This window comes from Rattus norvegicus, chromosome 7, assembly GCF_036323735.1.
Source record: "Rattus norvegicus strain BN/NHsdMcwi chromosome 7, GRCr8, whole genome shotgun sequence".
NCBI classification, from domain to species: Eukaryota; Metazoa; Chordata; class Mammalia; order Rodentia; family Muridae; genus Rattus; species Rattus norvegicus.
In genome coordinates, this window is record NC_086025.1 from 49,204,170 (window position 1) to 49,276,258 (window position 72,089).

Consider the following 72,089-nt stretch of genomic DNA (forward strand, 5'->3'; position numbering starts at 1 on the left):
GCTGAAAGAAGTGTGTGTGTGTGTGTGTGTGTGTGTGTGTGTGTGTGTACACGTGTGCATGTAGAGGGGCATCTACACATGGGTGTATCAAAGCTGAAGATTGAGGTTGGATGTCCACCTCAATGTTCATTCTCATTGAACCTGGTCATCAGGTCCCCATGATCCTTCTGTCTTTCCCTGTCAGTTTGGGGATTGTGGGTGCATTACAGCATGGGTGGCTTTTTCACCCATGGGCGCTGAAGGATTGTAACTCATGTCCTCCCTCACGTCTGTATAACAAGCAAGTCCCTCTACAGAACTCTGTAAATGGTTTATAACTAACTACATTGGCAGTGGAAGTGTGCTCATCTGCTTGAATTCATAGGGTCATTCCAAAATATGGGAACTCCTTACCTGTTTCATCAGAGGGATTCCCTGAAAATTTGGCAGCACTCTAGCTATTAGGCAGATTTTTCTTAGGAGGTTTCGTGGCTGAAAGGAGTCGACTAGGCCCTACCTGATCTAGAGCTTTCTCCTTTGGGTAACATAAAGACTCTAATGTGTATCTTGCAGCCTGTGGTATACTAAAATCTGCCGGTTGGCGGATAGGACAAGATCAGACTGTAACATAATATTTAAGGAGTCCAAAGCTGTAGCTACAAGCCACTTATGATGATTTAAACATGATGGCAAATTAAATTACAGTTTGAGCCCCTCATTTGTAGAAGGCACATTTAAGTATTGAATGTCACAGTTCAGAGCTTTTCTGTCACCTTTGAAAATTGTTCTTTAATTGTGTAGATAAAAGTGCTGATGTGAGACTTTTGAAAACCTTAAAAAGGAAATAACACGATAAATGGACATAGGATATATGTAGACGCAGAAAGCATTGTGTATTTTATTACCCTGTATGATGCCTAGTCCAGGGTTCCATAGAGGAAGTCTATTGGTTAAGAGTTTAGGTTTTGGAGACTGACCAAGTTCAGGTTTTATTTGTATTTTTTCTTAGCTGCAGGGTTGGCCAAGTGGGTTAACTGTAAAACAGGCATAGTGAATTTCTCATGAGCGTTGAGCTCATGTGAGAACACTTGTACAGACATTTTTGTGCAATGTTTATTTGTACAAATATCTGTGCAGCATCTGCCATTTCACAAGCCATCAGCAAGAACATAAGGGATTGTTGCTATTACTATGGACAGAGATGATAGTTTCATAGAACGCAGGGACAGACAGACAGGACCACCTCACCAGACGGAATGCCTTTGACCAAAGGAAGTAGGCAGCAGCTTCAGGCTTCCCCATCCTAACCCTTTAAGTTTGTCCTTTTGAACATTTTCTCTCCTTTCCCAAGTTAAACTTCAGCAGACCACGTGGTTTTGTAATGTGATGTTTATTACCACTTCTAAGTATGGAAACAGTCCAAACTTGTTTGATAGACAAGTTTTTAATCCCTCGCCTCATCCATCCCACCTCCCTTTTTAGAACATTTACACTTTTGCCTCCATGGTGACACCCTTTTCTCCCTCCACCCTTAGGAACACTGAGTAAGCTTTCATATTGATGCCCCCCCCCTTTCAGAATTAAGTCAGCTAGAACCCATCCTGACGCATAATATTCAACACACCCAGGTACAACGTTCTGGATGGTTCTCTGACACATTCTTCATTGGTGTCTGATGGTTTCTAGAGGAGTAGACCTGCCTCCTACCCCTAATACCACTGTGTCTAGAGATCCAGAACCCACCGATGAGTCCCTCCAAGAAAATAGTCCCTATTCCAAGTCTTAAAGTAGGGGCATGGAGATATGGCACAGCCATCAAGAGCACTTGGTTCCTTTCCGAGGATCCAGGTTTGATTCCCAGCATCCATGTGGTGGTTTACAACTGTCTGTAACTCTAGGACAGGACCTCTAACACACTCTTCTGGCCTCTGAGAGCAGGCATGCACATGGTATTCAGACAAACATGTAACCAAAACATCCAACTCCCAAAATTGAAATAATAAAATTAAAAATTATTCTGTTTAAAAAAAGTAGATGTCATGAACCCAAGTATGTTTAGGTGTAACAAGGCTTACAAAACAGAGAAAGCTGGGTCCCAGCTCCCAAATAGCACTGTCTACAGAACGGGCTCACAACTAACTGTGCTCAGCGATTGGGCTTCTACTGATAATCTAGGATAGCAGGGAAATGGGTTTGATATTCTCTAACCACAGTTCTCGTTGAACTTGGAAGATTGATGTATGGAAAACCATTGTTTCTTAGGTACCCAAGAATCAGCCCTTTGAGCTTAGGGAGCTTGGTGGTCTAGAGTTTCTAGGGTGCTGCCAAGGACTGGGAGCAGGAAGGGCGCGGTCTGCCAAGGTCACAGACAATGAGGCCATGAGAACAGCAGTGTTGAGAAGTCTTCCTGAGGGCGCTGAACGACATTTCATGTTGTAAGTTTTCCGCTTTTGAAAGACACCATCCCTGATCTCTGGCTTCTAATTTGCAGCATTGGTGGGGACATTCATCTCTGTTTCATACTGGTCATTAAGAACCTTGATCAGGCAACAAAGACAAATGACCTGTCCCTCGGCCATAACAGAGCTTCCAAATTTAATAGTCCTACTGAAACCATTGCGAAGCAGCATTGCACAGTTCCCCTGTGTGAGCACAGTGCAATGTCTTCCTACAGCTAGCTACTCATCACCACATGTCTCCGAGACGTAGCCTGGGACATGGTCATTTACATAAAGGCTTTCATGTGGAAGTATGTATTTCGTTTTAAATTCCTCCCAATATATCATGCTGAAATCGGCTAAACACATTCAATTTAGAATACATTTGTCACTGAGCGAATCTAGCTACAGTTTAGTACAAATGAAGTATTAGAGCTTTTCCTAACATGGGCTTCATTATAAAGAAGGTAAACACTGTCACTATGCTGGGATTAGAGGAGACTTACAGCAAGAAAAACAAGCTTTACTCATCTTTTGAGAATTCCTTCCCTGGGAGACATAAACAATGTCTACCCACTCCTTATAAGGTTGATAACAAGCAAAACATGTCATTCACTTGAAGTTCACCCTGGGAAACCAGGGTTTTCTTACAAAGCATGGGCAAGGGGTTGCTTACAACCCCAAAGTTGCTGCACCAGAAGGTCTTTGCCCAGCATGGATGATGGCTTTCCTATGATTTCATTGATGGAGCTCCCGCTTCAGTTGAATTTCTTATGGTGGCTCGTTTTACGTCAACTTGACACAAGCTAAACTCATCTAAAAGGAGGGAACCCTAATTGAGAAAAACACCTCCATAAAATCTGACTGTAGGACATTTTCTTAATGATTGATGGGGAAGGGCCCAAGCCCATTGTGGGTGGTGCCATCCCTAGGCTGGGGCTCCTGGGTTCTATGAGAAAGCGAGCTGAGCAAGCCATGGGGAGCAAGACAGTGAACAGCAATGCCCCCATGACCTCTGCATCAGCTCCAGCCTCCAAGTTCCTGACCTGTTTGCATTCCTGTCCTAAATTCCTTTGATGGTGAACAGTGATATGGAAGTATAAGCCAACTAAACCCCTCCCTCCCCAACTTGTTTTTTGGTCTTGGCGCTTTATCATAGCAAGAGAAACCCTAACTGAGACACTTCACCAATCTATGTACTCTATTACATCCTGTGACCCACTAGGTCACATTCTGCCCCTAGGGCAGAATTGCATACAGATGGCTGAAAGACGCTGAAGGCAGCAGCTGGGGTATCTGGAGGGGGTGTGGCAGTTATATTGATATTCCCATCCTCATTTTCTATGGATAAATGTCAAGATGAAGATGATCTTACGAGCGGGCACAGCTGATCTGCCGAAGGTGGCAGCTGCTTTGCTCAGAGGACACATTCTACGGTAATCCGCTTTTCCTGTAGCTATTACTATTCCTGATCTTGGGAGAGGTTTTACTAATCAGGTACTTGAAGGACAAGAATCCACAAGTTTCTGCTATCTGATTCACATAAACAGGGGAGAAAGTCATTTCAAGAATTTGCAGGTGCTATTTATAGTCCCAAGAACAGCTTACATTTGGAATGAGAGAGCACCATTGGGCTTCTGGGTAAACTAAACTTGATTTTAGAAGGCCCTATCGGGGGAAAAAAAATCTCCTAGAGATGATGTAGAAAATGACCCTGGTAAGAACAGCTCAGCTCAATCTGAGGCCCATAATTCAAATATCTGAAGATCTGTGCTTTGGTTTCTCCACAGAACCAACACTTAGGAAAGATGTGATAATCATGAATATATTACATGTCTCTTAGTTAGGCTTTTATTGCTGTGAAGAGACACCACAACCATAGGAACTTTTATAAAGGAAATCATTTAGTTGGGGCTGGCTTACAGTTTCAGAGGTTTAATTCATTATCATCATGGTGGGAAACATGGCAGTCTGCAGGCAGACTTGGTGATTGAGAGGTAGCTGAGAGTTCTACATCTTGGTCTGCAGGCAGGAAGAGACTGGCCAGACTTGAGCTTCTTAGACCTTAAAGCCCACCCACACAGTGACACACTTCCTACAAAAGGGCCACGCCTATCCCAACAAAGCCACACCTCCTAATAGTGCCACTCCCTATTGGCCAAATCTGTCCAAACCACCATAGCATGTAATGTATACTATTTACTCTGTAGAGTTTTATGAATGGACAGGGCACTGTTAGAGGACCCTGAGAATACCTAATACCATTCCAACCATTTATTATGGTATCTTGACAAGTTATTTGAATACATTTGTTCATTAATTTCTAGGTTGCCTTGAAGAAGTATTGAGGTGCCATCTGCCTCCTTAGGCCTTCTGCAGAAAATTCTTTGCAGAGCTGAGGTTCCCAAGTCATTCTCTCCAAAACCTTCCAGAGTGTGCTCAACTGTGCTTTCTCCTGGCTTACACTTGCTCCAGTGGTTTACATGGTGTGAATTCCAGCATGCTTTCTGGCTTGTGCAGAGACCACTTGATTCTGGAGAGGAATATTCCTGCTGTCCTCAAAAAAGCAGTTCCAACTTTCCAAACTCAAGATGTAGTGGTACTTGTAGCTCTTGGTAAAAAACAAAAAACAAAAAACAAAAAAAAACAAAAACCAACAACAACAACCAAACCAAACCAAACCAAACCAAAACAAAACAAAATAAAATAAAACAAAAAACCCTACCAGTTGTCACATTAACCACCCTTTCCTGGATCAGACGTATTTTTCTAAGATTGGGTCTTTTTCAGATTTGGGGAAAGTCTACAAGTAAAGAGCCTCACAACAGGTACGGTTGTGAATAACTGTGAAGCCACTGCCAGGCTTCAATGACATACTCTTACTCTTTAATGGATAAGTTATAAGGATGGATATTTATGCCATGAAACTCCTATGCCAGGGCAATCTGAAGCCATTGTTCCTAGAGACTTTCAGATGAACTAAATCTACCTAAAACCAGACATTGTCTACTAGGGCAGTAACTGATCGTTATGTCTCCTATACATGAATCCTGCTGGCTTCTTCTGTGTGTCATTACCTTCCTAGATATGTTTGACATGACCAAGCTAACACATCACATCTGCAGAGCAGGTTCAGGGCTTAGTAGCTATTGACATTTAGAAGCAACTACCTAGCACTGGATTCTTCACTCTCAGCCCACAGTGGGACATTACTCAATCTACAAAGCTCATGATGCTGGACAAGTTTGAACTTTTGCAATAAAAATTTGCCACAAGCTTGTTCTAGAAAGAAAAGTACTTAAACCCTGGTGTATTGGAGACAAAGCTAAGTGTTTGCTGAGTATTCTGACTTCCATTATGGCCCCTTGGCATTTGCCTCCTCTGATGTGCAAAGCCAGCAGTAAGAGCATAATATTGACCTCAATCTGCTTAGGCCCTTAGAATTGAGCCTTCTATTTATTTGCTGTTTCTGCAAGCCTGCAATTACAATGCTTTAACATTTGAGTAAAAGCAAATGCTATAGCAGAAGTGACATGTTGATGTACATGGTTCCCCCAGGTCTGTAGTTGAGTGTTATAACTCACCTTTTCATGCTTGATATTATGCAATATCACATTAGGATATATAACTAGTACTATATATATCCCTTTTCCTTGTAGTTAGTGTCTCATATTCAATACCCAGGAGGCAATGAAACTTTCTGGTGCCTTTCCTTACTCTCTAAGAGAAGCATTGCATTTTAATTATGAATGTCAGCTCCATGCTTGGGTTCAGATCTTGGCTTTAAAACGCAATAATGAAATGACTTCATCAATAGAAGGGTGGGGGGATGAGTCCATTTGATCTGCATATACTGACTAAATACCTTACATGTCCCATAAAGTTTGCTTTTCACACAGATTATAGAAGCAATAATGTGTAGTCATACACATATTTGCACAAGGAGGGTACTTCCTGATCACTTCATTCAGATTTATTCTAGCTCTGGTAATAAATCAGGTTTGACTCTTTGGAGGAAACAAATCCAACTGTGTGTGTGTGTATGTGTGTGCATGAGAATGTGTGTGAATGTACATATATGCATGCTACCGTACAACACAGGGATCAGAAAACAACCTTGGGTGTCCTGTTCTCACCTTGCCCCTTGTTTGAAATAAGGATCTCTTGTTTGCTCCTCCTAACACCAGGCTACATGCCGGGCCAGTGATTAGGGATATTCCTATCTGTTGCTCACCTTGTGTAGGAATGCTGGCCTCAAGGACCTGTCACAAATGTACTACAGTCTCAGGCATTACATGGGTCCTGCGGGCTCAACTCAGGTCCTTATGTTTGCTGACAAGTGCTGTCTCTTAACTGCTTCATCTCTTAATAGCCTGAGCTGAGTTTATTTGTTCATTTCTTGTTTTTTGACGTACTCTTTGATGTCATCCTTGGCCATAGTCCTTAACCACTACAGAACTGCAAACAACCACTTTATTGGATTTTCCCCTCCTGATCAGTTTGCAGAGGCCTGCCTTTTCCCTTAGGTTCCTCCTGTCATCATCCTTAATTAGGTGATTTTATGCTCAGCACAATGGGCCTTTACCAACTTGATGCACACAGGCTCATTACCATTGACCGTAAATGTACAAAGCTGGGCTTGGCACTTGTTGGAGACCTTGGCAGTTTTGCTGTGTTTATGTACTGGACCAGTATGAGGACCAAACAATCCTTTCACAGGGGTCTGATACCAGATATTCTGCATGCCTGATATTTATGATTTCTAACAGTATCAAAATTACAGTTGTGAAGCAGCAACAAAAATAATTTTATGGTTGGGGGTCACCCCAACATGAGGAACTATATTAAAGGGTCACAGTGTTAGGGAAATTGAGAACCACCCCTCTCTACCATCTTGGTTGAGAGCAGATTTCATTCAGCATATTAGTGTCTATTTCATTTTCCCCAAGCAATGCCTTCTTTGACCATGGTGGTAGGTTATGGATAAGGCCTAGTCTTGAACACAATGACGATGTCATTTTCATGCCACGGTGCCAGAGAAAGAGCCATATTTGATGAATTACTTTAACGTTTAGTAATCAGTAACAGATTGCAGTGCTTGGAAAAAGGAGATCTGATATATGTATGTATTTTCTAGTAATAGGTTGGGTAAAGTAATATATACAATTTTGAATGAGAGTATAGCACATGAAGTTATACTTGAGCACACAGATAAAAGAATTGGAAAGATATTCTTGTGAGGAGCAGTTGATTTTTTTTTTAACATATAAGCAGTTCTTATGAACAAAGCAGTCAAGAGGTTTGAAGCAGGAAGGAATGGCAGGCATTCTTTCAATCTTGAGAGGGTAAAATAAAAAGTGATTCTTAATAATGAAGACCATGGACTCAGAATTAGGGGTAGGGAGGTGACCCATGGGTTAGAGCTGTTCTTGCTGTTCTTGCAGAGGACCCGAGTTCGGTTCCCAGCACTAATTGCAGTGGCTCACAGCTGCCTGGACCTCCAGCTCCTAGGGGACCAAACACCTCTTCTGACATCTACGAGCGGACGTCCTACACATACATACAAACTACAGAAGAACAGAGACTCCGAGTAAATATTTTTGTTTAAGCAATGCATTTGAAAACAAAGGAATCAAAATATACATGAAGGGATTATAAAGGGCAACTTGTTAATAAAAATCAGCTTTTTCACAGACTGGAAAAGTTAAAATGAATTGATAATTGACCAATTTGTGAATCTCTTTCAATTTTACTGTCTCCAACAGTTTGTCTCCTCTGGGATCCTTTCCAAAGCCTGGTCTCCATGAAATAAACTTAACGAACCCCTCAGATATTATAATATTACATTGAGTATATACAAAATTTTAAATGTAAGGATATAAATAATTTTTAAAGTCAAAGTATTGAACCTGGGCGAGGGGAAAAAGGAGGGGTTAGAAGAGGGAAAATGATGTAGTTATATTTTAATTAAATTTTTTAATAAAAACTCAAACAAAAAAGGGAAGGGTAAAATCAAATTATGGCCCTTCAGAGGAGTTAACAAATAATTCTAATATCAGTTATATTGTGGCATCACTTTAAGTCAGTCTGTTCCTTGTTACGATTACTTTGGAATGAATTCTGTTGGCAAGAGAAAATAATTTAAGAAAATAAATGTATGTTTGGTGACTAAACGTGTGTTAGAATAATCACTTAACTCTTTGAGTGATCCCTGATGACTATAAATTGCAAGTGGTGCAATTTCCTTCCTACAAGGACTCAGCCTCTTGTTTCTAGGGAACTCTTAAGACAGAAAAAGAGACAGCTGAGTTGTTTCAGACCCTCAGGGGAACTCAGGGATGACCCCTGCCTCCTCCTCTCACTCTCCTTTTCTTCTGGTATTGATACAAAGGCTAATTAGATACCTCTCAACATGGCAGAGGCTATAGCCCACAGATTGCAATTACAAACCATGGTTAAGACTGTGGCCTCTGCTGAGGCATTAATTCCCCCAGCTGCTTAAATAGCATTAGTCAAAATAAAAACTGAATTGTGACATTAAATTGTAAGCAAGCAATATTTAGCTGGGAACGTGGGGAGGTGGTCAGTGTGATTGTTGAATGGGTTAGCGTCATATGTTCTTCTCATTCTAATTGTATTCAGGTAGACACCATACAACATTGAGAATGACAAGGTCAAAAACATCCTTTGTTGGTACCATAAAAGCCTTGGGAGACTTGGTGGTGTGTTGATGTGGGCACTGAAGTGGCTATTAAGACACAGTTACAAAGTCTCTCTGGGCTTCATTTTAATCCGCGTTGCAAATGCCCACCTGTTCCCAGAGGAATTTCAGCATTCACTGGGAAAGGGGTAGAAAGGTAGCCTTCTCTGTGCTATGATGTAACATATGAAAGACTGAAAAATGAATTTTATCTATCCTGCTGGGCAGGCATAGAGTTTTTGAAGCATCCTGAGAACCTCCACAGAGTTTTGTATTAGCAAAAATTATGTGGAGAGCTGCAGTGTCGATTAACATCAAGATGTTCTTGGATGGATTTTCTCAAGGGATTGCATGCTGGTAGGTGTACTAGCAGAAGTTGTCTGTCCGAGTATTGTGGTAGCATAGTATCAAGCAAAGATTTGTCTGTACACATTAGACACATGCATGTATTTCACTGCCTCAAACTCTGGCGAGTAAGTAAGAGGACTCCAAGCAACTGATGTCTGAAAAAGAAGAGAGAAGGGAAGAGGTTTTTCTCTACAGAGGAAACAAATGGAGACATCCAACAAAGCCGTTCATTTATGGCGAAAGCGCAAGCAGTATTTGATGGATATTAATCTCCTGATTTCAGCGATACTTGAGTTTTCAGATTGCACCATAAAACGCAGGGAGCATTTCAAGAGAGTTGGTACAAAATATTCTTGAATGAACTGGGACGTGATCAAAGTGTAGGAAGTTTTCCCTTTTGGCTCAAAAAGCATCGGCTCTGGCATGAGGAAGGATTCACAAAGGAAATTATGACGATATTATTTTTGGCAATGGAGTTCGAACACTATTTTAAGTGCCAACTCTTAGCCCTTTGCCTGGAGTTCTAGGAGCTTCACAATATGAGCCAAACTAACTTCTCCCATTTTCTCTACCTATGTGGACCAATACTCTGAGTGTCTTCTATTCCGTAGTCAAAGGAATCATTGTCTATTGTATGGACAACCTTCACATCCATGTGCTGGTTTATACCGTTGCTTACATATCCAACCTGATATTCTGCATCTAGCCCCCATGCCCATCCACCACAATACACCTCCAAACTCTCTAGTACGTTTTACTTTTTTAAAAGTTATTAATCTTCACACCCCACTTTCCCATAAAGGGTGGGTCTTTCTCTGATTGGTATGTCTAGGCTGCATATAAATTCCTTCAATAATAATTACACAAGGAAACATCATAATATTTATTAAAGAGATATTCAGATTTCACACTAGAAAGTTTAGTATAAAAAGAGGTAGAGAAAAATACTCTTTCATTACTCTCCAGCTGAATTAGTAATTTCTTGCCTTGTGACAAATGACTCCACAATGTAGCAATTTATAACATACATATTTATTATTGTACTGTGTCTTTGCAGTCCTGAGACAGATCTACTACGTCCTTGGAGTTACAGCCCCTCACAAGGCTGGGATCAGAGTATCTTTGAGGACTGAAGCCTCATCTAAAGACCTGACTTGGGGAAGGCTGATAGATTGGAGGTTCTTTATTGACTAGGTACTCGCCACTTTCTTAGCACGTGAATTTCTGGATTTCTCCAACATGACAGCCTATTCCATCAAAGCATCCGAACTGACAAGTCAGCAGAGAGTCTGATAGCAAGACAGAAGTCACAATCTTAGGTGGCCTAAAGAGGAAAGTGACAGCTACATACCTGTATGAGTCAGGGCTCTCGGAGGAACAGAGCTGCTAAGTTTTCTACATTTCTCCCCTCCGATCATCCTATTGTGCTAGTTAGGATTTCTACTGTTGGAACAAAACATCGTGACCAAAATATAAGTTGAGGAGAAAGGGGCTTATTTGGCTGACACTTCCACATTGCTGTTCATCATTGAAGGAAGTCAGCGCAGGAACTCGAGCAGGGCAGGTATCTGAAGGCAGGAGCTGATACAGAGGCCATGGAGGGGTGCTGCTTACTGACTTGCTCCTCATGGCTTGCTCAGCCTGCTCTCTTATAGAACCCAGGACCACCAGCCTAGGAATGGCACCACCCATATGGGCTGGCCCTTCACCACCATCACCAACTGAGAAAATGCCGCCATAGCCGTATCTTATGGAGGCATTTCTTCAACTGAGGCTCCTTCCTCTCTGATGACTCTAGCTTGAGTCAGGTTGATACAAACCATCCAGTACACCATATACACACTCTATTAAAAAATGCTACTCTAGGTAAAATATAGTGAAAATCTGAGATGGAATCAACAGGATTTGTTGATGGACTGGCTGTGGCTTATAGGAAGGAAGAAGTTGTGGAAGATAACCGCTGGGTTTTCGCCTATATGACCAGAAGGAGGAGATGAACACTTAGAGATGAGAAGGACTTGGGGGGTGAGCCCCTCAACAGGTTGCTGGGTAAGGGAGGGAATCTCTGGTTTAGTTTTGCACAGGTTTAGTAGAGATGTCAAGTGAGGGCTGGCTTTCTAGGATTCAGCAGGGTGGCTGAGCTCTGATAGCACAGATTTGGACACGGTCAGCTCAACTGCCATTGAAGGTGACCCAATGCACCTGAGATATTGGCCAGTTCTCAGGTAGAGCGACTGTTCTCTAGAATAGCAGGGCTCACTGGCCACTCCATTAGCTAGGGGACTGAGATGGCTACAGTATCCAGGGAGGGTGAGATCAAAGTCTGGCTTCTGCTCCTCCTGGTTTGTAAAGAAGGAACCTGATGTAAAAACCTAGTAGAGAAGACCCATTAAAGGGAATCTGGTGCTTTCTTATGAATTACTCTCAGGAGGGACACCCCTACTCACCTGCAGGTAGGTCCTGCCGTTTGGCATTATGGGACGACGTCATCAACAAAGTTCATGTTCAAGAACGGTGCACTGAAGTTACAAAACAAACAAATCATAATGTTTTAAATAAGGTTACAATTTTGTGTTGGGCCACATTCATAGCCTTGGCTACATGGGGGCAGAGGAACACAGGCTGGACGGAACCTGCTGGAGCATGGTTAATTGCAGATGAATTCCCTAGAGCATTTTTCTCAAGGAGAGAGCCCATCCTCCCAACTGGGCTCTACATTCAGTTTTCACTGATACAGCTTCAGAGAAGCAAACATCAGAGACATAAGAGAGCTTAAGAAATGGCCATATAATGATGATGATGATGATGATGATGATGATGATGATAATAATAATAATAATAATAATAAGGAGGAGGAGGTAAAGAGAAAACAAAGTAAGAAGCTAGGTTGAATGGTGACTATGCCTGCAAAAGAAAGAGGAAAGAATGAAAGGGATTGGGGGAAAGAAAGGAAAACACATCAAGTCAACCACAAACTGAGACCATTGCGATAACGTATAATTTAAAACTAAAGGTCAGAGAGAATGAAAGAACAGCCCCAACAGGCTAATGTGATTAAGGGGAAAAAAGTAAACAGTGATTTCAAAGCACAGGAGGTTAGCTAATCGACACCAGCTGAACAGAATTAGCCACACTTGGTCCAAAGATCAGTGGGAAGTGTCCTTGAGCTGCCGCCAAGAGCCGGCACTCCTGCCCTGGCCCGCCAGAGTTCCACTGGCATGGTTCCCTATGCTGAGCAGAGACCCTGACTTCTCACCCGGTACCTTGTCTTTCTCAGGCCTGACTTCTTTTCTCTAGGGTTCTGTTGCAGAGAGCCTCTGCTCTCCCAAGTGTAGGGATGTCAGCCTGGGTTCTAACTTCTGGCTGAAAGGGGTAGATACCTGAGTCAAATCAGTTAATAGACATAGTTTTGTTCTCTTTAGGCATGTTAGATGTTTCTAAAATATCCTCTTAAAAGCTTGTTAGGTCAATTAATAATATAGCACAACAATATAATAAACATAATATGTTAGGCCTGAACCCCTGCTTGTTCCTGCACAAGCTGGGAAACCCTCCTTACCCCCATTCTGCCCACACAGAGAAAACTCTGGGCTAACATCACACTCCTCATCAGGCAACCCACCCAAGAGTGCCGGCCCAAAGGCTCAGTTTTTGATCCTGTAAGGACACAAGCCCAGCTCCCAGCTGACAAGTCATCACTCTTTGTCTAAGCCCTATAAACCTCATTTGCTTTAGCCAGTGTGCCCAACTTCATTGACCTCACCTGTGAGATCAGGGAAACCTACCGAGGTTTATGCCTCCTCATAAACCACCTATATACTCTCAATCTGACTTGAATTGGCTTACGGTGCTGGTGGAGAAGCCTTTTAATAATATTATATGATTTTTATTAAAATATGGCTGCCTGTGTAAAGTAAATAATGAGGAAGGAGTAATAGAACATCGTCCCAGAGGCAAAAGGCCACATATTATATATGATTCTGTTTATATTAAATATCCAGAGGGTAACTGTTTAACTGTTCAGTAGAGTCAAAGTTTTATTTTGGAAGCATGAAATGTTTTGAATTGTTTGAGGTAATAGTTGTAATATTATGAGCATACCAAACTATCTGAGTTGTTGCTCCTATAATGGCTTATTTGAAATTTTACTTTAAGTATTATTGGCAACAAAAGAGTTCTGAGCTAAAGGGATCCACACACTTCTTTCTATGTAGGTGGTAAGCATTGAGGTCATTGTGCTGAGGATACCAAGTCAGTTCTGGGCACCGGAGCAGGGACCTCTGGGCCATTGTCTTCTTACAATGGTTCCTTCACCATCCACACTGTAGACAACAGCCAACTCCTAGGAGAGAGGCAAGGCACAGCAAGGCTTACATAGCTCCATTGTCACAAGATAATCTGTGAAGAATAATGAAGAATTTGAAGAGACAGAGACCATCCTCCAGTATTCTGGGTAAATGTATTTCCCATGACCTCATGTGTAACCAAGTGGGCTTTGCTGCTTTGTAGAGCTCTCTAGCTGAAGAAGCATAACTTGTGGGTCCACGTGGGAAAGGAAAAGTTCATGTTTTGACACCACTATAAATCACCTGAGTTACAGCGCACGAAACAGGTTTATCTCAGAAGACCATCAAACCCTGTTCTTAAATGGTTGAAGACAGCAAAATTCTCAGGAGCCCTTCTAGACAATTCTATGTGGATGAAGGATCAAATCTTTCCCATCAAAGGCTAAGAAAGTAATACAGGTAACTGCTGAACGACATCTTGTAGACAAAACATATACCTTCCCCCCAGGACAGCTCCACCCTGGACGCATGCTGGCTCAGGGGCCTGAGCTTTTCACTCAGTGACCATCCTGGTTTTGGAACCTGATGTTATTTCCTTCTTAGTGTCCTCAGAAAATTTTTATTTACAAAGCTCTGGTGGTTTCTAATTCCCCATTAAGCCCATATTTATCAGATAAAAAAATCTAGATGACTCATAAGCTTTCAGAATTAGAGAGCATCTAACTTCCTCTTTATAAGGAAGAATCCAGAAGGTAAAGTTCAGAGAGGTTGACAGGTTCTCGCTCGGGCAGAAGAAAAGCAGTGACCAAAATACTCACTACCTTATCCCACAATGCCCTGCTGGACCACAAGGCCCAGCCTTTTGGATCTCTTGGGATTAAATAGTTTCACTGTTACAGTTGGGAAGAAAGGAAGATTTTGGGGAGCCTTGGTATTTTCTTTATAGTTTAATAGAGCAGTATTTTGTGTCAGCACAATTAAACAATATATTCAACAGGAGCATAGACCATGGGGCATTGAGATCCTTTCAGGGCTTCACCCACCTTTGCTCCACCCATGTATTCCTTCTCGTGCTGTCCCACCTAAGAGCTTGTCTGCCTCTGCTTGCAAACATGAATGTTAAATCAAGTTTTTCCTCTTTACCACTTAATTCCCAGAAAACTCCGAGATGAGTCATTTACTAATAAATTCATATACCATTAGCTTTGGTGGGTTTTCTAACTAGCTCATAATTTATCACATTTTTTCCCTAGCCTGAGTTCTTCTACATGGTCGGCTTCCTTTCCTCGTCTTCTTATGTCTGTCTCCTCAGTGCTCTGGACGAATCTCCCCCTTTATTCTAACCTGATCGGGAACATGGCCAGTTTCCTCTCCTTGTCTTCTCAGTGTCCAGGAGAATCTCCTGTGTTCTGATTATCTCCCAGAATTCTCTCTCCCCCTGCCAGATGTCCCACCTCCTATTTCTTGCCTTAGCTCATTGGCCATAAGCTTTTTTTTTTTTTTTTTTTTTTTTGTTGACAGGTGATAATCTTAAGACATTTTCTCTCCACTTGGAGGGAAAGGAAACTTTCTGTGTCATCTAGCATAGCACCATGCTTAGTGTTGGTTTTCTCTCTCTCTCTCTCTCTCTCTCTCTCTCTCTCTCTCTCTCTCTGTGTGTGTGTGTCTGTCTGTCTGTCTGTCTGCCTCTGTCTCTCGTGTCCCTTTTTCTCTTTCCTTTCAAATGTCTTTCCCTCTCTCTCTCTCTTTTCTCCTGTTATCACTCTCTTTCTACCCCCACCTCTCTTCTTCTTTCCTTCTGTTTCACTCTTTCTCTCACCTGCATTCTTCCTCTTTCTCTTCCTCCTTCTCTCCTTCCCTTTCCTCCTCCTACTCAGTGCAGAGAATACATATTCATATACTTCATTGTTTACTTCCTTTGCGATTGACATTGCACCATTGACTTTTAAACATTTAAAAACTTAATCCATATCATGTAAGTCAGAAGACAACTTTGAGGGGTTGGCTCTCTTCTTCCACTTTTGCATGGGTTCTAGGTGTCAAGCTCAGACTTCATCTGTCAGACCTTCACAGTCCAAACCATCTTGCTGGCTCTGCACATATATTTTAATATTGATATAAACCCTATTGTGGCCATTTCAAATGACTCCATATAGTTTCCTTAATCAAACATCAGAAAAGCCATCTCTTAAGTTTTTTTTTTAATTTTTTTAAATTTTAATAAGTAGACTTCAATTTAAGTTTGAGCTTGGACAGTTTGGTTTTAGTTTATAAAGAGTTGGCTTTAGTTGCATGTCCTAGAACAATATCAGGTATGTCTAATCCCCCCTTTTATAAAGAAGCACTTGGTAATTTTCTAAAAGCTATCATATTCCTCTTAAAATTTGTCTTTTCCAAGGCAAACATCCTCAGTTCTGTCGATTGTTTCTCACGTTGTGATCTCCACACTCTTCACCAGACTGTGCTCTTCTGGATGGGCCCCAATTTGCGAAGTATGGAGCCAGAATTAATTACTGTAATAACAATAACTATAATAATAGCCACTGTTTATTCACTGTGCACAGTGTTCCAGGAACCGGCAGGAGGCTAAGCTCACTTAATCCTCACAAAACTCTCTACTGTATTGGTTATTATTCTTATATTTTTAGATGAGGAAACTAGTTTAATATGTTAACCCGGCTTGTATAAGGTCACACAGATAGGAAATGACAGTGTTAAGATTAAAATATACTCCATGTTGCGAAGAATGAAACAACAAATTCAACTTAGCTAACTTCAACTTCTCTTCCTTCTAATTCTGCTTCTGCTTTGCAATTTTGTTTGCTTTTGTGTTGTGCGTGTGTGTGAGCTCTTGGCTTGCACACATATCTGCGTACCATGTGTGTGCCTGAGATGGTAGAGGCCAGAAGAGGAGATCAGAGCCCTTAGAACTAGACTTACAGATGGTCGTGAGCTGTCTTATGGCTTCTGGAAAGTGAACCTGGGTCATCTGAAAGAGTAGCAAATGCTCTTAACCACTAAGCTATCTCTCTAGCTCCTCCCCCTCTTCTGTCTTATCGTGTGTGTTTGCTTGTGCTATGTGATACATACATATGTGCATGTGTGTGGAGGGGGGGTGCAAGCTAGTGAGTGTGTATGGAGTGGAGCTAGTGTGGAGGCCAAAGGAGAACATTCGATGTCTTTATGAATTTCTGCTTTATTGACTAGAAATGAACCAGATGGGAGCTTTCTGCAAGGCTGGCTGCACGGTGAGCTTCTGGGATCTACTTGTCTGTGCCCCCCAGATCTGTATGCACAGCCAAGGCCAGCTTGCAGAGTGAGTATTCCTACCACAGATCTATCTCCCTAGTCCATGGTAGAAACATATTAATGTTGCTCCAAATTTATGCCATGTCATGCAAAATTTATGACCAACATACCAAATTTTTAGGCTTACACCTTAAGATTTCTTGATCATTCTTGGTGATTTCCAATGTATGGAAAAATACAACAGAGCCCGGTTCTCCTAACACATGTCTCAAATTTCTAATCTACCCATTTGTGAGTATCCATCGAATCCTTCTTTCATGTCAGACACTGCCGTACGAGTTGATAATACTGAGGTAAGGAAGGTAGACTGAGTGCTTCTTGCCATGGGCTGACATTTTGTTGAGAGGCAGATTCTAGAAATTAAGTTACCTCGGATGGTTCTGAGGTCCTAAGGAAGATAAGGAGACCCGTATGTTGGAGCACGGCTTTGATGGAGAAGAGACAGGGCGGGCTTAGCGGGTAGGACAGGCTTCTTGCAAGGCGGTGACATTGGGTCACAGGCAGGAATGATGAGAAGGAATGAGCTATAGGAAGAGTAGAGGAGAGAAAATGAAGGGTCAGAAATGGTAAGGGCTGAGGTCTTCCTGGGACCAGAAGAGGCTTCGTAAGTTCAAGAAACAAAGAAGCCTGTGTACTTCAGCACAGATGGATGATGGCGGAGTGTGGAGGAGGATGGAAAAAAAAAAAAAAAAAAAAAAAAAAAACAAACCCAGGCAGAGATAGAGAATGTAAGGCCCTGTGGTACATGGTAAAAAGATGAATTTCTTTTAATGCAAGGACAGAGCTTAGTCTAGTTAATCTTTTAAAAGATTGTGATATCATCTCTGAGGGGTAAGAGAAGAGGGGCAGAAGGTGAGTCAGGAGGCTATCCGAAGAGTTCTGTGAGGATGTCAGAGCTTTAGGTCAGCTGGTGGCTGGCTCAGCTGTGATCAGTGGGAAGAAACAGATGAACCTGAGAAACGAACGATAAAAAATAAAAAAAGAAAGGTGGATAAAGAATTTCTGGCAAATTGAGTGGAATGGAGTAAGAAATAGAATTTAACTCAAGGCTTTGGGTTGGTGAGCATATAAAACGTCCTGTTTATGCATAAGGATATGTGTGTGTACGTCTGGGTGTCTGTGTACATATTTATATACAAATAAGCAGATACATCATTGACTTATGCTAACTAGTGCTTACAAAAAGTCTGACTCTAAGACTCTAGAGTCTAGGACTGAGCTAGGCTAAAGATCTTGTTTTGAATTACTTAGTAAATAGAGAAGCCTAGGTCTGAACCCAAGAGTGACTGGCATCCAAATAGTTCACTTTTTTCTGTGCCAGCCCTGGGACCCCGATAAAGGCTATATGTTGCTACAAGCTTCCGTGCAATTAAAGAATCCCACAGTGTTTTTATGCAGGGCATTTTCTATTACAAGCCGCCCAGTATGCACGGCCTACCCTGGGGGCCGTGACGGGCTCAGCCGCAGCTTTAGAACCATGTTAAAGGGTGCAGGCACACTGGGTAAAGTCAAAAGTAAGTGGAATGATTAAGTGGATGGAGCAAATAACTTCTGAGCAGTGGTTAAAAGATCGCAGCTCACCTCAGCGCTGACTAAAGAGGGCATAAGCCTGTAAACCAGTCTAGGAGTGGAAAAACAAAACAGAAAGGGAAATGTCCGTTGCTGCTAAAAGCGGGTAGAAATTTCTTGAAGGAATAAGCAAAGAACAGAATTTAATCCATTCTTTCCTCTCGGCCGCCGGTGGGTCACGTGACCGTGATCTGGGGATTTTAAATCTCAAAGAAGGGAGCTCCAATTAAACGTAAACTAAAAATCCACCGGAAAACATTCCTTTGTCCCTCCAGTCTGTCACGTGACGATCACTTTGAGGCCCTCACTTTTGCCTAAGAAAGGACGACGTAGATAAGCATAGGAGAGTACAGTTTGAATAAGAAGTTACACTGAAATCGTTGTTTCTGTGGAACAATTATGGCAGGGACAAGTCCACGCAGTCATTGTCCAGCTAGGAGCAGAATTACGCACTGAAACGTACTGGGTGTTGTGGCTTTCTGGTGGCTAGAGAGAAGGGAGGGCTGGTGCCACCCTGCCCTGTTGCCTGAATGCTGCTCCACTCTGAAGAACCGCAGGCTTAAGTTTCAAACCCCAGCTAGTGATTTCCTTGCATTTGCCCCAATGACTGCACATTTGTAAGTGAAATCAGAGAACCTGGCTGCTAAATAGCGCAGGGACAACTGTCCGATGCAATGGGGGTGTTACCTTCCCACAAACACTCTGAAGATTCTATCAGGACGCGAAGGCAGAGAACCTTGGAGAACCAGCCACATCTGGGTTGTCCACAAAGCTCAGGCCGCTGAGGGAAAAGGGCTTCCTGAAAAGCACACCTGTCCTTTTCAGGCACCTCTCAGGTGTCACATTCATTTTCCTGATGGTTTTGACTTTGTGTTCCTGTTTCTCTTGCGCAGTTGGAAGACGGCCCTGTGTTCTGAAAGTTAAAGAAGAGAAAACAAAAATCCCAGAGAATGTGTTTTCTTAACTTGGGCTTTGCTGTGTTCCCACGGGGCAGCCCTCCCGGATTTCAGTCTTACATATATAAAAGCGCACCTGCAAGAATGGGACTTGGTCCATCAAGGAAGGTCATAACATTCTGCCTGAATGCGCAGAGAAAGAGGGAGGAAGAGGAGGTGAGGGGGGGAGTGAAGAGAGTCAGAGAGTGAGTGTTCTCTGTCCTATAGCTCTGAGCAGCCTGGTGGGTAAAGAGAACCCTGTGTGCCCTTTTGAATTGGGATGAGTCACACACGCGTGGAGAGGCTGGGGCAGTATCCTTTGTTTGGTTCTTTGCAATTTGGGGATTGGTAAATTTGTCTTAATGGACAGCTTGATTGTTTCCCCTGGAGAGGAAATGTATTATTAGCATTTCCTTGTGAGCTGGGATAGGATCACTTCAAATACGTTATCCTTCATCTATAAGTCTCTAGCCAGAGTGTGTAAATACCGAGAATTTCTATGGATAAAATAACCGTGGTCCATTTCGTCAGGTCTCGTGTAACCTGCTTTGGGAGAGTTTGTACTGGAGGAGTAGTTAACTCTGAAAATGGTCAGCATGACTTAGTAAACCTTATACTTTGTACCAGATGCTAAGCTGTGTGTTTTTGAAGGTGATTCCTCACCTACTTAACATCACCTAAACGCTGGCTTCCAACTTGCCTGTCTTTGGAGCATAGCAGAGCACGGGCCAGAGGAACCAGACAGCCAATCACAAGTCACTGAGCCGATGCATGAGTGGTTTAGCTTTGTACTCATTTCCGGGTAGCTGTGGGGTCTGAGTCCCCTCCATGGCCGCAGCGTGACTCTCTGAAAGTTCGTTTTGTGACAAGCAAAGTAAAAAGGCAAACAGTATCCCCTCCCCCATATTTATAAGGAAGTCACTTCGTAGTTCTGCAAAGGGGTCCAGGCTTCTCCGTGCAGGCACAGGAAGAGAAGCAGTGATGCCGGACGATCTTCCATGATGTGGGGTGGGGATGGGAGGACTCTGGTGGTGTTTGGCTTTTTCCTGCTGTGCCTCCCAGCCATGAGAATTCCGGTCCTCAGCCACCTAAGAGGATTATTATTATTATTATTATTATTATTATTATTATTAGTCTTCTGTCATAGGGATGCGCATTCTTGCTCAGCTGCTGTTTTTGTAAAGTAGAAAGGTAACTTATTCGTCAGACTCTGATGTGGGCTTTTCCCCAGACTGCTAAGCGGGAAGGAAAACAGAAGACATATTTAATGGATAAGAAAGGAGGGTTGTCAGGAGGAAGGCGTCTGCCAGGAGAGGCAGTGGGAGCCGAAATTATTGCTGCACTGACTTGCTGACAGGTTAGGGCCAAAGCCTGAGTCATGCGGCTGAGTTATGAAGGGCAGGTTCTCACTTCTTCGTCCTTTCATTTCCTCTTGAAAACGGGAGGGACCACACTTGCGCCAAACTCAGTTCCAGGGTTTCCCTGGGTGGTACTGCCCTTGTGTTCTTGGTGGTCTGTTTGCTGTTTCATGTTCATTGGAGAGGCCACAGGGAGCCAGGAGATGCAGGATCCAGTGGAAGGAAGTGATTATAACATACTCTGAGGCAGGTACCCACACCCTCAGCCTCTTCTCTCTCTTTTAATACCTGTTTCTGAAACTGTCACACAGCTGCTTCTGCAGCCTGAGGATTTTGATTGATTCATGGTATATATCAATTAGTCCAGGCTGGTCCTGAATATGTGATTCTCTGACTTCAGCTTCCCGAGTGCTAGACACAGAAGTTGACCATGTCTCAACATTTTTATTAACTAATTAGAAAATACTAAATCAAAAAAGAAACCAAGATGAATTTCTGAAATGAAGTTGTTGACGGTTCTGAAGTCTTCGCTGTCCTGATTTGTTCCTTCTCGCATGATTGATTCATATCGATCTGCCCCGTGAGTCTCTGAGGGCAGGTTGGAAAGTCTGTCCCCTTAACTGTTGTTCTGTTTTTCACAAGCTGTCATATTCAATTGAGGAGTGACTACCCAGAGACTTGGCAAGATGATGCTAGGCAAGAGCCACCGTTCAGCCTAGAAGAAGGATTTGCTTTCCATAACTCTCATGCAAAGGAAAGAGCAAGGCCATGTTCAGGTCACCCTTCCCAGTCTGCTATGACTGGTTGGCCACTCCTTCCTGTCAGAGGGCCAGGCTTCTTCTCTTTGCTGTCTGCCGTGACTCCATTTCTGTAGAGGGTCCATCTGCAATCCTGTGTGCAGTCTTTGCTGGGTCTTCCAGCCTTCCTCTGGTTTCTCCTGCAAATTTTCTGGATTCTATTTCCAGTGACCAGAGTATTTTCAATGGGCACATACTTTGCCACTTTGAGGACAGCGGTGGTCACAGTGTGTTGCTGTAAATCACAATCCAAACCGGCTTCCTCCATAAAGTTTTATAAACTCATTGGAAGTTCAGAAGTTTTCCAGATGGATTTGCTCCAGGGGCTTATGTAACTGTTTCATCAAAGATCTGCCTTGTTCCCCTTTCTTAGCATGCTAAAGCGGTCATGCCATTGTCCCTGAAGAATTGACAAGACCCAGGTCTACAGACTTCTGCTTCCCAAACAACCAGATGCTGTTTACTCCAAAGCCCCAGCAAATCCTCCCTCTCCCTGTCCACCCAAACACACCGGGCCAGGCAGTAGCTATACTCTATTAACTTCTAACGGCATACCCTATTTCTTAGTCAGGGAAGAAGCCAGCATCTCTCCACCTTTTGTCTTCCCTTCATGACAAAAATGGAGGCAAGAAAGCAGCCTGCCTGTTGGAAAGGCAACCTCAAGATCCATTTTATTGGTCAAGTGTGACCCTGTACCTGATGTCCACGGCTGGTTCAAAATCCCTGTAGCACCAGGTCTAACTGTAGCCCTGTTTGAATGAATGAGGCTATCTATCTTTATAGTAAGCTCAGATCTACTTGAAAGTGGTTTGATTTCCAATGCTATGCATTTGTTCATGATGCCCTCTGGCCTTTGCATACACACAGTATACATAAACTCACACATTTCCTCCTACTCAAACATACACTACAACTGGGGACCATTTTTTCATGCCTGAGATTATTGGGAACATCTTTTTCAAACCACCACACTCTGTGTGTTTGGACATCTGGTTTTTGTAAGCATATAGTCTAATTTCATTAAGGAATGAGACAATTACCGCAACTCAGCATGATTTTACTCCTAGTGAACACATACATACATACATGTAAAGGCAACTTTGGACCTCATATATTAAAAGCTTGCCATAGATCTTTGCTGGATGAGAAAAGTAATAACTGGCCCACATTACTCAGTTTGAAAATGATAGTCTCTATGGAAGGGAAATTCCAATTACATTTTAGAGCTTCATAGATGCAAGGATATAAATGCCTACTGGATAATATAAATATTATTAGTCTAATATCTATCAAGTATGTATATAACATTAGAGATGAGGCAGACAAGGCATCTAGGGAGATTGGGAGACACAGGCATACTGTAGGGAGACTAATAAAATGAGCTGATTGGTTTGGGATGCTAATAAAATGTAACGATTGAGGTGGAATATGCAAGATTAGCACAGGTAAGGTCCATGGAGATGGAAAGAAGGATTACATGATGTTGCAGTCCAGAGGAAAAGTAAGAAGATGATGCATGATGAGCCTAGTGAGGAGGATGATCCAGCAAAGGAGATAGGGAAGCGGGGAAAGGCTAGAAGAAACTTAAGGCAGGGTCACCAGTGCTAAACCTAGGACAAAGAGAATTCAAGGTTAATATGCTAAATGCTTCTGAGAGTGAAAAATGTCGTTGGTAAACTGCTTACCCTGGGCAGTCTCAGTGATGAGATAGTGATGAGTTTGATATTGATATGGGTTAAGGAAAAATATAGAAATCAAAAGAACTCAAACAAAAGAACTTTTGAAAGCCTCCACTGTGACAAAGAAGATCATAGCATGGTGGGAATGAGCAGAGCTGAGGGAGGTTTTAAAAGCTCAGAACAATGAGCTCATAGGATCATCAGGAAAGAGATGTGAATACCCAAAAAGTAGAGAAAGCCAATGAAAGTATTCCTGCAATGATAGAACAGATGTGAGACTGCGGTTAAAGAGCCATGCTTCAAATCTTGGAGAGAAATAAATGCAATAATGGGAACAGAGGCAGGCACATCATGACATGCCTAGTAAATATTGTTAGCCTCAGCAAAGGGCTGCAGTGACCTCTCAGCTCCTTCCATCATGGAGAATATATCTTTGAGAGGTTTTCCACTTGATTACTACCTGCTGATATGCTGCTCATAAACACCAAAAGACCCTTTAAAGACACAGCTCTCTGGTGACGAACTAGGCTCCACCCTTAATGGGCCACCCTACTACCAGTTCCTGATGGATCTACTGATGAAGTTGATGCCCCCATGACCCAACACCTCAGAAGGCCCCACCTTGGAAAAGACTGCACTGGAGATCAGGCATTTATGGCAGGGGTAGGAGTGTCTTCTTATCCAAATGCTAATGAAGTCACAGTTTGGGTCAACAACAAACGTAGAAAGAAGAACACAGAGTGTCACCCAATTTTTGGTTTATTTCTTCCTGTTGCCAAAAGTAGCATCTAAAGACATTCAAATTCTACATCTTCAATTTGGGTTGAAAGGATTCTAAGGACGTATGGCTTTGGAAAAACCCCAAGATGGCCTAACTTTGTCTCCACAATGCTATTGGACCTTTCTCTTTTGTCCAGGTATGTACTTTTGTTGAGACTCCATTGAGCCCATACGGTAATGGGAAGTGACAAGCTGGTTGAGGATGTAGGGCATTTGAGAACTGTCTTTATTAAGGAAGCTTAATCAGTCTTCCCAGGCTGGCACCAGCCACATAGGATGTTCTTACTCCTACATAATGAATGTTAATGCAGGAAGGTAAGATAAATGGGTTCACTCCTCACCCCGCAGCGTTGTGCTTTGCGGGTGGTTACCTGCACCCATCGGGCAAAGGTGCAGGGTGAGCTATCCCCCTGCTCTCTTCTTGTAAGTACTAATGAGAAAAGCTGAGGAATAGTTTTCTCTCCCTGATTCTCTGCTTCCAATGTAACCACACGGACAAAATCCTTCCGGGTCTGTCCCAAGCCTCCCTGATCACTCTCAGAGGGAGTTCCATGTAGGAACATCTGCAGAGTAGTAGATAGCTAACTGTGCTGTGGTTTGCAGATCTGCAGTGCATGCCTAAGAGAGAAAACTTAGCCTTTGCACCCTGGGAATTGACTGACCTAATTAGTGTATTCAGACTTTTCATCATGAGGAAAAAATATTCAGCCCCACTTACCGAGGGTGTGTCTGAGAATAGAGAGCTTGCAATGAGGAAAGTTAATGAGCAGCATTGGGTATACACTTCCATGACCACTGTGGATTAATGAAAGGGTAAGGCTGACTTTATAGTACAAATTATGACGAAGGAACATTTTTAAGAGAAAAAAATATAACATTTTTTTTCAAACATAAGTAACTTTCCTAATACTTAGAGACAGAGCTCCTCTCAGACTTGCACATCAGCATAGGCAATGGTGTTCTTCTATCTTGTAGATTGCTTGCTGGGCTCACTGCTGATGCATCTGTTAGACATATGACGCACCCCTCAAAAACAGACCAATTTGTCTTCTTTTGGGGGCACACAGAAGGTAGCTGCTTCTTTCGTTACATTTATGCCTTTACTCACTTGGCAGTGTTTCCGTATCACGTAATGCACTGCTGTGGGTGATGAGGTTTCAATACTGAATGAAGAAGAAAATGATCCCATCCCCTCACGGAGCTTTGGAAGAAGGATGTACAAAGTAAAGTGAAATAGATGTATTCTGGAGTAAATAAATGGAAAGGGAGTAAGGAGAAGAGAGAGGGCAAGGGTGCAGGCTTGAATAAAGTGGTTGGGTAGATGTCTAAGCAAGTGATAGTTGAACAAAGACTTGAGAGCTATCAGGAAGCAACCTGTATGTACCCCTAAGAGAACGAGTATTCCAAGCTGAACAGAGAACCAGTGCAAAGGCCCAAGGCTGGAACACACAGGGAAAATTATGAGAAACTGCAAGAAAACTGGTGTGGTTGGGTGTGGTGTGCATGCCTGTGATCTCAGTACTCACAAAGAGGAGGACAAGGTAGGTTGGGAGTTCAAAGCCAAACTGAGCTCCGTAGTAAGCCCCTGCCTCAAGAATGCAAGGGCCAGAGACTTGCCTAGCACGAGCGTACCCTAGGTTCCTTAACCAGCACCTCAAAAAAGAGAATAAGAATAAAAATAAGAAGGATAGGAATAAGAGGAGGAGGTAGGAGAAGGGAAGAGGAAGAGGAAGAGGAAGAGGAAGAAGATGAAGTAGATGAGGAAGTAAAAAAGGAAGAAGATATGATGGTGGTATAGACAGAATGCGGTAAACAAGGAGAAATGGGTAGGAATAGATCTTTCTAAGGGACCATAGTGATGTTTGGGACCCTTCTTTGTATGTAGTAGAAGTGGCCTTATGGAGATTAAAAATGAGATTTGGTCGGTCTATAGCCATTAGTCAACGCAAAGCACACTAAGGTGAGTCCTCAAATGCTAAGTGCTGAACTGGGTGTTGAGAAGAAGCCTGCCTGCATGTCTGCGAGCGACAGCCTCATTCACAGTCAAGACTGCTCATCAAGAGTGACCTAATTCACAGAGAATGCAAGTCTCCCAATAAGGGAGAAGCAGCAGGAACTGTGGGAATAATTACAATTGATGTAAGAATGGCAAAGATATTCATACTCATGGTAGTAATATTATATCAAAATATATTTTGATATCCATTTGAGGAAATCTGATATATTAGAATGATGATCTTATAATTTAAGCATAACAAAATGATTATATATACATGTATATATATGTAATGTGATATCTAGCTTTATTCAGTCTCACACAATTTAAACTCTGAGGGTTAAACAAGGTCCCATGGGTAAAATTCTCATGAGTTCAAGCTGTCTACAATCCCGGGGACAAGCTACATGGGGCAAAAACATGTTTTTTCCATAGAGGCATATAAAGGATAATTTAAACATTTAATTGAAAAACAGCAGCAAGCAATGAGTATCTGAAGTAAACTCACCCCTATCCATTCCCTGTGGGAAGAGCACAAACAGAACAACTCCATGTGTAAAGAAACTGAGCTCACAATACTCTTGTTTTCTTGGAGTGTTCTCACAAGTTCTCAGAATTCTAGCAAACTCCATTCCTGGACCATGTTCCAACAGTATCGAGTACTACAGATTAAAGGAGCTCAAGTTGATATTTATAAAGTTAATTTGAGTTGTCTGAGACATCTCAGTATTTTAGGAGAATTTGTCCACCAGATATTTTAACTTTGCTGTAAATGGAGTATATTAAGATTTTAAACAAGGTTTGAGGTAGGTGAATGTGTCAGATTGCAGAATCTGTAAGAAACAACTGTGTTATTCTAATCCCTTTCTCTCATGGTTCTGTCAGCTTGACTTTCACTTAGAGTAAAGGTAAACAAGCTGTGCTGGTGTAAACCGGTAGTCACAGCATGGGGAGGGGAAGGCCGGAGAATCAGAAGTTCAAGATCATGCTCAACTATGTAGCAAGTTTCTAGTCACATTGGGCTGTAGGAGACTTAGTCTTGAAGAAGAAGAAAAAAAAAGGAAAGAAAGAATCAAAGAGGACAAAAAAGGGAAGAAGAAAGACAGTATGAGACAAAAGGGAGACTGGAAGGAAGGAAGAAGGGAGGGAGGATAAGGGAAAGTGGAAGGAGGAGGGAGGAGGAAAGGGAAGGAGGGAGAAAGGAAGGAGAGAAGGATGGAGGGAAAGAGGGAGAAAGTAAAGGGAAGGAGGAAGAGGGAGGAAAGAAGGGAGGAAAGAGGAGGAGGAAAGAAGGAAGGAGGGAGGGGGAAGAGGAGGGAGGAAGAGGAAAGGAGGGAAGGCGGGAAGGAAGGAGGGAGGGAGGGAGAAGAGGAGGGAGGAAGAGGAAAGGAGGGAAGGTGGGAAGGAAGGAGGGAGGGAGGAAGATATTGAACATAAAAACTCATGCAGAGTTGGTTTCCACATCTATAACTTTACTGTAATGAGCAGTAATAAAATGTCCTGAAGCGGTAACAAGCAAGACCTTGCGTCATTTTCTCCACATTAGCTGTAAACTCCCCTTGTTCATGTCGAATGTTCAAAGCCATCATCATCTCTGGGCAGTGGGTTCTAGAACTCCATTTTCTCTGAAATTCTCTTTCTGACCCAGTTTCCATTCGACCTTTGGCTGCAGCATGCATCTGACTCAAATCGCTATGTAGTAAAACATGTTTCCAAGGTCTGTCGATGTCACTCAGTGGGAGAGCCAGTTGCAAGGCATGGGTGGATCCTGTGAGCTCTGGGCTGTTCCTAGCAGATATGCAATGGGATTCACATCCTCCTCCCTGCTATTGGAGGGCTTTCTTGGTAAGCAACTGTGGCTCTGTCACACTGCAACTCAGCCTAGGCAGATTCACCCACTCCTGAAATGATCAATTTCACAATCTCTTCTGGAGCAATAACTTTCCCATTGTGCATCCTATTTTTCTGAAATTTATCAATTTATGGCCAAAACCTGTACCTTGGGTGATTATAAAACAGCTTAAGTGAGGTTAATGAGGGAGCAATTAAAGGATAGTGTTCACTTTCCTGAATTAATTAGATAATCTCTTTGGTCCACTGGCAGTGGTGGGGAGGTCATCTTCAAAAGTCTTGAAAGTTACATTTTAGTGTGTGTTGTAATTTCTTGTTTTGGTGCATCTTCAAAGCAAAGCCAAGTGGGTAGGTCACTTGTTTTGCTTGTTCTTCAGAGCCTCATCTGAGTGACATTTTGGAGTCTTTAGGATTTGTTTGTCTTCATTCACAAAGCTATTTCCCCCAAACATAGGAAAAAGGATTGTAAAAGCCACAAGACAGCACACAGTTCGAAGGTTTATAAGTTTAGTGTTCATGTCCAGCCTCCTGCAGTGTCCTGTAGTTCTGCACAGGAGTCATCATCTGTATCTTACTTTGCGTGAGTTCTTTCGTGTGCCGGGGAGGCTCGTTCCCTTTAAAGAGGGGACGTGTTTCTGCGAGGATCGGGGGGAGTGGTGAAGGAAGCAGCAGATGGAAGAGACTCTATTATTCACACAATTGACGAAACCCCAGAGTCTCTGAATGTTTCTTCTAGCCGTTTAGAGGTGCACCGAGCTGTAGTGATGTTGGGGCTGCTCAATTTGGGTGTGTGATGTTTTTATTCGTTTGCAAGATATTTTTATAATAAATTATATAGAATCAAAGTTTCTTTTTAATTTTAAAAAGAAAACTCCAAGGACTGTGTATATAATAATTGTCAAAATCTTGAGTGTGTGTTATTTTTTTACAAAAAAAAAATAACAAAAGGTTCAAGAACATGTTCTTAAATGAAAAGTTTTGAATATTCTATTTTTAATCTAATCTATGCGTGCGTGCGCGCGCGCACACACACATATATATATACATATATATATATATATGTATATATATATGTCAGGATCTTACTATGTAGTCCTAGCTGGCCTAGAACCCATTAGGTAGACCAGGCTAGCCTCAAACTCACAGAAATCCACCTGTCTCTGCTTCCTGAATGCTGGGATTAAAGGTCCTATACACAATTGACATGTTCTCTTAAAAGAGGGAGTCCTTAAACCATCTGTGTTCTCTCCTGAGGAAAGGACATTTCTTTTCCTCAAAGCCCCAGTGATCTTCCAGCCTCAAGCTTCTGTCCCAGCCCAGGCGGAGTTGCTCCTTTGTTTATATTGTGGAGGAAATATGCTAGGATACAAAACAAAGAAAAAGTCACTATTAAAATGTTTATTTAGAATTCTCTACTACACTGGGGAATGTCCAAAGGCAAGCACTATTGAAACATGTGAAAGGGTAAAAATTATGAGACACAGACTATAAATATCATGTGATGATTAACCGTCATTCGCCATCTGCTTAAGGAATCTGGTGTCCAGATATCACTGGCCTTGCCTAAGCAGCACATTTTTTTCTTGACATTTGCAAAACACACTTGACATTGAAATCTGTGTTCACAGCCCTAAGACTTAGTTGTTAGGCAGAAACTTTTTTTGAAAAACTTTTGAAATCACTTATGTATTTATCGGTGTGTGTATATGTATGTAGGTAGATTATGTCTAGGCCAATGGTTCTCAACCTGTGGTTTGTGACCCTTTGGGGATCAAAGGACTCTTTCCCAAGTGTGTTACTTAAGACCAGTAGAAAACAAAATATTTACATTATGATTCATAACATAGAAAATTACACTTATGAAGTAGCAACAAAGATAATTTTATGGCTGGGGGTCAATGCAACATGAACTGTCCTAAAACTCCCTTTGAGTTTGTCCCTCTCTCCCAGTTGAGAACTGCTGCTCTAGGCACAGAAGTGTTGGTCGGAGGGCAGCTTGCAGAAACCCATTCTCTCCTTCCACCACTGGATTCCCATGATACAACTCAGATCACTAGGCTTGACAACAAGCCATCCTGCTTACCTACAGAAACTTTTTTTTTTTTAAATCAGGCAAGATGTATGATCACTGGGAGCCCAGATTGTAGACAACCTGATAATAATTTCCTGTATTTTCCTTTGGGTTATCTACAAATTACCTATATAATTCTGTCCTATAGAAAATGAAAGCACATTTTTTTTTATTGCTAAGTGGTAAAAAGCAGTTAATTTTTGCTAGCAAGTTCATTGAGGAGGGTCCACATAGACAAGAGACTATTTTCAGACAGTTTAGAGAGCTGTGTACTTCGTGGAAGCTTCCTTTAATCTGGGACAATTAGGGTCCTTCATCCTTGTTTAAAGACTCTACTTGGATCGAAAACTCTGGTTCTCATAACTAAGTAACTCAGTGGGAAAGGGGGATGGTAACAAGGACAATGGAAAAGCCAGGGGAGGGGCCCAGCATAACTGGAGCTGGAAGTTCCGAAAATAAACACAATTCGGAGCCCTCAGCACTAAGATTAGTTAAGTCAAGATAAATGTAAAGGTGATGTTCTATTTACCTCCTAGGGGTCACCTGTAATGACCTAAAGCCTTCCACCGACGTGCTTTCAGCCGCCCCCAGGTCCTGATGCGTGAGCAGCCATGCTCATATTGGAGACCCGGGTCAGCGTGACCCAAAGGCAGATGTCCGCGTTCCGAATTCTTCCTTTACTCACTCACCCTTTCTCTTCTGTCGGCGCCGCTAATTTAAGACTAGTTTTGCTTTCCTCTACTGCCAGAGTGTACATGGTGGTCTCACTTTGCATTCTCTGATTCCCTTCTCCTAACACTTAAATCTGATTCCGAGAAAAGTTTCCAAAGGCCTTTCTTGCCCTGTCACAGCCACTGGTAAATAACATTGGGTAACCCACCTGGATCACGGTTACGGAACAACTCTGTCATAAAACTCTGTGAGGAGAGATGTTCAGACTGCACCATTCACCTTGCAATATCATAACGCGTTCTCTAAGAGCCTTCCGCTGCACCCTGTTCTCGACTGGTCTGAAATTTTCATGGTTTGAATCTCGGGTGCTGTTTTTACAATTACAGTAGGCACCGTGTAGAAAGTCATTAAGGCAAATATGATTGCACGCACCTATGATCTCAGCACGTAGAAGGGAGAGCAGGACGACTGCTGAGAGTGGGGCTAGCCTGGGCTACAGAGTACACTGTTTCAAGGCAAAAAGGAAAGGGGGGGGGTCTCTGGCTTCGAGATGCTTTAATGTATTTGTGACATACATATTGCTATGTGTCCTCAACAGTCAGGCAGCTAGGACTATCTAGATCTGTTTGTTTTATACTGTCATTAGGGAAGCCTAGACTCCAAGGACAGCTTCGAAAGGCACTGCTGATAGAGTGAGGGAAAGACATTGGGAGGTGTTAGTCTCACCCCCCCCACCATGCCCTTCACAGGATAATTCCTGTTTTCGCTTCCATAACAGTACATTTTGAATAAAGTGTTTCATGGGCAGAGTCGTTTGAAAAATAATGCATTGAATTCAGTCGTTGGAGGTGTTGAGCTGTCTGCTGTGCTGTGACGACAGGACCTTGTAGGTTCCGTGGGTTAGATTTTATTCCATGTGATCAGGGACTGTGCTTTCTTTTCAAAATGTTCACGTAATTTATGCCATTTCCTTTATAGTTTCGGAGCCTGGAGTAACTTTCCTTCCTGGACACTTCACGCCGGTTTGACAACCCTGCACAAAGGTCACCAGCTGGGCATAGCTCCTAGGCGTTCTGGGTATGGTCAGCCCCACCTAGATGGTTTGCCCAAGGAACAGTTGTCATAAAAGGGAGGAAGCATTCCATACCGGATGCCAAGACTGAAAAGTGCCTGTTTCTTTCTTTTTTTTTTTTTTCTTTAATTACTTTTTTACATACAATATCATTGATCTTGTTTTCCCTCCCCGGCTCCCCCCACCTCCTTCTCACCTCCCTCCCCACCTACTGGTCCCCTGTTAGACACCATTATTATGTCTAAAGAAAAGAAATAAGGTGCTGTAGACATGCTGGGCCTTTAATTTGTGTTCCGGTCATGTTGGGGCGCATACAAAGGAAATTCACGGGCGTGTTATATCACCGAAGGGATCTCTGCTCTGGTCAGACCGTATCCCAGAGCTGGGGAGCTGATGATGGGGATGACGGCTACCAGGGCCTCTGCAGGGGTGATTTCATTAGGCCCTGTGACCCTTCAACAACAAGCTTTCTTTAAATGGCTTAGGAAGTCATTATCCCATGAGAGATGGCACACACCCTAAAAAGATTTGGAATTTTATATGTTACAAAACCGTGGTGTCCTGTAGATATGTAATACATGAAATTTAAAATCATTGAGGAGGCATGACTTTTTTTAAAAAAATGAATCAAATTCATCGACATGATTGATATATTTTATTTAACTGATATACAATTTCAGCATGTGATAGGTATAAAATTTATTAGTGAGTCCCCCCCACCCCATATCAAATCTTCAAAATCTAACCTCTGTGTTAACCTTCTAGCCAATCCTAACTAGGCAATTTTCTAGGGTTTGCTAGCTACACGTTTCTAGTAGCAACCAACCCAGTAGCCAGCCTCCACTCAGTTATAACCTCCTGAGAGCATCTATACGTTCTCACACCTCAGACTGCAGCGCCTATGGACCTTGCTTGGAAGGAAGGATCACAAATTGCTACTTCTTTCTCGAAAACAAGTCATTAAATGTCATACTGAAATTCAGATTTCATAGTTGCCGAATGCATGCGTGTGTCTTACAAATCTCCTATCTCCCCATACGTTGTGCATACTATCATTAGGTGGTTTGAGTGAGTTTGATTCCAGTTGCCCTATTTTCTTTGCTAAAATGTTGTAGCCTAACCCACCAGAGTTAAGCCAATTTTAAAATGTTTGTTCTGGGGGCTGGAGAGGTGGCTCAGTGGTTAAGAGCACTGACTGCTCTTCCAGAGGTCCTGAGTTCAAATCCCAGCAACCACATGGTGGCTCACAACCATCTGTAATGGGATCTGACGCCCTTTCTGGTGGGACTGAAGAGAGCGGCAGTGCACTCACATACATAAAAATAAAATAAAGACTTTAAAAAAAGAAATGTTTGCTCTGGCAGTGTTCACTTGTAAACTTGTGCTACTGTTTTCCTGGATGGCATTGAAGACTCTATTAAGGAAGAAGAGAACATTATTTGTTCCTAAGCAGGAACCAGTTTGCTTCTTAGCCTCATTATGGATAAGATCATTTAATGAGACTATAAACTGCATAAAGACAGATGATTAGTTGTTCCTCTGTCGAAAGGTAGACTCCTTACAAAGCCACTCATTCTCCATGTTTTACCTGATATTTTGATCATATTATGTCAAATTATATCTAAGCTTTATTATAATATTATCACAATATTAAGATATTAAATAAAAATATCTAGATAATACATTATAGTATATAAACACATTTAATAGTTGGGTGTTATCTTTTTATTTCTAAATCTCTGTTTATACCAGAGAGTGACCATTTAGCATACACCCAGACATTAATGGTAGTTTTATATGAAAATATAAATTCCTTTGCTACAGTTATTTTCCCTTTTGGAAACCCTTACCAAGATTGTTAATAATTTACCGCCCCCAGTATTGATACATGATACCTATGAGACATACCTGTTCTTGCTGCCGGTGTTCATTTCCCATAGCGGCAGAGCAAGTCACTACAAGCTTATTAGCTATAAACTAAGTCATTATCTCAGAGTTCAATCAGATGGCTGGACAGGAAGGGCTCAGTTCTCTGTTCAAGATCTAGCAGAGATAAAATTAAGATCTATCTCAGCTTAGGCTGGCATCTAATTTGAGACTTAAATCTCTCTCTCTCTCTCTCTCTCTCTCTCTCACACACACACACACACACACACACACACACACACACACACCACTTTTTAACATCTTTTTCAATGCTGGGAGTTGAATCCGGGCCTTGCACGAGTAAGACATTCCCTATATTACACTGTATCCTTAGCTCTAGGTTTGCTTATTATATTAAGGCACACATGCCTTTAGTCTCAGCACTCAGGAGGCAGATGCAGGCAGATCTGCATGAGTTTGAAGCACAGTCTGGTCTACAAAGTGAGTTCCAAGATAGCCAAAGCTACACAGAAAAACCTCAAAAAAAAAACCAAAACCAAAACCAAAACAAAAACAAAAACAAAATCAAGTCAATAAGAGGCAAGATCTCACTGAGCTGCGGAAGCCAGCCTTAAACTCATTCACTCATCCTAGACAGGCTGTAAACCGTGATCCTTCTGCCTCAGCCTTCCCAGGGTCTGGGATCCCTGACCATGAAACCATAGCTAGCTCAGCGTTATCTTTCAAGTATCTGTGGTCATTGGCCGAGTTCATTTTCCTCCAGCAGCCAAACTGAAATATCTGCCGTTTGAAGCAAAACCGCTTTCTACCTCACATCTCCTCTCAGAAAGGGCACATTTCCTCTTTCAGGTTCTGCCATGAAGCCAGACCCTTTTATCCACTGGATGGAAATGATTTAAGATTTTTTAATTGCACCTCCTTTAGTCTTGTACCGAAGCAGGAAATGGAGATGGGAGAGCCATTTTGAATTCTCTCCGGGTCAAGTTCTTCCCTTGCTCACAACAATCTCCCTTCACGGATGGTTTGTTCCTTGTTGGTGGTCCATCTTGCTGGGGGGCTGTCTGAACAGAACAAAAGCCAAGCCTCTGGTAGTGAGGCTTCAGCGGGGAGTCAGAGGACGAAATGGAACTGAACCTTTCAGATGAGCTGCAGGAAGAAGGCAGTTGGGAATTGCTAAGTGAGGTATAGGGAGATTTCTACTCGGGCCAGTTCTTTGCTGTGGGTTCTGGGAACTTCTCTTGAAGGTGAGTCTTCAACCCACATCTCCAGCCCATAAAACAGTTCTCTGTACTGTTTTTATATTTATTGTTTCTCAATAAATCAAAAATGATTGTGGTATTTTAAGAATGGGCCCAATTACATAAGGTCTAATATTCTTTGGAGGAAATAATATCTTTCGAATAAATGGAACTCAATTAATTGTTCCCTGGTGATAAAAATTTATGTCTGTGTTACTAGACAGGATTCTATGGATTCATCTTTTATTATCACCTTATTTCCATTTTCCGGGACATGATTAGTTGAAACATGATCTTTTTTTAAAAACAGCCAACATCAAAACAACTGCTTCTGAACTTTATGCCTTAAATATCATTGAGATGAGATTTCTCTTTATCCATGTTACTTCCCTTCCTTGATTCATACTGATGCTGAGATAGGTAAAGAAATATTGGTGAAGAAGTGTCACTCGCTTTTGTGATGCCCAGGATTGCTATTGAGCTCGAGATATTAAAAACCATAAGTGATTCTAGTTTTAATAATAGACTCTAGTATTTTTGCCCTTTTTTAATTAATTTTTTTTTTTTTTTTTTTAGTCAGGAAGATCATTGTTCCTGCTGGTAGGTACTCTCTCACAGCAATGAAAAAGTGACGTGTTTCCCTTTGTTGGGGGGAGTAAGAAGTGGTTGATGCCATAGGCATACAGTCTGTGCCAGGCCACAGAGGGGACCCGAGTCCCTGATCGTGACAATGAGCTGATACATTGGTCTTAGCATATCTCAAACATCTGAAATTGGATCCACTATCTCTTAATTAAGTTGCTGCTCTATGTTTTTTTTTTTTTTTGTTGTTGTTTTTTAAACTAAGCACAAGGTTAACTGAGTCATTTAGAGTTTATTTCCTGATTGACAACCTATATTTTAAGCATTAGGACAGCTGAGAACCAGTGCTGTAAACCACTTATGAGGAGCCAAACCAGAAATACTCATGGTATCTTTAAGTGAACCAAAAAAATATAAGAAGCTTAAAATTGAGGGGCGTTTTGTATTATAGCAACTATTATAACGTTTCTTCAGTGATCTTAAGGACAAGAGCAGGAGCAGCAGTCATGCACTACGACAGCCACTGTAAGGCTCTACTGAACACCTTAGCATACATTCATATACGCTTATTTTATACTGTGTCTGCAGTACCTTAAATAATGCCTCTGTGTCTAATCCCCAGTGCCCAGCTATTACTTTTCATGCTGAAGGGAAGTGAAGGTTCACAACCAAAGGACCTTAAATGAGGAGACTGTTCTGAACTGTCCAGGTCCTACGTAATTATAGAGGATCTCATAAACGAAGAGGGAGGCAAAGGCAGGTCGGAGTGGTGAAATGCTAGAGCGACTCACCTTATGTTTACTAGCATTAAAAACAAGGTGGAGGGCAACAAGGTAAAGAAGGTGAGGGCAAATCTGGAAGTTGGAAAGAGTGAAGAGAGAGCCTTCTCAGCCGACAGCAAAGCATTCAGCCTGCTGTTGCCTTAATTTTAGCTGATGCACTGGCTTTGGGTTGATGCCTTAATCGGCACTCGATGAGACCCATTTTACAGATGATGATAAAATCGGCAAAAGGCGCCAGGCTTGACTCTAATCCTGTTCCCTCATCCCATTGTAATAACTCCGTCTTCCTTGCAAGTTAGTTAGTTTTCACTGTCAACTCAGGTACATTTGGTTCCTGTCACACAGCAGAAAACGATGGATACTATTTCAGAGCATTGTGCTTATGGTAATTGTTATAGCAGCAAGAAATAAGCAAATACAGCTACTTCTATATTAGGACATTTATTTTAATTGTTAAGAACATAAGAAATGGCGTTCCTTCTCTTTCGGAAAGATGAGAGTAATAAAAGTAAGGAAGTTCACAGTAGACCTGGGCTAGTTTAATTTTTGTCAGTTTAACACAAACTAGAATCACTTGGGAAGAGGGAACCTCAATTGAGAATATGCCCCCCATCAGATTGACCTATATGCATGTCTGCAGGGACATTTCCAGACTAATATTAATATTGAAGGGCCCGGCCCACTGTGGGCGGTGCTAACCTTATGGAGGTGGTCCTAATTCTTACAAAAGTATGAAGTGAGCCAATGAACAGTGTTCCACTGGGGTTTCTGCCTGAAGTTTCTGCCTTGAGTTCCCACCTTGGTTTTCCTCGAGGATGGACTATAACCTATAAGATGAAGTACAGAGAAGGCTTTTCTCCCCAAGTTTCTTTCGGTCAGTGCTCTACCACAGCAACAGATACTGAGCTACAATAATACCCGATTGAAGGCTGGAAGTAGAGAAATAGAGAATATGAGAAACTGAGATAGCAAAAACCTTTCCAGGAAATAAAAAGTGTGATTGTTATAGAAATCCCCAGATGTAACAGCTTTCAAAGAATGTCCGAACCTCCTAACTGATAGGAGGACAGAATTTGAGACTGGGTGACATTGAGAGTTGAGTAGGCATAGGATCATAGAGAGCCTGGTCAAACTACTGTGAGCTTAGGCTTTTTACAGCTAACAATGGAACATCATAGGAGGGTAGAAAGTGCAGAGACTGGGCTTAAATGTATTGCTTTTCTGTACTTCATCTGACCATGTGCCTAATCAAAGGCTAGGAGAGAAGGATTTATTTCGGCTTGTGGTTTGACAGGGCAATATTCACATTCCTGATGGGAGCAGGAATCAGAGTACAGGGAAGGCCAGGTTGGTATCCACAAGTTTTTTTTTTCCGTTTATGTCAATCTACAGGATGGTGCCCCCTACATTCAGGGTGGGTTTCAACTTCTCGATTAAATCTCTCTGGAAACACCTTTGCACGAGTGTGTTTCCCAGATGGTTCCAAATTCAGTTGAGTTGACAATGAAGGCTATCAAGGATGATATATTATAATAAACTATACACACACACACACACACACACACACACACACACACATATAGAGAGGGAGAGAGAGAGAGGGAGGGAGGGAGGGAGAGGGGGAGAGAGAGAGAGAGAGTTAATAGTAGAAGGGATAGAGTCAAGTATGGTGGGTTTTGCCTATGATCCTAATACCTAGGAGTCTGAGGTAGGTGGGTTACTGTGAGCTCCAGGCCACCAGGACTACAAAATAACTCTCTATCTCTGAAAGCAAATAGTAGACAGGCTGCATGGGGCAGCAAGAAAATTGATTATAAGGGTGTTTGTCATATGACCTTGAATGGTAATATAGTGACACAATGTGAAATGTACCATAGAGGCAGCAGAATACAGCAGGATGCTTGGTTTTGACCAAGTCCAAATTCTGAGTCTGTTGACTGGCTCGGAGGCTCTGGTACAGACACTGCTCTGTGTAGCCAAGGACTATTCCTGGAAGCAGGAAAGTGATGTGGCTATTGCTTTACTCCAGCCTCATTACGGTTATCATCATCTTTATTTTGACACTGATGATGACACAGTTCTGACTGAAGACATCTCACTAGGCATGTGTCTATCAATGCAATCGCTGTCAGCCAACATCACAAGGTGAAAGGACATCATCTCCTTCATCAGCTTGGGAAACCCTGCACCAAGTTCTTTTACATAAACCATTGCAGGTTCTCTTTTATGTATGACCTCTCAAAATTGCTTCATGGCTATTGAGGGCTGGAAGAGCTCATGAGAGTCAGGAGGGGGTAGAAGAACTTCTGACCCCCAGCAGAAAGAAGGTCTTCCCTGAAGTTGTAAAATGAAAAGCTACAAAGAGATGATTTGAAACTGGTCCTGATAGAAGACGTCTTAGAAACATGACTGTGTGTTCTGTAGCACATAAAGGATAGACTTAATTGATTTTAACTTCCTTTCTCAAATGACTGACTTCAGCACTATCCCATATGGAGGAACCAGGTTTTCTCATCATGTGCTGGAGCCTACAACAAGATCTGGAGCTTGGTTCCTGCTGAAACAATGTTTGTTTATCTCTTTGTGTTGGCCTTTGTTTTAAGTTCAATTATCCTGATTTTTTTCAGGATGAGAAAACAGGCTGAGAAATCACAAGGCACAAGCTCAGATAAGTCTGACTGCACAGTGCATTATTTTAAGAGTTCTATCATAGCGTACTTGTGAGTTCTGTGGAACATTCTCCTGATAACATGCAGGGGAAAATAAACGAAAGATACGAGGCTGAAGTTCAAGAGGGAAATTTGGCCTACAGATGCCCACTTAACCATCACTGGCATTTAATTTGCCAGCGACAGTGGTAGGGTGCAGTGATGTCAACTGGTGAGGCTCTTAGGTTTCTATTGCTGGGTAAAGCATCATGACCAAAAGCCACACGAGAAGGAAAGGGTTTATTTTGTCCCCCACTTTCAGGTAACAATCCATCATTAAGGGAAGTCAGGGCCGTAAGTGAAGCAGGGCAGGAACTGATTACCGAGGCCATAGAGGAGTGCTGCTTACAGGTTTGCTTTCCATGACTTGCTCAGCCTGCTTTCTTAATATCTCTACTTCTTAATATCAGAACCTCCTGCCCAGGGGTGGCTTAACTCATAGTGGGCTAAGTCCTCCCACATCAATTACTAATTAAAAAAAATGACCCACAGGTCTTGCTGACAGGCCACTCTGATGGAGACATTTCCTTAACTGTGGTTCACTCAAATAACTCAAAAAGCAGGACAGACAGTGACTTTCAAATCGGTGAAGGATATGTTGACAGTGACCCACTACACATACTCTAGTGTCTTGTGATGAACATGACCTGTTAAGTATAACACATTTCTATTATTTCTTTTAGTTTTGTCTTCCTCATGTAATTCTACTTAATTTTTTTAAATGCCCATCAGACTGAGTACCTGATCCTCCGAAAGATTCCTGTGGCGTCAAAATCTCATTGCTTTTAGTAATCGGAAGGAGAACCTGCCAACAGGTGATCCCCTAATCTTTATTGGCATGGAGAAGGGCTCTCTTGCCAGCCTATTTTTGACATTTGATATGCAGCTTAAACAAAAGTTTAGTTTCAAAACTCTGAACTTTCATATTGTTCTGAGAAATGGGAAATCTGTGAGTACTCGTGGTATCCATTGGCTGGAGTTGACTGAGCCAAGAAGCAGCCAGAAGTTGCTCCTGCTTCTCCGTGGGATCAGCCATTCTTCATCTCCCTGACACGGAATATCAGCAGCCATTTGAGACTGGACTTGTGGGTTTGTTAGTGAAGAGTATTTCGTTACTGAGCACATGATGGGAATCTAAAAATAAGAGGGCCGCATGGTTATTCCCTTATAACACCTGTTTCATGTGTTCACACCATTTCTCGGATTCTAAAAGCACTTAGTCTGTGACCTATAGAGTAAGGGTGGAGGGATGGGAAAAGTTCGCAATAGAAGGGGAAAAGTGCCCATGGACGATACTAAAAGTAGCAATCCGTACGACTGAAATATTAAAACCTCAGGGGTCAAGAGCATCCAGTACAGGCTGAGTGGTTTTTTTTTTTTTTTTAAGACAAAGGAATATGTGACTCTAATTAGCAAAATCTGCCAAGGAAGATTCTAATCTCTTCTGATGATTCATCTGGGTCTCGGCCCTGCTGCTGACAAGAAGAAACACAACTCAAGGTTTGAAAGGATTGGAGAGGAGATAGGACAGGAGAGGGAGAGGGAAGGGGAGGGGAAAAAAGAGAGAGGGAGGGGGGAAAGGAGAGAGAAGGAGAGAGAGGGAAAGGGAAGGGGAGGGGAAGGGAGAGAGAAGGAGAGAGGGGGAAAGGGAAGGGGAGGGGAAGGAGAAGAAGAAGAGGAACAGAGAAAGGAGGCAAAGGGAGGGGATAGGAGTGGAGAGGGGGGAAAGGGGAAGAGAGGGAGAGGGGGAAAGGGGAGGAGAATGAGAGAAGAGGAAAGGTGGAGGGAGAGGGGAGAGGGGAAGAGAGGGAGAGGAGGGAGAAGGGCAGAGAGACAGACAGATAGACAGACACACACACACACACAGAGAGAGAGAGAGAGAGAGAGAGAGAGAGAGAGAGAGAGAGAGAGAGAGAGAGAGATCTTACTTTCATCTGGAGCAGTGTGTCCATGGAACAGAGCAGCAGTGGACACTGTCTGAAGAGATAGAGAGACAGCTGGGACTGAGCAGTCTAATATAAGTTTAGCCACCCACTGGAAGATCTCTAATTCTCACTGGTGGGTCCAACTGGCTTTGTTCTTAAGCTCAAATGCAACATGAATCAAGGTGCATGGTAATAACTTAGGCTTTTAGTCCCAGAATTCAGGAGGCCAAAACTAGAGGATTTCTATAAAATCTAGAGCAGCTTAGGTAGTCTGACACTCACAGACAAGCATAACCCAAACAATCAAATGTATGTAAGATGTGAAAATATTCTTTTTTTTTCCAAGACAGGGTTTCATTATATTGCTCTAGCTATCCCAGAACCCAGTATATGAACCAGGCTGACCTCGAACTCAGAGATTTGTCTCTGCCTCCCAAGTGCTGGGATTACTCAGCTGTGACAATTTTCTTAACTTTTGAGTCTTAGGAAGCCTTGGCTACTGTTACTCATTGTAAATCATTAGGGTAGATAAGTCTTAGTCTGTTGAGCCTGCTTGTAAAAAATATCACAGTCTGGGCAGCTTATAGAAATTAGAAGTTAGTCTTTCTTAGTTCTAGGTCCTGAAGTCTAAAATCAAAAGCCCGAGAGGACTTGGCAAGCAGTTGTTTATTGATTCTTAGTTGGTATCTTCTTTCTGGTTCCAGGATGGCAGAGGTGGGAAGGGAGCTTTTAATTGGGTCTTTATCATCATCATTATTATTATTATTATTAGTAGTAGTAGTAGTAGTAGTAGTAGTAGTAGTAGTAGTAGTAGTAATGTGGAAAATCTTGTCTTGTCTTTTTCTTTCTGGTACAGGAAATTGAACCTCGTGTTTTGCACATGCTAACTGAGTAGTCTACCACAGCGTCTTGGCCCAAGACTTGGATTTTATTTTATACTATTTTATTTTAAAATAAGGGCACTAATCTCTTTCCTAGGAACTCCATTTTTCATGCTCTGTTCATTCTCCAAGCCCTGCCTCTTTTTTCCGTCACCCTGGGGAATAGAATGCCAGCGACTATGTTTTAGAGGAATAGCCACAGGTACTCGGTTCACAGCAATGCAGAGGCTGGCGTCCTCTCATTAACCCTTGAAAGGAGCCAGGTTAGACAGGGGAGCCGTTTACAGTTGGCATTACCTAGAGCTACTCCCATAGTGTGGGCAAGCATACCTCATGTGACAAAATTGGAGATGCTACGTTTTAACGGCAGCGTGAAAAAGAAAAAAAAAAAAGAAAAAAAGCAGTGAAAAGTTACTCAAGGGTTAACAGCCGAATATCAAATTAGACAATTTGATGAAAAAGAACCAAAATAAGCCCGCTGCAGTTTCCACTAAAATATTGAACTCTTGCCCCAGACTAAAAATAATTTTTAAAAGGATCTCAACCTCCCCGGGAGTCTTTTGGATTTAATAATAAAGAAAGAAGAAGAAACAAAGAGAAAAGACAGACGGTTCTTGCTTAACTGTCTTTCTGGGAAAGTGTTGACTTCTCCTTTGTCCCCAGGGAGCCACAGAGGCCGCAGCACCTCTGCTGTTCTGGCAGAAAGTCGCACACAAATGATGGCTTCTAGCCTGGCAGAGACAGTCTCCTCTCTTCTTTATTCCCTGATGAGCCTTTAAAAACAATCTTCCCACTGTGATTCTCCTGTGTCCCACACGCCACACCCCATGTTTGTTCTTTCTGTGTCACGGTTTTCCGATGTTTTACCGTGTTAGCAAATCAGAATGAGGGCTTATTTTAAACTCTTCAGAGACTGATGAAAAGGTCTCTAATTCTTAGACTGTAGATAAAGGTACTAAAATATTATAAGAATAACTTTGCCCAGGGTAAATATATGTGGTGCATCCTGTGCGTTAAACAGTTAGGACCAATCAAAGCTCCAAGACCTAAGATTTTACAATGAGTAAAGTGATACTTATAGACAATACTATAGATATGTTAAGTACAGGGAAAACTTGATTTTCCTTCAAAGATATTATAAAGTAATGAATAGGATAGAACCAACATATTTAAGAGGAAAATGTAGGCTAGCTTATTAGTCTAAAGAGCGTCTTCCTTCTGTCCACCCTCCCCAACCAGTTCATCAATAGATTCCTCGATTCTATGAAATAAGTTGTAAATCTTTTCCATTATAAAACATGAAACCAAGAGAGAATGGGAGATCCTTGGGAGGACCCAGAAGATGCATGATTCTTATTTCTAAACTGTTCAGGGTAACAGGATGAACAGACGAGACCGTGACAGTCTAGAGCACATGGCAAGAGGTCCATGGAACTCCTGTGAGCTTGAATGTGCTCTTCCACAAATTCAGGTACTTGAGCGTAATAGACCAGATGATATTGTTAAGACAGGGGACCGTGAAGAGATGAGGCCTCTTCTTCTCTGAAGGGAGCCAAAGGTTTTAAGCATGTGGCTCAGATTGTTGCTTGAGAAGGGGAAACAAAGAAGCAAGAATAGTAAGTGTTCAGTCTTGAGATGTGAACGTTATCACCCAGCAGCAGCAGCAGCAGCAGCAGCAGCAGCAGGGCACCTGATGTCATAAAGGGGAGGCCAGAGCATCATTGCTCTGACCAGGCCATTCCTCAGGGTCATATTGGTGCTGATTCTGGATATCCAGCCGTTGACAGGTTTTTACTTATGTTTCTCAGAGAAGCAGTCAGCTGGACATGTGTGCATGTCTCTCTCTCTCTCTCTCTCTCTCTCTCTCTCTCTCTCTCTCTCTCTCTGTGTGTGTAAATATGGAGTTGGCTTACATGATTATAGAAGCTAATAAGTCCCCTGCCTCTACAGGATGGAGACATAGATCAGGCGGAGATCAGTCTGAAGCCAAAGAGGTTTGAGACCCAAGGAGAACAAGTGTCCAGCTGGAGTCTCAAAGGAAAAAACCAATATCCCAAGGTAGTCAGCTAGGAAACCTTTTCTCTTTCTCAGCTTAGGCCTGACATTTTTTCCTGTTTACAGCGTCATCCAGTTGGATAAACCTGCCCATGATAGAAGGCGAAGCAATCTGTTTTGATCATTCTACCAATTTACACATTAATTTCATGCAGAACCACTCATAGAAATATGGCCAAATATCTGGACACAGAACAGACTGGGCAAATTGAAATATAATAAAAAAAAAGCTATCATTATCTTTCAACAGATTCCTTTTTGTTTCAAACGGCTAGGGTCTCGATTAATCAGTCGCACAGATGAACTTAATTCATGTCAATAAACTGTTTCATGGACGTCATACTGTATGTCAGCCGCTGTCCTAGATGTTATAGAGATAGAAATGAACATGATTCTCAAGATATTTGCCCTTATACAGTGACATTTCATTAAGAAGCACAAGCACAATAGGAGAAACATAAATTAATAAAACAACGTCAGTTGGCAAAAACAGAACCAGCGATAAGCCAATGGGGAATAAGGAGGGAGCAGGGCCCGATGGCTTTCCATTACTGGGCAAGGAGAGCTCTCTGGAAAGATGCTAGGTGAGACCTGTTTGTGAGAAAGAAGGCAGTCATGGGGGAAAGCCCAGGGAAAAAGAGGAGGCAGGCAGAGAGCAACAGAGCAACAGCTCTCCTGTGAGAAGAGATTTCTGTTTCAGCTGTCAAAAGGACACTATAGTCTGTCAAAGTGTGGGAGAGTTCGGGAGTCAGAGCGGGCATATGTAGTGTTTGCCAACTATGAAAAAAAAAAAAAAAAGCCAGATTTTCTCTATGGATTATCGGAAGCTCCTTGGGAGTTTTATTGTTTTCTTGTTCTTTTTTTATTGGTTATTTTATTTATTTACATTTCAAACGTTATCCCCCTTCCCAGTTTCCCCTCCGCAAACCCTCTACCCCGTCTCCCCTCCCCCTTGCTTCTATGATGGTGCTCGCTCGCCCACCCGGACTCCTGCCTCACCACCCCTAGCATTTCCCTACGCTGGGGCGTCGAGCCTTCGCTTGGGAGTTTTAAGTCACACGCAGAAAGAACATCGTGGAGATTTGTGGACATACATCATGAAAAGAACAGGATGGAAGCCAGTAGCACGGTTGGCGGCAAGTCGCAGGAGTCCTGGTGACCTGGAATGGACACCAGGGTGCTCCTTAAGGACTTTTTGTCTCAGCTCTTCCGGATGGAGAAACATAGCAGAGGCAGATTGCTGAAAGCAGTTCATCTTGTCCTTCGGCAAAAAACAGTTTGTATTAATTCAAGGGCACCAGGCGCCAGAGCCGCCATGTAAACGCTTGAATAAACACTTCCCTTTCCAAGCAATTGAGAAGGTCAGCGCAGTGTTCTTTGTTCAATTTTGTGTAATTTTCCATTCCATTCAGCTGAAATAAGCAAACAGGGAAACATTACCACTCAATTTTTTTTTTCTTTTAGCTTTGTGCTAGCAAGAGAATATAACGCCCTCAGAAACACAATTCATTTTCCCCACACTGAGCTGTTTTCTTGGTTAATTCAAGGTTTTATGACAAAGAATGTTTTCTTGATACGATTAAAAAAAATGTGCCAACACCAAAAAACCCCACCATATAAACAGCTGCCCTAATCTGGAATATGCATGCACGAGTGTGCAGTACGGTTTGTGTATATTTAAACAAGCTGATATTTTGGAAACACATGCCTGGTGGTCACTCACGGTCTTTATAATAAACCCAGGAAAACCAACAGACGTTATCAACCACAAATATTGATTATATATCACTATTTATTTGATCCTGTGAATACCTCTGTGAAATCCTTCTAATCTTAAATAAAGGAAGAACACGTGAGAACAGGATAAGCAGTAATTCTTATGGTGCCTTCATGACAATACAGAGTATTTCAGTCCTGTTTAAAGCTACTAATGGAGAAGCCAATGAGACAATTAGGACATTATCTAATTAATAAAGTGACTCACATGCATCATCTCCACATATACCTGGTTTCACAACCACAAGAAAAATGATTGGTTCGATCGGTCAAATGGCTGTCGATTCTGTTAACATGGCTCTCAGTCCACTTTAGATGAATTGTTCAATGAAGACTTCAAAGCCATGCAATTTATATTCATGCATGTCAGATGCTTTAAACTCACCCTACATGTTAGGTCTTGGCGGAATCATGTCTTAATTGCTTATAGTAAAATCTCATGCTGATGTCCATTCAGTCTTAGGCAGAAGATCCGAGTCCCATATTAGCAAAGCGACCAACAGACCTGACTTTATGAAAACCCTATTCTCAGATATTGTGTCAGACTGGACAAGCATATTAACACTCTGGGGTCAGAGAGGGGTCCTGCATGAGAAGATCTGTAGCCTGTTGATAAAGACACTCCAAATGTTTAATAAATGTCAAACAGTGAGGTTAAATTTGTGTCTCTGGCCCTAAAGACCCCCACCTACACACAGCCCCCTTCTGCCTCTCCTAATCTTATAAACACTTCATACCACGTGTAGGTTCACTGATTCACTTAGAAATGTGTATATGAAGAAGGTATCATTATTAAATCCCACCTACGTAAGAAAGTGATATGTAGTTATAGAAAACTTTAGGAAAAGAAATGAATAAAAATTAAGGGCTACACATTCATAGCAACAAAAAACATGGCATCCATAAATGTTTTGGTATCTCTCATGTCTTTTGCCTTTCCCTCTATGAGTTCTTTTCCACAAAATTCAGACTGTGTTCTATATCCAGTCTCATAGTCAGCTATGTAATTTGTAATATTGTATTATTATTTTTCTAGTCGTTATGTGTTCTTTGAATTGTTTCACTTCTTTGTGTTATTTATATGGTACAAACTAATCTTTTGGATCTACCCACTATAGTAACTGTTCTCCCACACATGGAATATATTTTTGGTGTCTATATGTATGGGTGTGTGTGGTGTACATGTATGACAATAGCTGTGCATAACCATAGATATAGAGGCCAGAGGAGGACATAACTTGTCCTCCATCACTCTCTGCCTTACTCCCTTGAGATAAGATCCCACATTGAAACTAGAGCCAGGATGGCTAACCAGCAAGCACCAGTGAGCCTCATGACTTCACTCTCTACAGAGCTAGGGGTTGGGCCATACTGACTTTCTTCGTGGATGCTGGGATCTGAACTTGGGTCCTTGTACTTATGTACCAAGCATTCCTACCCTCTGAGCCAGTGATCCTCAACCTTCCTAAAGCTATGGATGTTAATACAGCTCTTCGTGCTGTGCTGACCCCCCCAGCCACAAAATTATTTCATTGTTACTTCAAAACTGTAACTTTGCCATGGTTACAAATTGTAATATAAATATGTGATACACAAGATATCTGATATGAGACCCTCCAAAGGAGCCGAGACCCACAGGTTGAGAACTGCCATAAGCTATCTCCTTCTCCCCAACATATAGTTTATGGTTCTTGCTGTATTATGACAAAGTTCTGGGTTTTTTTTTTTCCCCATGAAAGTTGTAACTGTTTGTCCTTTAAACAGTCTTCAGTGAGTCACCCACAAAGTAACTGCAAAATTGAGAACCAAAAGTAGCGTCTAATTATGGGTTTGATTTGAATTTTTATCCACCAGAGTAGTTAGAACTTTAAAAATATTTCTATTTTTAGTCACATTTCCTCCCTGGTTTGGCTTTCTGTGTATTTTGAAGTTTACTGAGATTTCATCTTGGAGATTTTTTAGTAAAGTTGGGACAATCCAGTGTTTGAACATTTGGTACTGCCCACCTGTAAATTGTTTGTAATGGTTGCCGTCTCCGCACCCCCCCCACTCCCACTTTCAGAGGGCCCAAGAGAGTTTTGAACTTATTATTCAGCCAAGGATAATCTTGAACTTCTGACACTCCTGCAGCCTCTCCCTAATGCTAAGATTATAGTCCTGAGCTCCCATGCTGAGTTACGTGGTGCACTTTCCCAATCACCAACTCCTGGATTTTAAAATTCAAACTCAGATTATCTAATCACAATACTCACAAGTCATTTTTGAGAAGTTACATTCTGAAAACACCAATTTCATTATTCATAAATGTAAAGTTACATCTTAAGTTTTCTTTGGGGGAACTAAAATTTCCAATGAATCTTAATTTTGCTTAGAAAGACTTTTTGGTTTTGTGGTTTTGTTTCGTTTTCTTTGTTTGTTCATTTGTTTGTTTGAGACAAATAGTAGTCAAGGCCATCAACAAGCTAATAATCGCCCTCCTCAGTCTCCTGAGTACTGGGCTTACTGTCCTGCCACACCAGGCTTGGTTTTCCTTTCTTTTTTAAATAGTAAATGTTTCGTTTATTGTCACCATTTTACTTTAGTTAGTGTAGCTTACCAACCTTATTTTGGTTTTGTTGTGGGTTTTGGTGGCAATAGTGTTATTTTTGACTACCCAAAAGAGACATAGAATGACCTGTTTTAATGCTGTTCCTCGTAACTTTCTCTTCTCTTTTTTGAAATTTTTTGGTACAACATTGTATTTTCTGCACATCATGGGTTTACTTGAGGGAAAAGCTTGTCCTATGCATTGTAGGGTACAGAAGTGAGCGATTCATTGTTGAAATGTCTGGCTCTGAGTATTTGTGGGATAGTACTCTGAACCTGAGGAATGCTACTAGCGAGCTTAGACATTCCAGCACACATGCTCAGAAGTGATGCTTCCTGTGCTACCTATCGTCCCTCGCGCTCAAAGCTGCACTGTTGCTGGCTTACTGCTCCATCTAGAGAGCGCCGATAAACCCTCTCTTACTATAATTCTCTGCAGTTCTGTGCGGACATCTGAAAGGTCCCTTTGTGTCTAACAGTGAGATGCTATTCTAAAAAGGTTTCTAAAGCCCGTGGTGGTTCAGTTTCTATTTAGGTGTTGCCTATGTACTGGCAGTTGAAGAACATACCATTAGCCCAACAATACAGGAAAAAGAAATCCCTTCTGGACTTTGGTTCATAATGTCCTCTCATCTTTGCTGTTCACCCGGTTGAAGCTTTTGGTGCATTTAAAAAATGACGGGCAGCTGTAAGTGTCTTCCAACATGCCAGATCCTGTGCTGGTTAGCAAGAAAGTGTCCTTGTGTGATACCTATTTATATATTCTTGCCATCTGACACCGTGCCTATGGTGTTTTTCTATTTTGCTATTCATGACTCTAACACTCCCAAAAATCTTCCTTTCAACTCTTTCTTCCTTTCCCCTTGACTCACAGAGTTACCAAGACTTTTTGTCATTTCCTCCCAGTGCCCAGGGCTCTGATCTGGAATGGTAACTTAGGATCCCTAGGAGGTGCTAGTAAACATTGTTTGCGGAAGTAGGAGAAATGCTAGAACCACTAATTACGTTTATTTTGATCTCACCTTAAATTGTTTCCTTGTTTTTACTTTATAGAGTACATACTATAATTATGATAATATAGGAATAATTTAGCAATAAATACTTGTATTTATTAAGTAACCCATCCATTGGGAGGTGCCGGAGAACCAGTGATTTCTGTGCTGGAAGCTTATTGGGAATGCACTTCAAATCAACACCCGTGGGGAATAAAGGGGACGGGATTGCATCATGGTTCATAATATATTTAGCAACATCTCTAGACCTACTGGCATCTGGTGGGTGGAGTCACCACTAACACACAGTGTAGCCATCAAAATAAGAGATTAGCCAGCTCAACTGTTGATAGTGCTGAGTCTGTGAAACTGAGGGAAAAGGAGAAGCTGGGTGGGGAATCAGAGGCAAAGCCTTAGAGCTGTGGAGTTGGGAAGGTCTTTACAGTCAGTGTCTTCCTGTCAAGGGTATCCTGGAGACACTTGGCTTGTCATTCAATAATGCCCTTGAGAGGGAAGCGTGACCTCAGGCTCTCTTTGGTCTGCGACAACCCTGAGACAAAGCTATGAGCAGTCAGCTGCCAAAGGCTCCGAAGGAAGATGCTGGATGGTGGCCCACAGTGGCCACTGTAGAGGAACCCTGAACTGGCCTCATTGTTCTTGAAGCAGCCTTTCTGAGTGTGGTTATCTTTATTTGTAAGTTTCTAAAATCTCTTGACACAGGAACTCACATAGCCCAGCTTGCTGTGTTAGATGGTCATCCACTTGTGATCCTCCCGCCTCTACTGCCAACATGCTGAGGTCACAGCTGTGCTCTGTCACACCCAATTTGTCATTGTGTTTATATATTTTCAAAGGTTTATTTTATATGTGACATATTTGTGTGTATATGTGTGTTTGAGGGCAGGTATGTGTGAGCGCTGGTGGCTTTGGAAGTACCAGAGTATCCGATCCCCTGGAACTGGAGTTACAAGCAGTTGTGAGCCACCTAACGTGGGTGCTAGAAGTCACACTTGCTCCTCTGCGAGAGCAGCATGAACTAGTTATTCACTGAGCCGCCTCTCCAGTCTACAGCATTTATATTTTATGTGTGTGTGCTCACATATTCATGCATGTTCCTGTAGGTGTGTGTGTGTGTGTGTGTGTGTGTGTGTGTGTGTGTGTGTGTGAGAGAGAGAGAGAGAGAGAGAGAGAGAGAGAGAGGGTGTGTGTGTGAGTGTGAGAGTGTGTGTGTGTGTGTGTGTGTGTGTGTGTGTGTGTGTGTGCAGACTAGAGGTCAACTTCAGGTGTTGTTCCTCAGGAGTTGTCCACTACAATCTTTGAGACAGGCTCTCTCACTGGCTGGCTGGCCAGAGAGTCCCAGGGACTTTCTGTTGCTACCCTCCCAGCACAGTATGCACCACCATGTCTGACTTTTCCATGGGTTCTGGGATCAGATTCAGCTTCTCATGCTCATGTGGCGATAACTTTACCAACCAAGCCCATTTTATGGGATTCTCTTTTTAAAGCTTTACTCATGTATGTGAGTGCTCTATTTGTATATATACCTGCACGCCAGAGGAGGGCACCCAATCCCATTACAGACTGTTGTGATCCACCATGTGGTTGCTGGGAATTGAACTCCACAGCTGTGGAAGAGCGGCCAGTGTTTTTAAGCACTGAGCCACCTCTCTTGCCACTTTATTGAATTCTTAATTGACAATTCTACAGTTATGCAGTGTATTACGAAGATTGAAATATGCTCATAAATGATCAAAGCGAGATAACTAAGATATCATCTCGTAGGTGATGAAAGCATTTAAATCTATTGGCAGCAATTTAGCATCTCCAATGCACCATGATTTATTACAGCCGTCTCACCAAACAATCGATTCCTGAAGCTTCCTCCTCCCACCTGTCCCTCAGGGCTTCTCCCCCGGTCGTCATTGTTAGATGATCTCATTGCTTCTTCTTGCAGCAATTCCGGGCGGAAGCAGAAGATTCCACATCCAACCCATCAGCCCTCTGGTGCACACATTTCAGAACACTGATCTTCCATGCACTAGGATGCTGTTCCCCTGTCTGCCCTGTACTCAGTCTTGCCTGTATTCCACCCCTCCTGTATTCCTGCCTGGGAAGCCTTTGGTGGGCTACACGCTGTGAGCTGTCCTTGTCATTTTGTTTCTTCTATTAAGATCTCATGCCCCTCCTGTTCTGCTTTGTGTTGGGGAAAGCAGAGGAAGCCATGCATGGCACTGGTAGAAGAGTTTGCTGATCACAGTGTAGGGGCTGTTAATCCCCTACACTCATCCCAGTCTTCAGCTTTCCTTTCAACTGATTTGTTTACCTTTCTCAAAATGCCCAGGAGTAGAATTTAAGTATAGCACCATTGCCTGGCTCCCACCTCGCCTTCTGCTTTCTTCTCTTCCAGATTTGGTGCTGCTTCTGGCTTCTTCATCCCATTGTGTTCATCTTTAGCTCTCAACACACACACACACACACACACACACACACACACACACACACACACACACACACATACACACATGACACACACACACACATACACATACACACACCACATACACACACATACCAAACACACATACACACACCACACACACACACACACCAAATACACATACACACACACCACACACACACACACCAAACACACACACACACACGCATACCAAACACACATACACACACGCATACCAAACACACATACACACACCACACACACACACACATACACACACCACACACACACACATACACACACGACACACACACATACACATACACACACCACACATACACACACCAAACACACATACACACACACCACACATACACACCACACATACACACACACACACACCAAACACACACACATACACATACACACCAAACACACATACACACCACACACACACACACATACACCAAACACACATATATACACCACACACACACACAAAACACACATACACACCACACACACACACACATACACCAAACACACATATATACACCACACACACACACACACAAAACACACATACACACCACACACACACACACACACACCAAACACACACACACACAAAACACACATACACACCACACACACACACACACACACACACACACACCAAACACACACACACACCAAACACACACACACACACCCCGGGGCTTGACCTCTGGTCCCCTTTACTTCCCCAACTTTGCTTTCCTAGAGGCTGTCTAAGACCCTCAAAGATTATCCTTTAAAACTTTGTCCTCTTCTATGTGATCTTCTTGTAGCACTTGAAAATGAACTGATAGACTCTCATGACCACTTCCTTTTAAAAAGATTTCCCCCCTCTATTAAATAACCCAGAGAAGAAAGTGGTTGAGATTTATTTATTACAAAGAAATTATTTATTTCAAAGAAAACTGATGTAACCATCACCTGGGGCATGAATTAGAGTATCTCTCTCTATTCCATAAGTCCTCCATTCTGCTAACTTATGATGATCGTTCCTTTTTAAAAATATATTTATTTTAATTTAATTTTATGTATATTGGTATTTTGTCTGCTTGTATATATCTATGTAAAACACGTGCATTTCTGAAAGAGGACATATAATGCCCTGGAACTGCAGTTACAGGCAGTTGTGAGCCACCACAGAGGTGCTGGGAAACGAACTTGAGTCAGCTAATAAGAGCAGTCAGTGTTCTTAACCTCTGAGCCATCTCTTCAGACTTGATAATTCCTTTTTTGGTTTTCTTTTCTTTTCTTTTTTCTTACACAGTTTTATATCTAACAGTATACCCCTAAACATGATGATTTCAGTATGCCTAGTTTTAGAAGCTATTTTTGATCAACATATTTGTTACAGTCTTTATTACTGTGAATAAACTGACATTCAGTAATGTATATTATTTTTATATATATGCATGTATGTACATATGTATGTATGTATGTATATATGAATACATTTATTCATTCTACTGTTTATACATACCAGAGATGTTTCTAGCTTTTGCTGATTACAAGTTGCATTGGGTTATATAAACTCCGGGACAAACCTTGGACAAACATGCACACGTATTGGGTACCTATCTAGGAGTAGAAGTGATGAGTCATTGGTTCTGGGCTCTGCATACTTTTAACCTAGTATACAACAGTCTTCCAAAGTGATTGTACCAACCTATGTTGCTGATGGAGACATCAGCAATGCACCAGAGTCCCCACATCCTGTACACTTGCAAACATCTGATAATAATTGTCTCAATGTCACTGTTTCCATGAGTTTATAATTGCATCACAACTAAGAAAAAAATTTTGTAGTCTCCTGAGGAAGATGAGTATTTCTGGTTGAATCTGTGGGCATTTGGATATCTAATTTTGTGAAGTGTCTGTTTAAGTCTCTTTCTCATCTTTTTAGCACATTACCTGATTTTTGCCTTACTTACTTTTTTAAAGGATCACTTCTATTTTATGTGCATGAGTATTTTGGCCACATGCCTGTAAGTTCCGCCATGTGCATGCAATGTCCATAGAGGTCAGAAGCTGTTGTTAGATTCCCTGGAGCTGGAGTTTCTGGCAGTTGGGAATCACCATGTGTGAACCAAATCCAAGAGCAGTAACTGTTTTTAACTGCTGCGTGCTCACCCCAGCCCCTCTGCCTTGTCGGTCTGAAGAATTTTGACATATGTATTTTGGATACTCTTTTGATTAGTTACACATTCTGCAAAGGTCATCTCCAATGTCTGTGTCCTGAAAATGTCTTGATAGAAAGAAGTTTTTGATATGAATATAACCTAAACACAGCATCTTTTATTTCAGGGTAAGGTTCTTCCATTTCCTGTTTAAGAAATAACCTAGATTACCAGGTTTGGTGATGCTCATTGTAATTGTGGGTTCAGGCAAACCTGGAGAATACCGAAACCTTCTTAATGGAATAGAGAAATGGGAAGAGAAGAGAGGAGAAGAGGAGGATTGATGGGAGAGAAGAAGAGAAGAGGGAAGAGAAAGGAAAGGCTAGGAAAACCAAAGAAAGGAGGGGAAAGGAGGGGGAGCAGGGGAGGGAGAAAGGAACAGAGAGGAGAGGAGGGGAGACTCTAGCTCCTGACATCAGTTTTCTACTTCTTGCTGTAGAAAGTTAAAGCTTTCTGTGTCACATTTCAGCATGAGGTCCACTGGGAATTCATTTTGAACGTGTTAGGAGACAGGCAATTAAGATCCTGTTTGGTTTCCAAATGGATGTTCCACCTAGCCAGAGTCATTAATCACTGAGTTTTCTCCAGGAGTCTTCAGTACTTATCTTATTGAATATCAACATTCCACACATGGGCGAGCGCGCACACACACACACACAGAGACACACAGACACACACACACACACACCACACACACACACACACCACACACACACACACACACCACACACACACACCACACACACACACCACACACACACACAGAGACACACAGACACACACACACACACCACACACACACACCACACACACACACCACACACACACACCACACACACACACACAGAGACACACAGACACACACACACACACCACACACACACACCACACACACACACCACACACACACACCACACACACACATGCATGAGCGCACATGGTCCTTTCCCCTTTCTTCTGTGTTCTATTGGTATATCTGTCTATATTTATTTCCTTAATTACCATAAATTTCCAGTCAGTTTTGATATCAACTCAAGCAAGTCATGGACCTTGTTTTTCCTTCTCATATCTGGCTTGGTAATAGTGGTCAAATGCCATTTTCATTAATTTTTGAAGCCAGCTTACAAAGCTGCACAAAGGTCTTACTGCTACTCTGGTTAAAGACAAACATCTTTAGCGTGTCGAAAATCACATTCCCTCCATATGTGTCGCCCCCTCTCATTGTTTTCAGTTAATCTAAAAGTATTTCATAGATTCCCGCCAGGAAGTCTTGCACACCTCATTCTGAGGGAGTTGTTACTTTCTGTACTTAGTTACTGCAAATGTTATCATGACCTTGTTTCCCTTTTCTAACTTTTATTGCTGGTTGTGTTGGTTACTATCGTCAGTAGGACCAAAATATGTGACATGCAATGCGTGTGATGCTGGGATTACAGATGCCTGTCACTGCACCCTGCTTTTTATGTGGCTTCCAGGGATCCGAACCTAGATTCTCCAGCCTGCACAGCAGACATTTTACTGGTTGGTAATAGGCCTGTCAACCTTTCTGTGTGCTCACTGCATGTTTTCATTCCTACTCAATGTCAGATTACTTCATATGTAAAGTGCGTCTTGTACTAAAATAAGATAACTGGGTCTTGCTCTGTTCTTAATTAACCCTAGTGATCTTTACTTTTAACTGTGCTGTTTCTTTGTCTGAACTTTTAATATAATCTGTGACAGGATTGTTTGAGGGTGTTTCTTCACTACTTTGTAGTCCATTAATTTCTTTCTTTTTCTTCTTTCAGTATACATCAATAATTTAAACTTTTTATTTTTATTTTTTCACTGACTACTTTTGGGGGGGGGGCAGGGTTTCACTATATAATCTAGTCTTTTTATAAAGCCCAGGCTGTCTTTGTTCTTTCTGTCTACCTGCCTCAGCTAGGACGACATGCTTGTGCCACCATTCCTGACATTCAGTGTGTGCCCTTGAGACTAGGTTTTACCCTGGAGCCCTGACTAGCCTGAGACTCACTCTGTATACCAGGCTGGCCTCAAAGTCAGAGATCTTCTATATACCACCGCTCCTAAGTCGGCCTTTTAATTATGTAGTTCAGTGTTTATTTTGCTGGTTTGCTTCTGAAATGAAAACATACATCTTTAATTTCTTACAGTGTTCTTAAAGTAATGTTATGCAACTCTACCTTAATTTGACAAGATTGCTATGGCAGCCTCATAGCAATATTGACTCTTCCTTATCGATTCTCTACCCATTCCTCTGCTCTGTGGTTTTCACGAGTGTTAGCTAACTATACTGAACTCCAGAGGACAGTGGTTTAATTTTGTTGTTTGTAATTATATATATTTTTTATGAAAGAGAAAAAAACTAGCTTTAAAGTTTAAATAAGAGCTGATTGGTTGCTGAAATTTTCCATGTTCTTTTTAAAAAGTCTTTATTAATGCTGCCCCCTCTGTCTTTCTCTGTATGCCTCTCTGTCTATCTGTGGTCTTTATCTCTCTCCATGTCTCTGTCTCTCATTCTAAATGACCTTGCACTTTCACCATGCATCTTAGGTAATCATCTCTCCTTTAGATTGCCAGTGGCCCAGGCACTGTGACCAGCTAGGGCTGAGCTTCTAATGTCACTGCTGCCATCTTGGCTCTCATTACATTGCATGTGAACAGAGACCATTGTTGGAGGGATGTCCTGCAATCCCACCACCCTGGTTCCTGTATCGCTTGTACCGCCATTCCTGACTCAGTCACTGTAGGCACACCACAAGAATCTCCAGGTCCAGGCAGTGCAGAGTCCCCAAACTTAGAAGCAATCATCGTGCATGACTTGTCATAGGGAACTGCCAGAAAATAGATCCCATCTTCAACGGCTTTATGCTCTGTGCAGTGTCTTGTTGGAGGCCTTTCACAAAGGAGATGCTCAGTGAATATTCATTAGATGGCTGTCTGCACAGAGACTCTTCAAAAACCCACAGTGAGGGAGAGCTTGTAGTGCCCAGACCTCATTATCACTCAGGAGACCGATGAGAAGCAGGAGAAGAGGCAGTGGATGCTATGCTATTACTCATCAGCAGAACGAACAAACAAAAAACTAGAAAACTGTTCCACTGTGCCCAAAATAATGACTTCAGCCAGTTAAGGACCCAACTGGAAAAGGGATGAAAAGTTTGAATCATTTAAAAGTGTCTATATATGTATATAGATAGATAGATATTGCTATATTGTATATTGATACATATGTGTATATGTACATGTATATCATACCATATCATACCATCAACTTAATTATGAAGCTACCATATCATCAGCTTAATCAATCACGAGGCAGATGGACTTCAGAGCGAAGAAAGCTAAAATGTACCTGTATTCATAACACTAAAGTCATCTAATGATATTAACACCACCACCACCAGCACAGTGCCAGCTCATGGATGCTTTTAAAATACCAGTTTTTCTTCCTGAAAAAGAAATGGACACAGGTACTAATTTTATGATCCTTTCTATGGTAAAGAAGACATACTTCAATGAACATTTAGCTAAATAGACGGCTAATCTCCTAAAGCTACCGGAGGTTTCCAGAACAACACAGGGTGTGGGAAGTCAGAATAACTCAACAGCTGGCTTCTACAGTAAGTGCAACCTGCTGAGAAAAACGAGCTATGGGACACTTAAGAGCAAAGGAGCACGGTTTAATTAAAACTGGCTCAAAATGGAAAACCGTAATGAATTGAAGTCTCGGAGCAGAACTTGAGACCCAAAATTCCTCAGGGGGGCTGTCAGTAATAAAGATGCAATTATCTGAACCGATCACTCACAAGACTCAACTTGCTTTCCATAATGCCACGTGTTGTTCCTCAGGGCGCAACGATTTGGTAGAGAAATAACCTGGCAGAGGTTGCGGCAAAGAGCCGCTCTCTAATGTCAGCGCCACCTTCTTTGCAGGATCTGATAGTGAGTTAATATCTCGCCTGCAAGAATTAATCATGCATTCAGAGAGCTCTCTATTAAATGTCACGCAAATGAAATTTCCATGCGATGAATGCGGCTTAGTCACAAAGCCTGTGGGGGTAGCTGAGTTTAAAAAAAAAATCCAAATTTGCCAATATGTCTACACTGCTTGTCTCATTGGATCAGAAGGGGAAGTTTCAATCGATGGGAAGGGCACAGCCTCCTTATTCTCCTGAAGTCTCTCAAGCAGATTTAGGAATGATTAGAGATTGTGTGATTCCTTGGGCATCCTAGCAACAAAACAGCTGTGTTAGTTACCTATGTTCACTATAGCAAATTACCATGCACTTTGAGGGGGATCAATTTATGTTTGTTGTTTTGTATGAAAGTCAGAGTCTAAAAACGGGTTCTGTTCTAATCAGTGTTAGGGACGGACGAGTCCACTTTCACGGCTTCGTCGACACTGATGCCCACTCCGCTTGTCTATGCTCAGCGTGAGGAGTGGAACATCTGTTCTTCTCTCTGAATTCTGCATTCACGGATCTCTGTTCATGGCTCTGATTTCCCCACCTGCTTCTATGAAGCTTCTTATGACTACATGTAATCTCCCTAAAAGAACCTTCCCACCACAGGATGTTTAGCTTAATCCACAATCAAAATCCTTTCAGGTAACATTTTTCTCAGATTCTCTCAGGAGAGTCAGTATCTTCCAAAGAAAACGTATGTATGCCTCTGTGTGTGTGTGTGTGTGTGTGTGTGTGTGTGTGTGTGTGTGTGTGTGTGTGCGCGTGCGCACGTAAGTATGCATGCATGTATATGCATATGTGGGAGAAAGGCTTGCTACATGTGGTTTGAGAGAAGAAGCATTTCCAAGATACACAGTGAATAAGCTGTACATCCAGGAAAACAACGGCATTACTCCAGTTATAGTTCAAAAGTCTGAGAACAGGAAAGTCGATAGAGTGAGTTCTGTTGTAAAAGCTGGGAGGACTGAGTCACCAGCTGCCAGTTTTCATTTCCAGTCCCGGAGGAAAATGCCAGCTCTTAGCTCTCAGTGCAGGCATGAGGAATAGCCTCTTTTTTTTTTCTTTTAGTTTGATTCTGGTTTGCAGTCAGTTGGAAGGGGAGCACCCTCACTAAGACACGGAAGTTGCTATAACCAGTCTATGGACTTATCCCTCCCAGAAATGTCCTTGTAGATCCTACAATAGTGCTGCACCAAGTATCTGGGCATCCCGTGGACCTGTCCAGTTGACATACAGAATTAATCCTCACAAGGACCCAAAAATTTGCAATAAAACTTGCCTACCTCTAGGAACCTGGGAGGATAGCCTTGTGTTTGCCAGATCCTATAGTTAAATTAGTTACATCAGATGAGTTGTGCCCAGGCGATAATTCCAAAAGAATATATTGCAGAGTGGCTCCTATCAGCGAAGGTGATCGTTTGGTGTATGCAACAGGAATTCTTGGCTAAGCAGCTCTTATCTTTTCATCTTGTTTCTCTTTTCCGACATCATCCTTCCAGCTTTCCAGGCAGAAAGAAGGGTAGCAGAGGAAACATTAGTCAACTTTTGCCCACTTATATTCCAAACTTGAGCATCAGGGCTCTCTGTGGCTTCAGGGGACATGAGAGGATGAGCTCTTAGGTTCTAGTCTCTACAGTGGAGGAACATCAACACAAAGGTGTGATGTTAGCAGTTCAAATGTTTTCTTCAATGACCAAGAAAAAGTTCAAGCCTTCACCTTGATCCACTAGTTCATCAAGACGTTGTGGTTTTCAAAACCTGTCCTCTGGCTCACCCACATTCCCTCTCCAGTCTCCCAACAGGCAACTGAAACTAACCACAGTGTGCTTCACATTGCCAAGACAACAACTATGGTTTTAATAAGATTATCCAAGTAGACACAGATAATTGTTGTTTGTAGTTCTTATAAGCAAATTGGACTTTCTTTAAAGTCCAATTAACCCATGGTCAAACCAGGAGTAGGTTTCTCATTCTGCAGGCTACCCTTTCAAGCACACATAGCTTACTGTTCCACAGGTCAGAAGCTGTGGTCTCCACATTTCGTGTGTTGACTTGGAGCAGAGAAAACTAATCTTAGGAGAAAAGAATGACGAACTATACGCCCAGAAAAGGAAGGACACTGGCAAAATCTGGGTCATTCTGGATTCCTTTTGGAGCCCAGCCACATTCTTGACTTTGGTGTAGTCATTGACCTTTATCATGAAACCAGAGGGGTTAATTCAATGTAGGATTAATTGGTTATAAGCACTTATGTCTCTATAAGATGTAGGTCATTCCCTATGCATATGAATTGTGTCTGTAAAAGAATGACTTCTATTAAAATAGAGATGCATCTCATTAATCCAAAGGAGTAATTATTACCTCTGGACTATAATTAATCAAATCATAGTCCTATATCTTCACAAATTTATAATATGTCTTACAGTATAGTAAAATATGAGATAAAGTTCTTGAAGGGGTGATAGTAAAATTCAGGGCACAAACATCACAAACAAGAAGAAGAACATACGGGGCTGGAGAGATGGCTCAGTGGTTAGGAGCACTGACTGCTCTTCCCAAGGTCCTGAGTTCAAATCCCAGCAACCACATGGTGGCTCACAACCATCTGTAACGGGATCTGATGCCCTCTATACAATAAATAAATAAATCTTAAAAAAAAAAAGAAGGAGAACATACATAAGGAGGACTGGGAAAGCCTAGTGGAACTGAACTGTGCTAATTTCAGACATTTCAAACCTTTAGGATTTACTAGGCAAGACATTGTTCTCCTCTAGAAAAGTTTAATTATTATAAAAAGAAAGTTTGCTTTTTTACTTGGAAGAGGGCATGACACTTTCATTGTTATAGAAAAAATCATCTCAATGTTTGAAGTGAAGTTAGTTTCTTCGGCTTGATGTTTGAACATAAATATTAAGACGCTGAAGTTTGACAGTCCTGATACTATTAATATCACTTAAAATATGGCTGCACTATCGCGCAGTAAATCCCAGTTCTGTGGTTATGAAAGGTCCTACTGCACAGCATATTGTACTGCTAATTCACAGTTTTTCCAAAAAGCTGCAAGCTGGACCATTCCAAACATCTTGCTAATGATCCGCCTTTGCTTCCTCTGGGAATACAGATGAGGATTGCCCTGAGTCCATCTGGAGGCAATAGGAAATCAGACCAACCAGGTTATAAATCCAGATGAAACCTCCTAGGAAGAGATTCTCATCTCTGCCATCTGTTCAGGCTGAGCTGGTTATGAAATATAAGGTGTCACTGGCACAGTCCCTGGAGGACTGTCACCAAAGGATCCTCCTTCAAATTGCCTTCAATTTATCACTGGCTGCTTTAATTCATTTCCACTGTGCCTATCATCATGTCAGCTGCCCTCAAATTCCCCTTGGTCCTTAAACACATCACTGACCTGGCTGACCAGCTTGGCACAAAGCCCTATTAGAGAGAATCTTTCCTGCTCTCTCAGATGCCTACTACTCCCTCCCTGGTCGATGGCAGTATTTATGAAACACTTGCCCTTAGCTATGAAAGGAAGAGTAAATCTCTATACCTCCTTCTTTGCAGGACACATGGAGCCCCCGAGTTTCCATTGATGCCTGTAAACACCACGGTTGTTTCTTGAGATTTATTTTAGTTCTTGTGTGAACCAATGAGACACTTCCACCTGGATTGACCCCTCATGTTTAAGTCAGAATCCTAGCGTATCGTTGGATTGCCTAATTTTCTTGTGTTACTAATGACACTGGTGTATTGACTGGCGCTGATATCTCCCACCTGGAAAAGCCTGCCCTTACCAATTTATTATCTCCAGTCCTCTCACCTGCCCTAAACTTCAGTGGCTTTTTCCACATAGCCCCTGTCAAACAACTTTGGCCACCCATTTGTAGTAGTGGCCACAGGCCCCAGCTCCCCCTCTTCCCCGACCCCAGAACCTCACATAGTTACTGTGTTCTTCTCCTTCCCAAGCATGGCAGAAAACTCCTCTCTTTCTTTTTCCTCCTGGGACCTGGAAGTCCCTCCTGTACCTTCTGCACAGCAATTGGCCCCCAGCTTTTTTTTTTTTTTACTGACAAATCAAGAACCAATTGGTGAACAGGACCTTAGCATCAGAACCTCCCCCTTCATTTACCATTGTTAAGAGTCTTAGGGATAATGGCTTGTTTGTTTGTTTGTTTTTGTTTTTCATTCTCTTTCCTTCCACTCTGAAAATGGACAAATTTTTGCTTAGTCTTGCTTCAGAGCACTCTATTTTATCCTGACTGAACTGAGTCCCTTGTTGCCTTACATGTAGGCAATGCTTCCTGTTGACAGGTCGCTCTCCTGCTGTGTGGCCCTGTGCACCTTAGCTAGCCTCCAGTCTGAGATGAGCCTGTCCATTGGGTACTGTGGCTGAGCCACTAAAGCTTCAAAGCTCTTCAAGTCCAGGGAATAAATTCCAGTAGACTTTGACCTTGACAAAGCCCCATCATAACATTTCAGAAGCTAGATTTGACAGAGCAGCAAAGTACAGCTATGCTTGGCATTCTACAAGACCACTGACCTTTGGCCCTCTTGGAACTTGATGATGGTCACAATAATTGTTAATCATTGCATGGAAAATATTTCTAATGAAGCAAAGAAACCAGTTGCTTGAGTCTTTGGATGTTCTAGTCTGTTTTTCTTTCTCATCCCCTTTCCTATTTTAGTTACACTTACAAAGCTATACTGGGTGAATACTGACAGATGACTTGTAAACAGGTAAGGAAATTCTGTCTATCCTTTGCTTCTATCCCCTGTCATTTCTTTATAGATTAGGAATGGCTCATCTACTGATCTCGACCTACTAAATATATCAGACAGTGGTGCATACTGTGGAAACAGTTGTTGGGATGAATGGAAGCTATCAATTTGTTTTATGTCCACTAAGGTCATGTTTGTGGCCCAGATGTTTCCAAAGCCAAATAGACCTAAATGATTTCTGGTATTCACTCTATCTATAGGTAATCCATTAGCTCTTGTCCAATAAACACACTTCTCTAACTCTGATCAGCCTTAGGATTTATTCAGGCCAGTGGTTCTCAGACTATAGGTCATGACTGACTCAGGGATCACATATCAGATAACCTGCATATCTAGTATATTATATAACAGTATCAAAATTATAATTATGAAGTAATGATGAAATAATTTTATGGTTGAGGGTCACTACAACATGAGGAACTGTATTAAAAGGTTACAACATTAAGAAAGTTAAGAACCACTGATCTAAACAAAGAAGGTTATACTTTGATTACTTAGTTAGCTTATACCTCATTTATTTAGGAAAAAAGAAATATAAAGAATGTGTTAATTATGTGTACAAGTTTGTGTGGTAGGGGCTGAGGGCATAACTTAGCGGTAGAGAACTTGCTTCAAAGGCTTGGGTTCAATCCCTAGCGTTACAAAAATTAAAATTATAATAAAAGAATAGGATTATATGTGATAAAAATAGCAGTCCTATTAATGCAGGAATTTTATTCTGCTTTCTACACAACAATAACATTTATTTTATTTTAAAATTCTGTGTAAGACACAATTCTCCTTTTCAGATGAAACTAATTTATTCTCACAAAAGCATACCAATTAAAATGTGAGACAGTCTTAAAATCTAAATTCTAAGATTAAGTTTTGTGTTGTAAAATAACATTTTTAATTTTTCGACTTTAAATATTTGGATATATCTTCTCCTCAATGTGAGATTTGCCCACCTTTGGGGAGAAGAACAGTTAATAATCAGTTGCCAGAGACTAAATACCCAGCTCCTCTAATCGACATCTTGATTAAAAGGTTAGCATTCATCACGCCAGATTCTTGTGAACTTTTCACCGAATTCATACCTTAATTGTGCAAATCTTCTAAAATTGATATGATGATGAAGATCTGAAATAAATGTTTTATAGCCCCCCAAATTGTGTTGCCCTTAAGTAATGTATTGAGAGACAATTGAAAGCCACACATCTGGGAAAGGTAGAAAACTCCAGACAGCAGAGGTTGTCACAGATGCTAGAAGCACTGTTAAAGGCAAGGACCACACATAGCATCAAGCATCTATCCTCTGACAGGTCCCAGCTGGATGATAAGACAAGTATTCAGCTCCCTGCGGTACATGATTTAATTACCAGACACAAAACTACACATTTAGCTAAATAGAAAGCTCAAATAAATCCCTGCTGCTTTTGGGGGGACAGAGGAAGGGAAGCTGGAGGTCATGAACAAGGCTGTGAGTTGCAGCATGTCACTTTGGATGGCATACCTGACTGCTACGAACCAGTGATTTGGAACAAATCTTACATCCAAAATGTATGAAAGAAGGATTAGGCCAATCTTTCAGAACATGTGTTGGTAGGCTGATCATGTGGTATTACTTAGATACCTGTCTGAAACTGATTATATTCTGAGGGTCTCCTGTTAGTCCACACAGCCATCACCTGCAGGGTTGGGTCAGGATTGTGTATTGTCCCATGCTCCCAAGGGACTGCTACTTCCTGAAGTTTTCTTTTCTTTTCTTTTCTTTTCTTTTCTTTTCTTTTCTTTTCTTTTCTTTTCTCTTCTTTTCTTTTCTGTCTGTCTTTCTGTCTCCCTTCCTTTCTTTATTTCTGTCTTCCTTCCTCCTTTCCTTCCTTCCTTCCTTCCTTCCTTCCTTCCTTCCTTTCCAGCTAATTTTGGATTTAGAATAAAAAGAAAAGCAATAGACTGAGTGTGTTGGCCCACACCTTTAAACCCAGTATTCAGGGAAGCAGAGGCAGTTGGATCTCTCTGAGATCCAGGCCAGCCTGATTTACTTAGTGAGTTTCAGGATGGCCAAGGCTAGAAGGAAGACTGTCTCAAAACAAACAAACAAGAAAACAAACAACTAACACCCACCCCCCCCCAAAGGAAACAAGAATACAAACCCTCTCTCCTTTCAAAGACAAAGCCCAACTATCAACAAAGAAAACATGGCAGGTTTGAGCAAAACCCTGTTGCTTAAACCTGAAGTAATTCTACAAATGTCAACCATTTCTGAAGATCATGATTCATCAAAGGAAATGTACCTGGTGACAGATTATAAAGAAAGAAAGATGAGGGACTGAGTTTGCAGCTCCATTATTAGAGTACTTGCCTAGTGTCTTAGTTAGGGTTTTACTGCTGTGAGCAGACACCATGACCAAGGCAAGTCTTATAAGGACAACATTTCATTGGGGCTGGCTTACAGGTTCAGAGATTCAGTCGGAGTGTGTCAGCATCCAGGCAGGCATGGTATAGGAGGAGCTGAGAGTTCTACATCTTCATCTGAAGGCTGCTAGCAGAATACTGACTTCCAGGCAGTTAGGACTAGGGTATTGAAGCCCACTCCCACAGTGCCACAGCTAATCTTGCTACTCCCTGGGCCGAGCATATACAAACCATCACACCTAGCATGCAAGACGCTCTGGCAACCAACCCTACCAGTGCACAAGCGACATTACCTCTATTTTGGCAGAGACTCGTGCAGCTCAGTCAGGTTGCTTCCCAAACTCACTCTGCATCTAAGGATGACCTTGAACTTCAAGTCCGCCTGCCTGCCTCTATCTCCCAAATGCTAATAAATGAGGAGAAAGAACTGGCAATAAATAGAAGTGGAGAAGCTCTCTTTCTCTTCCGTTCCTAGGAACTTCAGGAATATCTTTGTACTATGGAGACATACACACCCAGTCCTGAAAATGGCTCAGAAATGACCTTAAGAAACCCTGGTTACAACGAATCTCTCTCAAAGGGATTGATCCCCAAAACATACATTTTTCCAAGAAGCACAAGGACCTACAGAAGTCAGGGACAAGCAACGCAGAGGCACTGTCTTAGTTATTTCACTGTTGCCATGACAGAACATGGTGATGAAGGCAACTTATAAAGGAAAGCATTTTATTTGGGGGGCTTAAGGTTCCAGAGCCTAGCAGAGTCGTTGACCATCATGACAGGGGGCCACAACAGCAAGCAAGCAGCCATAATGCTGGCACAGTAGCTGAGAGTTTCAATGGTGGGACACCTACCACATGGCAAAGAGAAAGAAATCTCTTTCAATAGCACATGTGCTGGCCTGTGCTTTTGAAACCTCAAAACCCAACCCCCAGTGGCACACCTACACCAACAAGGCCATACCTCCTAATACTTCCCAATTGTTGGGAACCAAGTATTCAAACATATGGGGGGCCTATATGGGGCCATTCTTATTCAAACCACCAGGGCTAAGGAGATCTTTGCAAAGCCCAAGGAAGTTAAGCCTAAAATGACAAAGGTTCCCAACTGCATACTCTGCAGACTTACTTATCACCTGTCCCCAAGCTTGGGAAGGAGATTCACGGCTACATGGTCAAGGGTTATGGGTTCTGACAAAGGCCAAGGCTCAAACCAAGGTCATAGGGCTGGCTTAGGCATCAGCACCTGCTCAGCTCCAACTCCAGCTCAGGATCCCAAAGGTCCCCAGGCCCCGGTGAAGTCACCACAGAAAAGGTCTCTATCTGTCAATGTGAAGACAGACTGGTGCGACAGTCTCAACTCCCCCACTGTTTGCAGAAGGCTGGGAGGAGAAGGAAGAGGACTAAATAAACACTAATTTGCTAATTCAAAAGAACATGTACCCTTAAGGCTGAGTATAGGAGTCAAATAATATAAATTACAGCGTCTGCCAAACCCTACATAATATTACCTATTTTAATTCTAACAATAGCAGTGAGCCCATTTTAGAGATAACAAAAGCAAGGTGCAAACAGATGGGTTAAAAATGGCCAACTGGACTCCCTTCTGCTAAGGAATGTAGATCTGGAGGGAAGAACATGCTGACAAAGAAGTCTGTGAGATGAATTGTGGCAGCCATACTGGGATGAGGTGGGAACTCTTGCCCCCCATGGCAGAGTCACATGACAATACAATAGTGTATATTAGAGGACAGTGGTATTCAGGCCAGAACAAGGAAATGTCCCTTTGAGGGCATAGCCATGATTGCTGCTGGCTAGGCCTCTAGTTTTCTGTCACTTTAGAAATCTGGCTCTCGCCCACACCCGCGGATCCCGGCCCGCAGCAGCTCTCTGCTCCCAAACCCCGTGGGAGAGAGACCTCACCGCCTGATCAGGTGGGCACTCCTGAGGCTGCAGAGCGGAGGAGACCACCAACACTGCCCACCCCTGCCCACATCCCTGGCCCAAGAGGCAACTGTATAACGCCTCTGGGTTCCCGTAGGGGAGGGCCCAGGAGCGGCAGGACCCCTGCGCCTGAGACACCGCCGGAACCTGAAGGAAACAGACCGGATAAACAGTTCTTTGCACCCAAATCCCGTGGGAGGGAGAGCTGAACCTTCAGAGAGGCAGACACGCCTGGGAGACCAGAGGAGGCTGCACTCTGTGCACGTCCAGACGCCAGAGGAGAACACCAAGCGTCATCTGGAGCCCTGGTGTGCAGAGGCTCCCGGAAAGAGCGGCGCAGATCTTCCCGGTTGCTGCCGCCGCGGAGAGGACTTGGGCAGTGCCCCGCGAGCAGACTTGAGCCTTGGAACCACAGGTGGGACCAACTTTTCCCCTGCAGGAAACCTGCCTGGTGAACTCAAGACACAGGCCCACAGGAACAGCTGAAGACCTGTAGAGAGGAAAAACTACACGCCCGAAAGCAGAACACTCTGTCCCCATAACTGGCTGAAAGAAAACAGGAAAACAGGTCTACAGCACTCCTGACACACAGGCTTATAGGACAGTCTAGCCACTGTCAGAAATAGCAGAACAAAGTAACACTAGAGATAATCTGATGGCGAGAGGCAAGCGCAGGAACCCAAGCAACAGAAACCAAGACTACATGGCATCATCGGAGCCCAATTCTCCCACCAAAGCAAACACGGAATATCCAAACACACCAGAAAAGCAAGACCTAGTTTCAAAATCATATTTGATCATGATGCTGGAGGACTTCAAGAAAGACATAAAGAACTCCCTTAGAGAACAAGTAGAAGCCTACAGAGAGGAATCGCAAAAATCCCTGAAAGAATTCCAGGAAACACAATCAAACAGTTGAAGGAATTAAAAATGGAAATAGAAGCAATCAAGAAAGAACACATGGAAACAACCCTGGACATAGAAAATCAGAAGAAAAGACAAGGAGCTGTAGATACAAGCTTCACCAACAGAATACAAGAGATGGAAGAGAGAATCTCGGGAGCAGAAGATTCCATAGAAATCATTGACACAACTGTCAAAGATAATGTAAAGCAGAAAAAGCTACTGGTCCAAAACATACAGGAAATCCAGGACTCAATGAGAAGATCAAACCTAAGGATAATAGGTATAGAAGAGAGTGAAGACTCCCAGCTCAAAGGACCAGTAAATATCTTCAACAAAATCATAGAAGAAAACTTCCCTAACCTAAAAAAAGAGATACCCATAGGCATACAAGAAGCCTACAGAACTCCAAATAGATTGGACCAGAAAAGAAACACCTCCCGTCACATAATTGTCAAAACACCAAACGCACAAAATAAAGAAAGAATATTAAAAGCAGTAAGGGAAAAAGGTCAAGTAACATATAAAGGCAGACCTATCAGAATCACACCAGACTTTTTGCCAGAAACTATGAAGGCCAGAAGATCCTGGACAGATGTCATACAGACCCTAAGAGAACACAAATGCCAGCCCAGGTTACTGTATCCTGCAAAACTCTCAATTAACATAGATGGAGAAACCAAGATATTCCATGACAAAACCAAATTTACACAATATCTTTCTACAAATCCAGCACTACAAAGGATAATAAAGGGTAAAGCCCAACATAAGGAGGCAAGCTATACCCTAGAAGAAGCAAGAAACTAATCATCTTGGCAACAAAACAAAGAGAAGAAAAGCACACAAACATAACCTCACATCCAAATATGAATATAACGGGAAGCAATAATCACTATTCCTTAATATCTCTCAACATCAATGGCCTCAACTCCCCAATAAAAAGACATAGATTAACAAACTGGATACGCAATGAGGACCCTGCATTCTGCTGCCTACAGGAAACACACCTCAGAGACAAAGACAGACACTACCTCAGAGTGAAAGGCTGGAAAACAACTTTCCAAGCAAATGGTCAGAAGAAGCAAGCTGGAGTAGCCATTCTAATATCAAATAAAATCAATTTTCAATTAAAAGTCATCAAAAAAGATAAGGAAGGACACTTCATATTCATCAAAGGAAAAATCCACCAAGATGAACTCTCAATCCTCATCTTCGGTTGGTTTATATACAAGTGTGCAATTTCTAGGCTTGAAAGTAAAATGATGCTATCTGGTGCTGGATAGAGGAGCCACATTTTTTATTATGGCAGCTTGCTATTTTTGTAATATGGTGATTTGGTTGAACACAATAAAGTACAGTAGTAACTGATCTCCCCTTCTTCCTGGATGAGTGAGGAGATGATTAAATGTTGATGTCAGCATCCTTGAGCATATTCAGATGAGCTTCTGCTTCTGTTGAAAAGGATGCTGTGTTTGATTGTGGTCCGAAGCTTTGAAGCACTACTTGGCATCTCCTTCCTTGGAGGTCTCACTGTTTAAACATAACAAATTTGATAGCTTGTTGGTAAGGTGAGGTCCAGCTTGTCTCCACTAGGTCATCTTCATGTGAATCCGGTGGTTATACGGTTTTGTTCTAGGGATATTTCATTTTTTTAATAACGGTTTTAGCTGACATTCATGGAGAGAATGAATCCTTAGAACTGTGCCACTAGTGAAAGGAAATCCTGTCTAGAGTATGCTTCTTTACAAAGCTGTGTCACACCATCCTTTGGGCCCTCTGCTGGAAAAGTAGAATCAAGTCTCAAATAATGCCTTTTAAATTGTATCCTCTAGTATTATAGATGTAGGACAGTACTGTATCAGACCTCTGTGGATGTAAAATAGCTTGTACCTGCTTTATGATACATAGTAGTGACCGTGCTTTATCAGAGCTGTTTTTAATGATGTTGCTCAGAATGTTTTCTTTCCAGATGATGATTGAGAAGCTAATTTAAAAAAAAAAAATGGTGCCAGGTACCACAAGAGTAACAGAACTGTGCTGTTTTCTCGGGTTTTGTTTTTTTACTTTTTTTTTTTTTTTAATGGAGTGTTCTGGATGTCTCTACAGTTTTGTTCAGATGACTGCAGAACCTGGAAAAGCTGTTGCTGCTGTTGATGCATAACACACTGCTATTATTGGTCTTTTTATATAAATATATATATACAGATATATAATTTGAATTTTTTGAAACTTTAGCTGTGCTGTCAACTTTGGAAAAAAGTATCCCCGTTTACTGTGTTGAGTTGGCACTGTACAGAAATTAACAGCCATATTGGTCTAGAAATGTTGAACTTAAGTTTTTTCCATTTGTACAGGGGTAACACACTGTATTAAATATGTAAGGTCTTATCTACATGGGTTTGATTACAAAAACTAATAAAGTATTCTCTAAATTTAAAAAAAAAAAGAAATCTGGCTCTCTGGCATTTTCATTTGTTCAAATATCCTCAAGTCCTCCCAACAATAATTTCCCCCTTAGATAAGTCAGAGTCCATCTTGGTGGTTTGAAAAAAGAAGCCGAATGGACCGGGATTAGGGGAAAAGGAAAGGTAAGAAAGATCTTTACTTTCTATAAATGGAAAATGGGAAAAGGATTTGGAAAAAGGAAGAAGGCTGTCCACCCCTGATAAGTTTTGTGCTGTTTGCAGTTTGCCGCAGACTGGGTAACATGTGATGAAACTGGGTCATGGCTCTAGAGTCTGGGAAGCCACAATATGAAGGGCTGCTTCAGTGAGGACCTTTACACTCCTCACAATGGGGCAGAAGACAATGGGTGGGGTACAGAGAAGGAGGGAAAGAGAGAGAGAGAGAGAGAGAGAGAGAGGAGAGAGAGAGCGAGCCAAAGTCATCCTCTATAAGAAGCCTACTTTCACGATAATGACACCCATTTTTGAGATCAGGGCTCTCATCATCTGATTACCTCTTAAAGAGCCAAGGTCCACTGCATTGACTACAAAGCCCACAACACACATACATGGGAGTCACATTCAAACCAAAGGGGCTCACCTTCCCCATTCAGGGTCTTACTCCTCTAACCAGGAAGTATTGTTTTATAAATAAACAGCGGTTTTATGTGTTGGGGAAGGAGACCTGAGGGACGAGGAAACTTCTGACACTCCGTGAAAACATTCAACAGATTTGTATTTTTTATTTATTTATTTTAGTTATATGAATACACTGTAGCTGTCGTCAGACACACAAGAAGAGGGCATAGGAGCCCCATTACAGAGGGTTGTGAGCCACCATGTGGTTGCTGGGACTTGAACTCAGGAACTCTGGAAGAGCAGCCAGTGCTCTTAACCGCTGAGCCATCTTTCCAGCCCCAGATTTCTGTTTTTTAAAGTGACATATTTGAACATAGTTTAGAATATCCCGCTAGTCCCCGGTGCATTTATTTTTCCTGTGTCCATGCCTTTGCTTCCTTGTCTCTGCTGATATGAACCTTCGGCAAAAACACTTACTCTGACTCCTCAAAGCAAGCTGGTTTGGGTCTCCATTTTTTACCACAAACTTCGATTTCTTTTCTTTCAAAACTTTTTTTTATTGTATTCTTTGGTAAATTCATGCTTGAATAAAGTGTATTTGGAGCATATAGATTTCCAACTCTTGACCTCCAAATCCTCCTGCCTCCCCACACCTCACTTCTGACCTTCATGTCACCTCTTCATCCTGAACCCCGGAGTCCAGTTAGAGCTACCTGCATGACATGTGTGTAAGGTGCTAGTCACTGGAGCACGGCAACCTACCATGGGCTGCAATACTGAAGAAAACTGACTTTTCCTCCCTTAGTAACCAATAACCACTAATAGCTCTTCTGCTAGAGGTGGGGCCTAATGATCCCTCCCTTCACCACGCTGAAGGATATTTTTGTTTCACCGCACTCAGATCTTATGCCATAGCGACTGCAAGTTCATGAATGTGACTGTGGTATGCAAGTTGGGATCCAAATATGGTTCCCTGTCCTCGGCTTCCTCCCCCTCAGGGCTGGAAGGATGAAGCAGAGTCTGGACCAGGTGGGGTCTACAGGATGGGGGACATGTGTGGGGCTGGGGTGCTTCTCTGAGGAACTTAGTGTTACAGCTCTTTCAGAGGAAGGCCTTCTTGGATGATCTTCAGTGA

The 72,089-nt window shown here is 42.1% G+C and overlaps 2 long non-coding RNA genes across 4 annotated transcripts; one reads left to right on the top strand and one right to left on the bottom strand.

Moving 5' to 3' along the window:
- Positions 1 to 8,014: 8,014 nt before the first annotated feature.
- On the bottom strand, positions 8,015 to 26,731 carry LOC108351449 (uncharacterized). Its single transcript, XR_001838838.3, has 4 exons — positions 26,683 to 26,731; positions 19,317 to 19,542; positions 11,913 to 11,984; positions 8,015 to 9,620 (listed from the first exon to the last, which is right to left on the bottom strand). It is a non-coding gene; the product is annotated as an uncharacterized LOC108351449 (long non-coding RNA).
- LOC120093587 (uncharacterized) lies at positions 26,730 to 45,251 on the top strand. Of its 3 annotated transcripts, none has more exons than XR_010053299.1 (8): positions 26,730 to 26,980; positions 31,747 to 31,845; positions 35,542 to 35,565; positions 39,770 to 39,852; positions 40,425 to 40,537; positions 41,819 to 43,630; positions 43,794 to 43,901; positions 44,811 to 45,251. It is a non-coding gene; the product is annotated as an uncharacterized LOC120093587 (long non-coding RNA). The 3 variants fall into 3 exon arrangements; XR_005486928.2 differs by having other exon boundaries at positions 26,734 to 26,980; positions 41,819 to 43,314; XR_005486927.2 differs by having other exon boundaries at positions 26,783 to 26,980; positions 43,216 to 43,314.
- The last annotated feature ends 26,838 nt before the right edge of the window (positions 45,252 to 72,089 follow it).